At 46.1% G+C, this 58,394-nt stretch overlaps 1 protein-coding gene across 1 annotated transcript; it reads right to left on the bottom strand.

The window, feature by feature from the left end:
- Nucleotides 1-25,677: 25,677 nt before the first annotated feature.
- Nucleotides 25,678-50,545, bottom strand: LOC309333002 (acidic leucine-rich nuclear phosphoprotein 32 family member D-like). Its single transcript, XM_081846423.1, has 7 exons — nt 50,407-50,545; nt 35,793-35,942; nt 33,310-33,432; nt 32,083-32,278; nt 31,033-31,148; nt 29,668-29,704; nt 25,678-27,716 (listed from the first exon to the last, which is right to left on the bottom strand). Exons 1-7 carry the CDS (start codon nt 50,458-50,460, stop codon nt 27,625-27,627), a joined length of 768 nt encoding a protein of 255 aa, XP_081702549.1. The 5' UTR covers nt 50,461-50,545; the 3' UTR covers nt 25,678-27,624.
- Nucleotides 50,546-58,394: the final 7,849 nt, after the last annotated feature.

Genomic DNA, 58,394 nt, shown 5'->3' with positions numbered 1-58,394 from the left:
CTGCAATGATGGGGTGAGTTCCCGTTGCTCTGTCCCAGCTCCTGCCCACCTAGCAGTTCGAAAGCACACCAGCGCAAGTAGATAAATAGGTACCGCTCCGGCGGGAAGGGAAACGGCGTTTCCGTATGCTGTGGTTTCCATCACGGTGTCCCACTGCGCCAGAAGCGGTTGAGTCCTGCTGGCTACATGACCCGGAAAGCTGCCTGCGGACAAATGCCAGCTCCCTTGGCCTGAAAGCGAGATGAGTGCCGCAACCCCAGAGTCGCCTTTGACTAGACTTAACCGTCCAGGCGTCCTTTACCTTTTAACTTTGTGGTTTCTTTTCTTCAGCTGCACCCCCTCTACCCAATCATAGCCGCGATATTGCGATCTAATTGCTTCTGTTGCTCATAGCTCAAATCCAGCTCATGAGCTCTCATAATACTATAATATTTCTTCAAACAGTCCGAAAAAGGCATCCATTCTCCTGTGAAACACGCTCTCAATTTTGCTGTTAATTTCACCACGTCTGCATAGGCCATTATCTTATGTATCCATTCTGCTTTTGTGGGAACGATATCTTGCTTCCATTGATGTGCATGTAATAATAATAATAATAAATTATTTATACCCCGCCCTTCCTGGTTCAGATAACCAGGCTCAGGGCGGCTAACAACAAATTTAAAACACTTAATTGATGCAACAAAAAACAGCGTAAAATACAGTACAAAATACGGATAACAATACATTCAGAATTCAAAAATCAATTTAGGGGGGGAAATCCATCCAATAAACATTAGATGATCACCAGGGCTAGCTGACTAAATTAGTCCTATTTGGGCCAGCAAGGAGACCAGGGGAGAATTAGCTGTGGGATCCCAGAGAGGGGAATCTTCATAAAAAGGGGAGGGGGGGGGAGGAAGGGGAACAAAAGATCAGGCTAAGTTCAAATTGAAAGCCAGGCAGAATAGCTTTGTTTTACAGGCCCTGAGGAAGGAAGTTAAATCCTGCAGGGCCCTGGTCTCATGGGACAGAGCATTCCACCAGGTCGGAGCCATCACTGAGAAGGCCCTGGCCCTGGTGGAGGATAGTCTGACTTCCTTAGGGGCCAGGACCTCTAAACTATGATTATTCATGGACCTTAAGGTCCTCTGCGGGGCAGACCAGGAGAGGCGGTCTCATAAATAGAATCTTAGCCGCTGTTATTACATACATAAACAACTTTAACATTTTTTGGGGGGGGGGGTTCTGTCCCTATAAGCCATAACACAGGCTTCCTCAACCTTGGCCCTCCAGATGTTTTTGGACTACAACTCCCATGATCCCTAGCTAGCAGGACCAGCGGTCAGGGGTGATGGGAATTGTAGTCTGGAAAACAGCTGGAGAACCCTGCTAAAGGGACGAAAGAAAAGAGGGGGGAAAGAAAAGAGAATAATAAGGATGAAATGCCTAAAAGGTGTTAAGTTTTTTGAAATATAATTTGGAAATGTATGTAATTTTGAGCAGCGAATAATAAGGGTAGTTAGTGAAACATCAAGGCAGCGGGGCAGGAAGTCGACTTTTAAATTTGTATTAGATGTGAATTGATTTGATGCTACTGTACTTTGTTTTGTAAAAATGGAAGGGGATAAAAATTAATTGGTGAGGTGAGGGGGAAGCCCCATCATGTGAGAAAATTTGGATTTGTAGTCTCAAAACATCTGGAGGGCTGAGGTTGAGGAAGCCTGCTATAACGCTTTGGACTTTTTTTATGTACTCCTTTTAAACATGGGAATGTAAAAAAGTGGTGGGAATGTGAAAAAGTGAAAAACTTCTGTGAAATGATATATAACGAGATGAAAAAGATATTGAAATATACATTTATTAAGAAACCAGAAGCATCTTTACTTGGCATTGTAGGAGATAATATTAATAGACAGGATTGTATTTTTTTTATATATGCAATGATGGCAGCAAGAATATTATTGGCACAAAAATGGAAGCAAGAACTACCGACGAAAGAAGAATGGAGGACGAAATTGATGGACTATGCAGAATTAGATAAATTAACAGGAACGATTCGAAACCTGCAGGACCAGAGATTCTTAGAAGACTGGAGTAAATATCTGAACAATTTGAAAAGCAATTGTAAAGAACAGATTACGCCAGTAGGACTGCAAGAAGTTTTGTAAGGAGGATTATATGAAATATTGCAAGAAAGACTATGAGGAGAATTATTAGTTAATGATAATTAAGTGTAATAGGTAAAGGTAAAGGGACCCCTGACCGTTAGGTCCAGTCGTGGCCGACTCAAGAAGGACACTGACAAACTGGAACGTGTCCAGAGGAGGGCAACCAAAATGGTCAAAGGCCTGGAAACGATGCCTTATGAGGAACGGCTAAGGGAGCTGGGCATGTTTAGCCTGGAGAAGAGGAGGTTAAGGGGTGATATGATAGCCAGGTTCAAATATATAAAAGGATGTCACATAGAGGAGGGAGAAAGGTTGTTTTCTGCTGCTCCAGAGAAGCGGACACGGAGCAATGGATCCAAACTACAAGAACGAAGATTCCACCTAAACATTAGGAAGAACTTCCTGACAGTAAGAGCTGATCGACAGTGGAATTTGCTGCCAAGGAGTGTGGTGGAGTCTCCTTCTTTGGAGGTCTTTAAGCAGAGGCTTGACAACCATATGTCAGGAGTGCTCTGATGGTGTTTCCTGCTTGGCAGGGGGTTGGACTCAATGGCCCTTGTGGTCTCTTCCAACTCTATGATTCTATGATTCTATGATTCTATGATTCTGGGGTTGCGGCGCTCATCTCGCTTTATTGGTCGAGGGGCCGGCGTACAGCTTCTGGGTCATGTGGCCAGCATGACTAAGCCACTTCTGGCGAACCAGAGCAGCACACAGAAACGCCGTTTACCTTCCCGCCGGAGTGGCACCTATTTATCTACTTGTGCTTTGATGTGCTTTCGAACTGCTAGGTTGGCAGGAGCAGGGACCGAGCAACGGGAGCTCACCCCGTCATTGCGGGGATTTGAACCGCCGGCCTTCTGATCGGCAAGCCCAGGTGGCTCAGTGGTTTAGACCGCAGTGCCACCCGCGTCCCTTTGAAGAGTAATAGAGAAATTAAGAAATGCAGAATAAGTGAGAATGAACGGAAAATCATCAGAGGTGTTGACGGAAGTCAAAAATATTGTATAAGATAAGAAGTGATGTTACAGTGGTAGCTCAGGTTAAATACGCTTCAGGTTACATACTCCGCTAACCCAGAAATAGTGCTTCAGGTTAAGAACTTTGCTTCAGGATGAGAACAGAAATCGTGCTCCGGCGGCACGGCCGCAGCGGGAGGCCCCATTAGCTAAAGTGGTGCTTCAGGTTAAGAACAGTTTCTGGTTAAGTACGGACCTCCGGAACGAATTAAGTGCTTAACCTGAGGTATCACTGTATATGAATGTCGGAAATGATATGTTGAAAAATTAATAAAAAATATATGAACATACTTAAAAAAAAAAATCAATCTGCTAATGCCACTCAAATGCCACCACCAAATGCTGCCACCCAGGAGTGCCAGCTTGGTCCCGCAACCACGGGTACCATGCAGTGAGGATGCCCCTGGGTGCCTTGCCCCTTTATGGGGAATTTTGTGGGTGCTCAGGCACCCAGGGAGTTGGCACCTATGCTTCCACCAGAGGACGGGAGTACCTGTGCGGAGCAGACTGCCATTGGGTGTCCTGAGCCAACGGAAGATTCCAGGGCCCCCGTGCCCTCCTGGCCTCCATTGCATGTGGCCTTGCCTGGAGCCCTCTGGCCTGCTTGTGTGATAGGGATTTTATGGTCTTAGATATATGGTAATGTTCGTAAGTGTACCAACCAAGCACGTACATAGATCAGCACAGGACGACCAACCTGGAACCATTTTGATTCCTAAACTGAGTACAGTGGTGCCCCGCAAGACGAATGCCTCGCAAGACGGAAAACCCGCTAGACGAAAAGGTTTTCTGTTTTGGAGGTGCTTCGCAAAACGAATTTCCTATGGGCTTGCTTCGCAAGACGAAAATGTATTGCGAGTTCCTGCGTTTTTTCCCCGCCCCCCCTTTTCTAAGCCACTAAGCCGCTTATCTGCTTATCCGATAAGCCGATAAGCCGCTAAAAGCCGCTAATAGCGCTAATAGCACTAATGCGCTAAGCCGTCAATGGGCTTGCTTCGCAAGACGAAAAAACCACTAGACGAAGAGAGTCGCGGAATGGATTCTTTTCGTCTTGCGAGGCACCACTGTAAATGTTTTCTCTGCAAGGTCAAAGTGGGAAACCTCCCCATTGTCTTTTCCTTCACAAATCCTGTCTTAAGGACACATTTAAGATATGACTAGGGTGTGCGCCTGTGACCTGGCCCAGGAACTAAGTATTTATCACTACAAAAGACTGGCCAGGATCCCCAGGAAATCCAATCAAGTAACCTGCCAGACAGGAGATAAACAACAACAGGAGAAAAGCAATATTAAAATTTCTGTTTTAGATCGCTTTTCTGTGATGTAGGTGTGATGTATCTGAGGGGTGGTCTTAGGTTACACCCCCTCTGTGATGTATGTAGGATGTTTCTGGAGGTGGTCTTGATCTACAGGATGGGAATTTCAAAAGTCTTTATAAGGCCTTGCACACCATTTTTCTGGGTTCCTCCTCCTCTCCTGTGGGTAAGGGGAGCACCCTGTTGCAACTGATCAATAAAGATCAAGCTTACTAGCTGCTTTGCTTCTCAATATTCTCTGGTTGGCCTCTGTTATTCTCTCCTACCAATAGGGAACCTACGTAAGGACTCTATATGGGCTCTTGGATACCCCATAAGGGAAAAGGACAATTTTTGTTTACAACACTTGCAACGTGTCCTTCCCCTCTGCTCCTCTTCTTCCGTTCGGCCAAAATCCTCCTCCGTCCTCCGACAATCGGCCAGGGAATCTGAGAAGCCAACTCCTTTTTCCAGAGAAGAGCTCGGCTCTTGGGTCCCATGGGGGACCAGCGATCTGGGTCACCGTGGCCCTCGGAAAAGGCAAGCCAAGGGCAACGCTGTTTATCTAGGCTTGTGTTCCAAACCCGGTACTGCTGACTAAGCCAACATGACAAGGAGGAATTTCCAACTTGGAAAAAGAAGCTTAACCCCTTGCTACACTGTCCAGATCTCTTTCTCTCTCTTTTTTTTCATGGGTGTAACCAGGATTAATGTTTGGGTGGGGGGCCAGGACACCCACCTCTCAACATGCGCTGTCTAGCAGATTTGGAATGGAATGTGCCAACAGTTTTTTTTTTTAAAAAAATGACTCTCTTTTGACCTTAATTGCACAGAAAAGTCTGTCAAAATCTCTCCACAATTTATACTCTTAAGTTACGTATTTTTATTTATTCATTTGATTTGGGGGGAGCTGTTCCCCTGGCTGTATCTGTCTGTCTGTCTGTCTGTCTGTCTGTCTGTCTATCATCTCTATCCAGTGGTTTTTTTCCTTAAAAAAAGGTTTAGGGGTACTCTCATTTTGACTCAAGAACATCACCATTTTATAGTTCAAATCGTGGGAAATATATACAGTAAATGGACAAAAGTACAAAGATTCACAAGATGTTTAGGGGTATGCGTACCCCTGCGTACCCCCAGATAAAAGCACTCTATCATCTATCTGTCTATCTATCTATCTATCTATCTATCTATCTATCTATCTATCTCTATCTATCATCTATCTATATCTATCTATCTATCTATCTATCTATCTATCTATCTATATCTATATCTATATCTATCATCTATCTACATCTATCTATCTATCTATCTATCTATCTATCTATCTATCTATCTATCTATCTCTATCTATCATCTATCTATATCTATATCTATCTATCTATCTATCTATCTATCTATCTATATCTATATCTATATCTATCATCTATCTACATCTATCTATCTATCTATCTATCTATCTATCTATCTATCTATCTCTATCTATCATCTATCTATATCTATATCTATCTATCTATCTATCTATCTATCTATCTATCTAATCTATATCTATCATCTATCTATATCTATCTATCTATCTATCTATCTATCTATCTATCTATCTATCTATCTATATCTCTATCTATCATCTATCTATCTATCTATCTATCTATCTATCTATCTATCTATCATCTATCTATCTATCTATCTATCTATTTTTATTTATTTTCTATAAATAGCAATGAAAGAACAAAGTTCCAAACTACATACAGCAACAAACAACAGCAACAACAATTTATTATTTATACGCCACTCATCCAACTTGGTTTCCACAGCAACACTGGGCGGCTTCCAGCATATATAAAAACATAACAAAACATTACAGCTTAAAAAGCTTCCCTATGCAGGGCTGCATTGTCCCGGAATTTGCACAGACTTGTCACATATCTCAGCGCTGGATTTCAGGGTGGGGCACGTGGTCCCCTTTCCCCTTGAGCCGAGGGGGTGCAAAACAACAACAACCTATATTTATATGGCTCCTTACTGAGAAGATTCATGCAAAAGCAACTGTACCAAAATGAATTATTGTGAAAATACTAAATACGGTATTTTGGGGGGAGGGAGGGCCACCAAATTTTGTCCTCATTTGGGGTGCCTTATTACCATAGTCTGCCTCTCAGTGGCGTAGCGTGGGTTGTCAGCACCCGGGGCAAGGCAAGTAATTTGCGCCCCCTAACCTGTGGATTTGTGCCCCTAACCCTAACCCCCAGATGTTGCGCCCAGTGAGGCCGGGCCCCCCTGACCCCCCACGCTACGCCACTGCTGCCCCTGCATATTTTGTGTAAGAAACCTTCATGTGGTTTCATGGTGTTAACTGAGAAATCTGAGGGCTCCCTTGGACAAAAAACAAGGACACCAGCCAGGAATACCAGAGCAAAACAGCAGCTAGTAGGCTTGGTCTTTATTGAAGACGGTCGCGACAGGACTCCCACCTGCCACCAGGTGGGACAAGATGGAAGCCCCTAACAAAAGAGAACCCAAACTTTTATTAGCTGCTAATCCCCATGTTACACTCCCCCAAACTACATCACTCATACATCACGGTTACATCATGAAAGGGGAGGTCTGGTGGCCGTAATCTGAGCATCCTGGACCCTGCCCCATGGTTCCCCTTGCCCTCCACCAAACACCCATCAAGTGAAAAAAAAGAGATATTTACATTTCCCTGTTTCCCAGCCAAGTGAATCACACCCTTTTGTCTTCATCTGGGTTTGTTATTTCTGGAATGGCTACCTGTCTGGCACTCAGGTATCAGGATGCCAGGGATTATCACTCAGGCAGAGGGGCTGCTGAGTAGCTGAGCTCACATGTCTATATGAATTTCTAAAGTTTTCCCAGTGAGACAGTACATAGATACATTTATCTGTGAATTCTTACATTTGGTATTGTCCAGCAAAGGCCCTTTGAATAGATAGGAAGAAACTGTGATGAAGTGCTTTGTGGGGACAAATCACAAAAGTCACAAAAGTGATTGTGCTGATTTTGGTAGTGGGCTGCATGTGCATGATATCTGCTGGAGGGGCAAACCCCCCAACCTATACATAAATTCCTGCAACAGTGGGCATTGGGTGGTCTCCTGTTTCTTGGTCTGAACGCTATACGTGCTTTGCAGACACATGGCACGTGTTGTGAAATGAAAATGGATTGTGTTTGCCTCTGGCTGCTCTGACCGGGGGGGGGGGGTCAGTCCTCCCCCCTTGAATCCTGACCTCCAGTGGACTAATGTAAAAAATGCAGGCCCACCAAGGGGAAAAAACTGTGGCAGTCTGCACCACATCTGTGTTTACTGCAAGGCAGCTGTGCTGGCTTAGGTTGATGGGAATTGTAGTCCCAACATCTGGAGGGAGTTAAGGCTGGCAAAGGCTGCTGGGCGAGACCTGTCACTCCTTTAGCACTCAATGAGTGTGAAACAGGATCAGCCCACCCATGAATTGTGAGCACCGCAGATTTGCATCATTTGACTGGTGAGACCACAGTGAAAGGACAACATTTACTTCAAAAGCCACAACGTCGTCGTCGTCGTCGTCGTCTTCTTCTTCTTCTTCTTCTTCTTCTTCTTCTTCTTCCATCTTTTTGTATTCAGTTTTACATTCTACATTTGAATTCAAACATTAATCATAATCAGTGCCGGATTTACGTATAAGCTAAACAAGCTATAGCTTAGGGCCCCACTCTCTTGGGGGCCCCTAAAAAAATGTAAAGGAAAAAATCTGGATGTTCATTTCCAAAATATAAGATAAAACAAATAAAGTAAAACCTACATACAGGAACAGTGTTTTGTCTTGTGTAGGCTCCTGTGATGTAAGTCATGGGCCTGCTAGCTTGCTAGCCTGCTCCCTAAAATATCCCTGGTTTGCTCTTTTCTATGTATAGGGTGCCTACATTCTGCATGGACTGGTTGCAACATGGGCAAATGACTTGAGATACCTATTAGGCCCATAAATGACCATGTAGTGTATATTCAACACAACAAAACAGCAACCATTTGCTGTTGACAAAGGACAGCTGGACATACAAAGGGCCCCTCATTAAACCTAAATCCGGCCCTGATCATAATCATCAACATTTAGGATTCCTTGAATCCTTAGACTTACCCCTCCATGGTTTCCATTATCAAACTTTTCCTGCTGCATCACATTTCTCTATTTTTCTTTAAATAGTCCTTTTTTACCCTAGTTTTTAGTACATTTCAAGCGTTACTCAAATCCTGCCAAAGTTCTTAGTTGTTTACAGTGTTCTCCTAAGCACATTGTGAATTTCCCCCCATTCCTTCTTAAAATTCTTCTCTTCCTGGTTTCTGATTTTCCCGGTCAATTTTTCCATTTCGGCGTAGTCCATAGGCGCCGACTCCATGGGGCCTGAGGGGGCCCGAGCCCCCTCAAAAATTCGTTTGGGGGGGCTCCGCCCCCCCCAATAATTTAAGAAAATTATTAGTTATATTATGCTTTGTAAAATCACAAAATTATGTTGGTATTTTTTATTTTCCTTGTTTGATGATAGTTACCTTTTAAAATACATTCAGTAATGAGTTAAAACAAAGCCACTCCCGATCTAGAGAGGGGGTGGGGTTGCGGGCTCTCGACCCATCAACAAGCGGGGATTCCCCCTAGCTCATTAATATTCACCGCCCAATATTAATATTAATATTGGCTGCCGCAAAGGGCGGGCCCTCACAGGTTCACTTAAGGTTGGGGCAGCCCGGGGCTCGCCCCTTTCGTTCCCCCAGCAGCAGCGGTTTGGAGGTCTTAGGCCCCCCCAATATTTTTTATAAGTCGGTATGGGCCCCCGCCCCCCCCCCCAATATTTTTTATAAGTCGGCGCCCCTGGCATAGTCCATCATCTTCATCAGCCATTCATCTCTGGTCAGGACTTTTATCTTCTTTCCATCTCTGGGCCAGAAGAATTGATGTGCTCCGGTGAGCAACCTGGCTGCCAAACTCTGCACCGGCTGAAGTTTCTGAACAGTCTCCAGAGGCAGCCCTACGCACAACGCATTGCAGTAATCTAACCTTGAGGTTACCAGAGCATAGACGACAGTAGTTAGTATTGAGAATTCCCATTCCACCTTAAGGAGCAGACGTGTGGAACTGTTACATGTCACATGTCTGTTTACATTCCAGCACAGCTTGCTGGGAACTTCCATTGCGTGTATAGCTTTTGTTTTTCCCTGTCTTTCTGAGAAGACACACACAGAGAGACGACATGTTTCTTTGTCCTGATTTATGATTAATAAATCCATAGTTGTAGTACGCTTTCACAAGCCTCACACCTGATACGGAAGGGGGGGGCATGTCTTCTTCACCTTCTTCTTCGCTACAATATATCCATTTATTTCCAATTGTCAATGTCAAAAGGGACTAAAATCTATAAAATTCATAGAAAATCAACGTGCCAATTTGCTCAATTTCTCTAGGACTCCATGACACCTCCCCTGTCCTCCATAATCCCTCAAGCAAGGTGTCAAGACCCTAATCCTGTCAAATCACTCTGCCAAGCCTTTCCTCCGGGCAATGCCAGTACATGGACCATTGTCTTCTCATCACTGGTACTCAGGATGTGCTTATCTGCGCATATCTCCAGCTCTGCATATTCCCCCCTCCCTCCTCCATATGTTAATCCTGTGTAACCCAACCTCTTCTTAATGTATTCTTATGTAATCTGTGTAACCCAACCTCTTCTTAATGTATTCGTGATGTAACTGGGATGTATTTTGCACTGTATTCTGGGACATGGAGGGAAGTTTCAAAAGTTCATGTCACCCCTTTCTCGCTGTTCAATCTCGCCTTGAACCTGTTGCGCAATAAACTTGGATCTTCTGCAGTTTGCTCCTGTCTCCGGCTGGCTCATTTTTCTCCGCAGGGCCCCACGGACTTAGTCCGACAAGCTGGGTGGCAGAGCAGCCTTGCACCCAGATTTTATCAAAACACACCTATTCTGTGTGTGCAGTTTCTATCTGCTGATATAGTGTGCCCTGGGCTTTGATGCCCGGGTCGCTGATTTACGTCGGAGCAGAGGCCGATGGGTCTTTGCAGCAGGACGGCTGGAAGGAGACGACCGAGCTGAGGCTAGCTGTGCAACCCTCTGCATGCTGACAGTTAGGCCATCCCTGTCCAGATAGGGGCGTAGCTGGGCCACCAGCCGAAGCCAATAGAAGGCACTCCGGGCCACTGAGGCCACCTGAGCCTCGAGCAATGGCAAAGGATTCACGAGGACCGCCAAGCTACAAACCTGCTCCTTCAGAGGAAGTGTAACCCCATTCAGAGCAGGCCAGCTCCCACCCATCCGGTCCAGGGAACCGGCTGCTACCACTGCCTCCATCTTATCTTTTAAGATGAATGAATGGAACTGAATGAGCATTGCAATGTGCACAGAACACAATCAAAAGTCAATTAGATATAATACAGGGGTACCTCTAGATACGAACGGGATCCGTTCCGGAGCCGCGTTCGTATCTAGAAGCAAACGTAACTAGCGACGGCACGTCTGTGCACGCACACGTCACTTTTCACCGCTTCTGCACGTGCGCGTGATGTCATTTTGAGCACCTGCGCATGAGCAAGCAGCGAAACCCGGAAGTAACGCACTCCGTTACTTCCAGGCAACTCGGATGTGCTCAACCCATGGTATGACTGTACACAGTTGAGGGTCCTGAATCCCCAGTCCAATAAAGGTAAAAGGTAAAGGGACCCCTGACCATTAGGTCCAGTTGTGACCAACTCTGGGGTTGTGGCGCTCATCTCACTTTATTGGCCGAGGGAGCCGGCATACAGCTTCCGGGTCATGTGGCCAGCAGGACTAAGCCGCTTCTGGCGAACCAGAGCAGCGCACGGAAACGCCGTTTACCTTCCCGCTGGAGTGGTACCTATTTATCTACTTGCACTTGGACGTGCTTTCGAACTGCTAAGTTGGCAGGAGCAGGGACCGAGCAACGGGAGCTCACCCCTTAATCTGATGGTCTGCTTTTTGGCTAGGAGCCAAAAGTTGCTGAGCGCTTTTTTTGGAAAGACAAAGAGTTGTCCAGCTTTTTCCCGGAAGCCAATGTTGCTGAGCTTTTTCTAAGCAAGCAAATGAAAGATATGAATGAATGGAAGAGAAGATATGAATGAATGAAACCGAATGAGCCTCGCGATATACACAGAACATAACAGGAAGCAGTAGTTGTTGTGTTTTTTAAAATTCTTTTTTCTTTCTTTTTCATTCTGGGGGGAAGGAGATCCCTGAGGGGCCAGAGATCTACCTGGAACATCCTGCGATCTACCAGTAGATCGCGATCTACCTGTCGGACATGCCTGTTTTAAAGCATCGACAACTAACCCAGGGTGAAGGAAACTAAACAACATCTGCCGTGGGCTGCAAAGAGTTACTCGCAAGACGGATTGAAAGTAGGTCACTGGGCATTCATCTGTCAAATGAAATTGGCTCTTGATGAACTGGTGGGATCGCCGCGCGAGCAAAACACACACATTCTCAATTATGCCGTCGAGCTGCAAACCCCGTGGAAAACAATGTCACAAGGAAAGCTACTGTATTGCAGCAGGCAGAGTGTTAGACTAAGACTCCAGAGACCCAGGTTCAAACGACCCCAACTCAGCCATAAAAGCTCATTGGGTGAGCTTCTGGCCAGTCGCCATGTTTCAGTCGGGCCTACCTTACAGGGTTGTTGAAGAAGAAGAAGAAGAGGAGTTTGGATTTGATATCCCGCTTTATCACTACCCGAAGGAGTCTCAAAGCGGCTAACAATCTCCTTTCCCTTCCTCCCCTACTCTGTGAGATAGGTGAGGCTGAGAGACTTCAGAGAAGTGTAACTAGCCCAAGGTCACCCAGCAGCTGCATGTGGAGGAGCGGAGACGCGAACCCAGTTCACCAGATTACGAATCTATTGCTCTTAACCACTACACCACACTGGCTCTCAAAAAGATTGAGAAGATTAAGTGTATGTTTAGGAGGGAGGTAGGGAGACATGTTCTATGCCTGCTTCCCTCTGGGGGAAAGATGGGATAGAAATTGAATAAACTTGTAGGGTTAATCATTTCCAGGTCTGAAAACTTGACTTCCAAGTTGTTAAAATTCACATTCAGAAAACGCCAAGTGGGAAATGCAACTTAGGCTATATACCAAGGGTGCCGACTTGAACAAAATATTTTTTTGGGGGGGGGGCAGGTAAACCCCACCCTGCATAATCGACCACATGACAGGGTTCAAATCAGGAAAAATAAATACAGTAAATGGACAAAATGTTTAGGGGTATGCGTCCCCCTGTGCCCCCCCAGAAAAAAGCACTGGGTAAATGCTTATTTCCTGAATCTCTTATGCATAGATAGTGTGCTCAGCTTAACTGATACTTGCCAGGCTGTATAGTGGTACCTCGGGTTACAGACGCTTTAGGTTACAGATGCTTCAGGTTACAGACTCCGCTAACCCAGAAATAGTACCTCGGGTTAAGAACTTTGCTTCAGGATGAGAACAGAAATCGCACGGTGGTGGCAGTGGGAGGCCCCATTAGCTTAAGTGCTGTCTCAGGTTAAGAACAGTTTCAGGTTAAGAATGGACCTCCAGAACAAATTAAGTTCTTAACCTGAGGTACCACTGTATTTGCAAAGGGAGCTGTAAGCCCCAGTCAAAAGACAACTGCAAAAAGCTTTTCCCATTTTCTTCCACCTTGCAGAGAAATATTTGAGGTCAATTTGGGAGAGTCAAAATGGCTTCAGGATTGCTCTCCTGTACTATTTTAGACACGTGGTTTATAGACTTACGTATGTCCTTGCCTTGCACATTGCTGAACATTTATTCTATATCTGAGACCTTAGAATTGTTAGCCGCTGAAAGGAGATTGTGAGCCGCTTTGTGACTCCTTAAGGGGAGTGAAAGGCGGGATATCAAGTCCAAACTCCTCCTCCTCTTCTTCACCTTCTCCTTCTTCTCCTTCTTCTTCCTGCTCATGGTTTTTCTGGGGGAGAGAACCCAAAGCCAAACCATTTCTCAGCTTCACGTTGCATGTCAACTTCTTCTTCTTCTTCTTCTTTGGCAATCCCTCGCAGCCGAGTAAGATTGTCTTCCATAAACGCAGAGTCCTTAAGTAACTGTGGAGGCCAATTCTGGACCCACACGTCCTTCCACAGTGGGGACAGTGGGACTGCAGGGAAATGCAGAAGACATGTTTTTTTCAACTGGGAGTGCCTATGCATTGACATGGGCTTAGCTATGGTTTGTCTTAAATTTTTGACACATGCAAGAGGCAGTTATGAAGAGCAGCTGTCTGCAGGGCCTCATTCAGCCCCTTAATCAATGCCTTAAATTTGTGCTAACGATCATTGGAGCTGTCGTTTCTTGCCAGCCGGGTGAGACAACGTCAGCCCAAATGACTTTTAACTTTCTGATTAATTAAAGTAGCAGAATGAGAGCAGGCCTGAAGACCACCCCTTGATCTCCAGCGACAGCTGACAAGACAAAGCTGTCCGGGCTGAGGTCTGCCGAAAGCCTTCACCTGCTCCCCTGCTAAAAAGCCGTCCGTCCCCCAACTCCTTGGAGCTGTGGGTCCTTAGTTTGTGGGTCCCTCCTTGAGATCTTTCTCAGATCAGTTGAGGTTTTGCAGAGGGTGCTGGGTGGTGACTGGGGTGGAACCCACAAGCAGTTGGGGGTTCTGGTGTGGGATAGTTAAGGAAGGCAAAAGCAGAGGGCAGGACACCGCTTGCAAACCCCCTATTGAAAAAGTGGGTGATAACGGGGTGACTATGCCTCTGAAGGGCCAGGTGTGCAGCCTGGGAGACATTTTGGACACACAGCTGTCCATGGAGGCGCAGGTCAGTTCTGTGTCCAGGGCAGCTGTCTACCAGCTCCATCTGGTACGCAGGATGAGACCCTCCCTGCCCGCGCACTGTCTTTCCAGAGTGGTCCATGCTCTGGTTATCTCCTGCTTGGACTACTGCCATGTGCTGTACGTGGGGCTCCCTTTCAAGGTGACCCAGAAGCTGCAACTAATCCAGAATGCAGCAGCTAGACTGGGGACTGAGAGCGGCCACCGAGACCACATAACACTGGTCCTGAAAGACCTCCATTGGCTCCCAGTACATTTCTGAGCACAACTCAAAGTGTTGGTACTAACCTTTAAAACCCTAAACAGGGCACAAGACCTTCCCACGCTGGAAGAGTGGCAGACGCAGTTGATGGACTATATGGAATTGGCAGAAATGACTGGCAGGATTCGAGATTTGGGAGAAGAGACAACGGAAGAAGACTGGAAAAAATTTAAGGACTATTTACAAAAACATTATAAGTTGTATGAATGTTAAGAATCTGCATGATTTGGAAATTCTTGCTCCTGCAACTAGATTGGGAAAATAGAAAATTAAGTTATAAGTAAGAAAAAGGTGAAATTTAAAGTTATTTTATGTATTATTCTAAGGCATAAATATTTGAAAAAAGGTACTTTAAATCTAGAAGTAAAATATTTTGAAAGATACAAATAAGACACGAAATAAGGTAATAATTTGCTGACATGTTTATTGTAAGGAACGCAGGGTGAGGGAGATGTGGGGAAGTCCAGTTAACAATGTAAAAATGCATTTTGAAAGTTGGATCGCTTTTTCTTTTTCTTTTTTCCTTTTTTCTGTAAATTGAAAATGTAATAAAAATTTTAATAAAAAATAAAAATAAAACCCTAAACAGCCTCAGCTCTGTAAATGTGAACAAGTGTCTCCACCCCCATCGTCCAGCCCGGACACTGAGGTCCAGCTCCGAGGGCCTTCTGGTGGTTCCCTCCCTGTGAGAAGTCAGGTTACAAGGAACCAAGCAGAGGGCCTTCTTGGTAGTGGTGCCCGCCCTGTGGAATGCCCTCCCATCCAGGAGATGAGTAACTATACAACCTTTAGAAGACATCTGAAGGCAGCCCCGTAGAGAGCCCGGACACTGAGGTCCAGGTCCAAGGGTCTTCTGGCAGTTCCCTCACTGCGAGAAGTGAGGAACGCCCTCCCATCAGGAAATAAACAACTGTTTGACTTTTAGAAGACATCTGAAGGCAGCCCTGTTTAGGGAAGTTTATTAATGTTTGATTTTGTGTGTGTGCTTTTAACATTCTGTTGGGAGCCGCCCAGAGAGGCTGGGGAAACCCAGCCAGATGGGCGGGGAGGAGGGAGGCTCCAACTGTGCCAGATCAAGGGAAGTAATAGTGCCACTGTATTCTGCTCTGGTCAGACCTCACCTGGAGTACTGTGTCCAGTTCTGGGCACCACAGTTCAAGAAGGACACTGACAAACTGGAACGTGTCCAGAGGAGGGCAACCAAAATGGTCAAAGGCCTGGAAACGATGCCTTATGAGGAACGGCTAAGGGAGCTGGGCATGTTTAGCCTGGAGAAGAGGAGGTTAAGGGGTGATATGATAGCCATGTTCAAATATATAAGAGGAGGGAGAAAGGTTGTTTTCTGCTGCTCCAGAGAAGCGGACCCGGAGCAATGGTTCCAAACCACAAGAAAGAAGATTCCACCTAAACATTAGGAAGAACTTCCTGACAGTAAGAGCTGTTTGACAGTGGAATTTGCTGCCAAGGAGTGTGGTGGAGTCTCCTTCTTTGGAGGTCTTTAAGCAGAGGCTTGACAACCATATGTCAGGAGTGCTCTGATGGTGTTTCCTGCTTGGCAGGGGGTTGGACTCGATGGCCCTTGTGGTCTCTTCCAACTCTAGGATTCTATGAAATAATAAACTATTATCATCCATCATCATCACAGTTATCATCACCTTTCTTCCATGGAAAACATTCCTACATCCAGGCAGGTTCTGGGGTTGGGGGCTAACAGCAGGGGTGGGGACCAGTTTACAGTGGTACCTCAGGTTAAGTACTTAATTCGTTCCGGAGGTCCGTACTTAACCTGAAACTGTTCTTAACCTGAAGCACCACTTTAGCTAATGGGGCCTCCCGCTGCCGCTGCGCCGTCATAGCACGATTTCTGTTCTCATCCTGAAGCAAAGTTCTTAACCCGAGGTAATATTTCTGGGTTAGCGGAGTCTGTAACCTGAAGCGTATGTAACCTGAGGTACCAGTGTATAGCTTAGGGGCCATCTTTCCTTGCCAGCAGGTTTTTGGAGGCTGCATGCTAGTGGCCGCACAGAAACCAATCCCTGTGCTTTGTCCAAGCAAGGGAAAGATCGCCACCATTTCAAGAGCACACCTGAGGCAGGTAAGACCAGCACGAGAAGAAAGGGCACCTGCTCTGCAAGCCAGTGTTTTTATTCTGAGACCCTGGAAGCTTTGCTCGACGAGGGGACGTCCTAAGGAAAAGCGGGACATTCCAAGGCATAGCTGTCAACTTACAGATTTGAAAATAAGGGACCAGCAGTCTCGAAAATAAGGGTTCAGTAGCCAAAATAAGGGATTTTCCAAGCACAGGTATGTTCAATTTCTGAGCCCCTCCGAGCCAAAGGCAGAAAGCCCAGCCAGCAGCCAAACGAAGCCTCAAGCGGTGGTTCCCACAGCGCAGCAACCCGGCAAAGGGGATGCAGCAAGGAAAACCACCGTCACCTCTCCGCTGGGAAGTGCTGAGCAAAGGCGAGTCCCCAGGCAAGGCGGCCGATTTGATCGGCACAAGGCATGCAAGCTCCACCCCCCAGTCGTTCTTAGACTCCTTATTGGGTGAGCAACGCAGCCAAGCAACACAGTTGGAGCCTCCCTCCTCCCTGGCCGGCAGAGAGGGAGGGAGGGAGAGGAGCTGCGTCCTTTGAAACCCGGGAAATTTAAGGGACGTCATCAATAAGGGACAGCAGCGGGACACGGCGCTGGGATAAGGGACTTTCCCGCCAAATAAGGGATGGTTGACAGCTATGTTCCAAGGTAAAATCAGAAACCGGGACGGCTTCTGTAAATCTGGGACTAGAAAATTGGGAGAGTCGGATGGTCTGCTTCTGCGGAGACCCTGCTCGTGGGTTGGCGACAACGCAGAAGCAGGCCTTTCCCCGAGACGGCGACCCCTTCCCCCTGAATGCCCTGGATCAGAGAACTTGTGAAGCAGAGGCCAGAATGACCTTTCAACGCCTCTTAAAAATGTACACGTTTGCACCAGTTTCTCCTGGACTCTGCCTCTTTGCTGTTTTGAAGAAGGCTCAGTTTGGGTGGGATCCAGTGAAAGTCATTCCACAAAGGGCAAAGACTACTGGCTGCCCAATAGAACTTCCCTTCCCTCTCCCCTCCCCGCCCCACCCTCTAAATCTGCTGGGGGGGGGTTCCCGCCACCCTCCAGAGCAGATTTTCAGAGGGCAACGTGGCAGCCCGGGCAGCGGCGGGAGGGGCAATGGGGACTTTTCATTTCACCTGCAGAAACCCTTCCGTGCGCAGGGAGAATTCATTGACGAACAGGCTTCCGTTTGTGATTATACGGTTGCATTATTATTTTTTAAATAGTTTCCAATGAATTTTATTCTTAAGGATCGTGATATGGAACTGTTATATGAACTTCCTTGGAGGTTGGAAGGATATCTGTCCTGGATGCTTCAGCTGAGATTCCTGTATTGCAGTGTTGTAAACAAAAATCTGCCCTTTTTCCCTTATGGGGTATCCAAGAGCCCGTATAGAGTCCTTATGTAGGTTCCCTATTGGTAGCAGAAAACAACAGAGGCCAACCAGAGAATATTGAGAAGCAAAGCAGCTAGTAAGCCTGATCTTTATTTATCTGTTGCAACAGGGTGCTCCCCTCACCCGCAGGAGAGAAGGAACCCAGAAAAATGGCCCGCAAGGCCTTATATAGAAATTTAAATTCCCTGCCCTGGAGCTCCAGACCACCCCTCCATACATCACACAAGGGGTGCAACCTAAGACCACCCCCCAGATACATCATACCTACATCACAGAAAAGGCGGTCTACAACAGAAATCTGAGTGCGTTGTTTATCTCGTCTGACAGGTTACCTGTTAATGCTCACTTGATTGGATACCCTGGGGAGCCTGGCCAGTCTTTTGTAATGATAAACACTTAGTTCCTGAGCCAGGTCACAGGCTCACCCTATTTAAACACAGACATGCCCTTAAGACAGGATTAGTGAAGGAAAGGACAATGGCGAGGCTTTTCCATTTTCCTTTGACCTTGCAGAGAAAACATTTGGTCAGTTTGGGAATCAAAAAAATGGTTTCAGGTCGGTCTTCCTGTGCTGATCTATGTACCTACTTGGTACATTTATGAACATTTATTATATATCTAAGACTTTAACATTCTTATCACAGCAGGGGGTTGGGCTAGAGGACCTCTGAGGTCCCCCTTCCAACCCTACAATTCTATATGATGCTTCATATTTCACAGGAAAAGCCAGATATGAAAAAATTAACCTCCTGGTGCCCTTTGTGCCACTCTCCCAGGCCAGAAAATGATGCTGTGTTGCTTCCCGGTACCCAAATTTATCCCTCCCCGCTCTGTGCAGGCTTGCCATATTTTGCCCCATTGCTCACGCCTCCCCATTCATCTGGAAAACAAGAGTGTTTTGGTGCTTAAATATAGCCGCTCCCAAGGCCCCAGGCACTGATAAAATGCCTTGTTTACGCCTCATGAATGTTTACTGCCGTCCTGGGAAAGATGGAAAGCTGGAGCTTTCACCCCGAGAGCTGCTGCTCAGACATGCAGACAGTTTTCGCAGACAACTTCCTCTCTGAAAGATAACGGGCAAGGTTTGCCCCCCCCCGAGCTTCCCAGACCTTATATTATATTATATATAATATACAGCGGTACCTCGGGTTAAGTACTTACTGTATTTTTCGCCCTATAGGACACACTTTTTCCCCACCAAAAATGAAGGGGAAATGTGTGTGCGTCCTATGGGGCGAATGCAGGCTTTCGCTGAAGCCTGGAGAGAGAGGGGGGTCGGTGCGCACCGACCCCTCTCGCTCTCCAGGTTTCAGGAGAGCCGCAGCGCCAGTCCCACAAGGTTGGGGGACAGTGGGGAGGCGGAACGCCGACATCTCGCTGTCTCCCGATGTGGTTTTGAGGCTGACGGCGGGGAGACGCGTGCATCTCCCGGCCGCTAGCCCCGCAAGCTCCGGGGACAGCGGGGAGGCGCAGCGCGTCTTCCCGCTGCCCCCGGACCTGGTCTGCAGGCGGGCGGCGGGGAGAAGAGCGCTTCTCCCCACTGCTGGCCCCACAAGCGCCTGGGGGGGGAAATAAAATTTTTCTTCTTTATTTCCCCCCCCAAAAACTTGGTGTGTCCTATGGGCCGGTGCGTCCTATGGGGCGAAAAATACGGTAATTCGTTCTGGAGGTCCGCTATACCCCAGGATCGATGGCTGTTGCATGTCAGCCGCAGCCAGGAGCAAAACCATCGCCGCATCAGCAGCGAGCAGCAGCTTTTGCTTTCCGGGGTTTATAAATATTGCAGGGGCGGCTGTGCCTTTTATCTCTCACTCTGCCTCCCAGGGAGCCTGAATTGGCGGACCGGATCCCATCTCGTCCTGCCTATCCCAGGCCGTGAATTATTTACCGTTTTGCTCCTCGGAAGCCATTTGTTGCAGGCCTCAGTTTCAAGCCAAAAGTTGCGCTGCAATCGAGTCTTTCAGGGGAAAGCTCCCACTGGAGTCCATGGTGCCTATTTCTGAATAGACACGTAGGGAATTTCTGCTTTTTATTTCCTTGTTCCTTGGAAATAACTGCAAGAGTTTTTAGTTGATTTTAAAAGGAACCAGTCCAGGTTTAAGTTCACCTAAATGGCCCTCAAAGAGAGAGAGGGGGGGGGAGGGGAGAACGAACGAACGAACGAAGACATAGCTTTCCGAATATTCCAAGCTGGCTCAAAACATCAAAACACACACAGAAAGAGTGAAATGGAACTAGTGTGTTTCCCCCTAAGATTACAGTCGTACCTTGGAAGTCAAACGGAATCTGTTTCAGAAGTCCGTTTGGCTTCCAAAACGTTCGGAAACCCAAGCGCAGCTTCTGATTGGCTGCAGGAAGCTCCTGCACCCAATCAGGAGCCGCGGAAGCCCCGTTGGACATTTGGCTTCCAAAAATAGTTCGCAAACTGGAAAAGTCACTTCCGGGTTTGCGGCGTTCAGGAGCCAAAGCGTTTTGAGAACTAAGCTGTTCGGAAACCAAGGTACGACTGAATGTTCTGAAAACCAAAGTAATTAGAAGGAAGGTAGGTTCCAACTTTATGATGGTAAGAGCTGTTTGACAGTGGAACAGACTCCCTCAGAAAGTCTCCTTCCTCGGAGGTTTTTAAGCAGAGATTAGAAGGCCATCTGTCACGGATGCTCTAGCTGAGATTCCTGCATTGCTGGAATCTAGATGACCGCTGAGGTCCCATCCAATTCTACGATTCCGTAAATTTAAAAAGACACAACACATGGAGCAGAATGAACCTGATTAGCAACTAGAAATTGACCCTAACTCAAATTCAGTTCACCTGGCAATTCTGAGAACTACGTCCAGGCGTGGTTCAGATTTTGAACCAATTCAGTGGACTTGGCCAAACCAAACTCATTCGTCCCAAGCACTGCGTTCAGTAGATTAATGAACGAAAGCCATGAATAGTTTTGTTTGGTGGAATTTTTACTCAGTGTCTATTTCAGGCATTGGCAAGCTCGGACCTCCAGATGTTTTGGACTACAACTCCCATCATCCCTAGCTAACAGGTCAGGGATGATGGGAATTGTAGTCTTAAAAAATCTAGAGGGCCGAGTTTGCCTTTGCCTGGTCTATTTCATCCTGCCAGAAGCAAAACAGCCCCAGAAAATAAACTATCAATAGTACCAACAGATACCAATTTTGGCCCAAACCCTGTTGCAAGGAATATTTTTTATTTTTATGGGTTTTGCATGTGTGTGTCCCTAGAGAAAGGGCGAGAAATCTGCCCATTTTTTTGGGGGGGGGGTCTCAAGTTCCCAAAAGCCCAAGGCAAGCTGGGAGTTGTAGCGTGGGCACAACCAGAGGGTGCCAGGATTCGGAATAATCCAGACCGATGGTTTATATTTGAGACACTCGCTCTTTGATCTGAACACGGAGCCTCTGCCACTCATCGATATATGCTGCGCATGGGCTGATAAAAGCTTTTCCCACCCCCCTGGCCTCGCCCACAAAAACCGATTCTAACCCCGTTTAAATTAATCATTAGCAGCACTCTTGCAAATACTGCAATTTGGTACTTAAAAGGCATCGTCTAGATGAAAAATTAATCACCCTAAATGATAGATGGGCTGGCCTCCTTGGCTGCAGGCTCTCTCTCTCTCTCTCTCTCTCTCTCTCTCTCTCTCTCTGTGTGTGTGTGTGTGTGTGTGTGTGAGAGAGAGAGAGAGAGAGAGAGAGAGAGAGAGAGAGAGAGAGAGAGAGAGAGAACACTATACCTCTCACTCTGGGGAGCTTCCTCGGCCTATAGAGTGAGATGAGCGCGCAACCCGAGTCATCCGCAACTGGACCTAAGGGTCAGGGGTCCCTTTACCTCCCTGCACCAATTCTTCATTTCAATTCCCTCTTCCTCGCAAACTGTGTGCGCTGCTGTTGAGATACAGAGAAGGGCATCATCTGTTCAGCCATTAGGCTTGGAGATTAAGGGAGATTGCAGTTTGCAGAAAGAAAACCCGACGTGTTGCGTGCAAAGACCATTGCTCCACCTAGCCTAGCTATGCCTGCACGGACTGGCAGCAGCTCTGCAGTTTCAGGCAGGGGACCTTCACGGCCGACACCGGGGATTGAACAGACAACCTTCTGCATGCCAAGCAAAGACTCTGGCCCCCCCCCCCCAACTGCAGCCCTTCATTGCAATCGGTGGAAGAGGTTTGTTAAAATTCAACAGTGCCCTCTTGTGCACCAAGAGTGTGCCTACATCTCGGCCGAAAAAGAATCTTGCAAAAGAGCAACTCTCCGGCTTTTAAAAGAGCCAGTGGGAGGAGCCCCTCCTCAAATAAAAAGCTTCATTCATTTGCTCCACAACATACCGTATTGGCCTGCATATAAGCCACACTTTCTTTTCCCGAAAGGAGAAAGTAAAGGTAAAGGGACCCCTGACCATTAGGTCCCGTCGTGGCCGACTCTGGGGTTGCAGCGCTCATCTCGCTTTATTGGCCGAGGGATCCGGCGTACAGCTTCTGGGTCACGTGGACAGCATGACTAAGCCGCTTCTGGCGAAACCAGAGCAGCGCATGGAAACGCCGTTTACCTTCCCGCCGGAGTGGTACCTATTTATCTACTTGCACTTTGACGTGCTTTCGAACTGCTAGGTTGGCAGGAGCAGGGACCGAGAACGGGAGCTCACCCCGCCGTTGCGGGGATTCGAACTGCCGACATACTGATCGGCAAGTCCTAGGCTCTGCGGTTTAACCCACAGCGCCAAAGCGCGGCTTAAATTCACAACCCTACAAAAACAGGCTTTTACGATATCGCTGCTGAAACAGACATACAGTCGCACCTCGGGTTACACACTTCAGGTTGCGCGTTTTCAGGTTACGGACGCGCCGAAACCCGGAAGTACCCGAGCGTCCGCTATACGGTAAAATGGAAGGGGTGTGAGTGGAATTTTAGGAGTGGCTTATATTTGGCTATCCTCTCCCCGCCACATTGAATTTTAAAGGTACGGCTTATATTCGGGCCAATACGGTAACACAATTGACACCTGTAACAACTCACCTTGAACACCTCTCTCTTCCTCTCAGAATGGCAATGGTGCCCTTACTCTTTCCCCTAAATTGGGGTTTCCCAAATTTGGGTCTCCAGCTGGACTACCACTCCCATCACCCCCAGCTCGCAGGACCAGTGGCCAGGGATGATGGGCATTGTAGTCTATAAACACTGCTGGAGGCCAAACCGTGCTAACAGGAAAGTGTTTCCTAACAGGGAAACAACAGCCCCAGCCCTTCTTGATCCTTTTGCTAGCTCTTAAAAGTGAAATAAGGAAATGAAAGCACTAAACCACAACTTTTAAGTTTGGGTTTCCTCCCGTTCTTGACTTAGGCCTCTCAGCGGCCCGGCAAAACGTCTCAGGGGTGGGCGAGAGTTATGCAAACTGAAGGTCAAGATTTAAAGGGAAGAAAGGACGGACACAATCTGAAACCAGGAAGAAAGGGACGATGGATAAAACTAGAAGAGAACTTTATATATAAATATATATATATATTGTTATTTCTGAGTAATATTAATGAAATAATAGATTGTGCCGGGAAGGAAATAATTGGCTTTAGCAGAAAGACTTGATTAAGTATAAATATAAATATAAATTTTAAACTTTAAAGTTTATGGTTTGGAAGGTAAAAGATAAAGTTAAACATAATATTTTTAAATTGAGATAGATTGTTAAGATAAATTATTTTTGACAACTATGGGAAGAATTTGCTGAAATAATGATTAAACTGGAATACAAAAAGGGAGGTATGAGGAGGTCTAAGACATAAGATAATGAAATAAAGTAATTTTGAATTTATATACTTTTTTCTGCCTTTTTTCTTTTTCTATTTTGTTGATGTTTTTAAATGCTTTTGTATTTTTGAAAATTTGAATAAATATCATAAAAAAAAGAGAGACTTATGCAAACTGTGGCTAAAGGGTCTGTGTGATCACACATTACGCAAAACCCAGTTAGAACCAGGAGCAGATCTACTAGGAAACTATACATGAGGCCCAAGTTCCAAGGGTCTCTCTGGGATCAGCCCACATTGTTTAAAAATCTTGACTTAAAAAGTGCATCATTTATAGAACAATTGTCTAATTTTCACCCACCGCTGGAGGTTTCTAAGCAAGGATGCTCTAGCCGAGATTCCTGCGTTGCAGAGGGCTGGACGAGAAGACTCTTAGAATCCCTTTGTTACAAGAATTTTAAGGTCCAAGATATAAATGTTCACAAATGTACCAGGCAAACACATACATAAATATATAAACCATGCGCCTGAAACAGTATAGGAAAACAGTCCTAAAGCCATTTTGACTCTTTCAGTGACCTCAAATATTGGATGGGAATAGGGAAAGCCTCCCCATTGTCTCTGTGCTCACAAATCCTGCCTTAAGGCCTCATTTGGGTATGAATAGGATGAGCCTGTGACCTGGACTCAGGAATTAAGTATTTATCATCACATTATTATTTTTTAAAATTTCCTTCCAGTAGCACCTTAGAGACCAACTAAGTTTGTTATTGGTATGAGCTTTTGTGTGAATGCACACTTCACAAATTTTTTTTATTTTGTTTCTACTATGGCAGACCAACACGGCTACCTACCTGTAACTATCATCACTAAAGAACGGTCTGGCTGTCCAGGTAAACCCATTAACAGGTTTCCTGCCAGACAGAATTCTGCTGTAGACGACCCCTTCTGTGATGTACGTATGATGTATTTGGGGGGTGGTTTTGAGCTACAGGGTGGCAATTTCAAAAGCCTATATAAGAGCTTGTGCACCAATGTTCTGGGTTCCCCTCCTCCCTGTTGCCTGGGGGTTGAGCACCCCGTTGCACCAGTTTAATAAAAGATCATGCTAACTAGCTGTTTTGCTTCTCAATATTCTCTGGCCCCATTATCCCTAGCTAGCATGACCGGTGGTCAGGGATGATGGAAACTGTAGTCCAAAAACAGAGACTCGAGTTGGCGAAACCCCGGTCCCAAGTGTTAGAGATTCTTTTCGGGTGGAAAATTATTTCCAGGTGACCTGAAGTCAATTTTACTGCAATGGTACCTTGGTTCTCAAACGCCTTGGTACTCAAGCAATTTGGAAACCAAACACTGCAAACCCGGAAGTTAGTGTTCTGGTTCACGAACATTTTTTGGAAGCCGAACGTGCTCCATTTTGAGTGTTACACTTCAGTTTTGATTGTTTCACTGAAGTTTGTGTGGTTTTGCCATTTATTTTGTGTTTTTGTGGCTTTTTGTTTTGTTTTCGGGACTGTGTAGAAGACAGTTCAGCTACTGATTGATTGTGTGACTGCAGTTTATTGCTTTCATCAATGGTCTCGTTAGATAGTAAAAAGTCTGGAACGGATTAATCTGTTCTGCATTACTTTCTATGGGAAAGTGCACCTTGGATTTGGAACGCTTTGGTTTTGGAACGGACTTCCGGAACGGATAAAGTTTGAGAACCACTGTATTCCTTTCGAACTCTCGCCTGTCTGGTTGCCAGCCAAGCCTCCATTTCAAATGTAAGCAGTATTTTTGTTTTGTGAAATGAAATCTTTCCCAGCCCTCATGGGACACAGAAGACATCAAAGAACGGATGCAGATCTCTCATAACGTTGCAAGGGTTGGTTTTTAAAAACTGAAGTCTTTTATTAAAAGTCTTATTCAAATTTCTCTTAACAAAAAGGAGATATATAAAAAAAGGACCGGAAAACCCCAGAAAGAACAAAAACAAAAAAACGCACGCACAAAAAACCGAGAGGGGAATCTTCATTTCTGGGTTTAGCTTTTGACCACATCATAAGGCCTGTTTTTGAACGAGGGCTAATATCTTAAAACTCAGAAAAACCATGTTCTGTTGTGAAGTGGGGGCAGGCAGACTATCCCAGGGAAGATGGAAACACAACTCTTTAATTTATTTGTGGGGGGGGGTTGAGGGGGGGCAAAAAGATGGTTACCTGCCCTGGGACAAGAAGCTGAACCCCAAAATCTCTAGCAATCCAGCTATTCCCCCCACCACCAAGCACCAAAGATCTGGAATTCAGTAGGGAAGAACCTATCTCTCTCTCCCCCCCCAATCTTGTAGGATTTTTATCGCCAACCTCATTCCTAGGCCCCAACGCCACGCCCAGATGTGCAGTCGTCGTCGTCTCCCCAACCCCGAAGGCGGGACCCCGAGACCGGCCCCCACCCAACTTGCTGCATGCTGCCGCAATTCCCTCCAAGAGAGACAAAAAGAAAAGAAAAGAAGAAAAAAAGAGATTCTGGACTGAAACTGGGCTTGACAAGGAAGTATCGCCATCTGTGGACACAGAATTTAAGGAAAGTCTTTTGTGTTTGTGTACGCACCAACTCCACTGCCCCCCAAACAAAACGCTATATATGATTCGGCAGCTCAATTTCGCTTCGCTCCTCGTTCATTCTTGTCCTCTCCCTCCCATTATTGTCATGTCTTTTGTGCAGCCCTTGCAAGTTAGAAGCCTCAGGTGGAATTTCCAAAACCGGGGAGGGAAGGAGAAAACAAAACAAAACAAAACAAAACAAAACACAGGAGTCGGGAAGACGACGACGACTCTGTTTTTCTTCTAAACCACTCGCCTTGTTAAGGATAAAGCAAGTTAAGGAGCGGGATTCAAGCCCCCACTGGGTGGGGGGGGAAAGGCGAGCTCTGAAATAATACGGCAGCCCTCCATCGGGGAGCAGGAACCCCCTCAAATTAAATTGGAAATCTGAGCAAATAATAAGGAATTCTCCCCGCAGGTCTTCGGTAACTCAAGTCAAAACAACTGGGGAAAGAATATCAGAACAGTTGGAAGGTTTTACAGGGAAACACCACATCCAAAATAAGCCCCCCCAAAAGAAAAAGTGTTGGGCTGACGACCACAGATCAGCTGGCTGCAATTCATGGCTTAAAAAAAGAGAGGCTTTTTTTTTCTCAAAAAAGAATAGTTAGAAAAATGAAACAGCATCCAGAGTGGTCTGGGAATCTGCCATGACAGCTGGAGAATTCGTCGCCGTCGTCATCACTGCACCCCGATTCCAAAACTGCCACCTGTGGGGGGGGGATGGTGGTCCCCCACCCAGCCCTGCCCCCTAGTGGCAGAGCAGAGAATTTGTGGTTTTTATGGGGGGGGGAAAGTGGTGTGGAAGAGAGACGGAAACGTGCTTGTCCGACGCACCATCCGATTCGCGAAGCCTTTGGTCACAAAATACCCAAAAACAGGAGAGGAGTTGAAGGGGCTGAGGTATTTGGGGGGGGGGGAGAAAAACTGTGCGCATTTTCGGGGGGGGGGGAGAGAAAGCCACCCGACAACGTCTCCTGAAACACCTGAACTGTATTCTACATTTTAAAAAAATATACTGTGGATGTCGCAGTGATACAAAGGGGTTGGTGGGCCCGGAAGCAACTGTGGGGGGCCGGGGGTCAGAGTGCGGGTGGGTGGGGGGGCCCACAGGGGCAGGAGAGGAAGGGGAGAGAAGAAATTTGTCGTCACAGTCTCACTTGCGGAACAGCAGGAAAGTCACAGTCCGTAAAAAAAACGGATCGTCTGGCTACGAGGAAGAGGAGCCGGTCAGTCGTCTTCGTCGTCGTCATCATCTTCGTCGGGGTCGTCTTCCCCTTCGTCCTCAATCTCTCGTTTCCGCTTCTCGCCCTGAGGGAGATCTTTGGGGGGTGGGGAGAGAAAATACACATATTTTAAAAAGGAACAGCAATGTCCACCCCTGGCAAAAAAATTATTTCTTTGTTCTGTATTTGTAAGAACAAGGCTGGGGCTAAACACTGGAACTCACTGGCTATCGAAATCAAGCAAGCAACTGCTGAAAATGTTCTAGACAAGCCTTTTAGGAAGCCGGGATAATTTTAATCTCCTGGTATTTAAACTTTTGCATCCATCGCAGCTGCCTTGCCCGACTCTCTGCCTCTCAATGTGTATTGTACTGTGGCTTGCCATTGTTTTATTGATTATAGTTTATATATTACTGTTAACTGTGGAGTGGATTTCCATTTAACTTTTATATGTTGATATTATTATATTATACTATTCTAATGATTGTTGAATGTTACTTTCTAGATGGAGGCCGCCTGTTTTAAAGTTATGTTTTATTATCACATTTTTGTATTGCATTAGATTGTTCTAAGATGTACATTTTTTGTTTCTTCAGCTTGTAATCCGCCTTGAGTATTGTAAGATAGAAAGGCGGTATATAAATTAAAGATGATGATGCTGATGACGACGTAAAAACCACCCAAGTGACACTCTGTGCAGTTTCACGGGCGCACTCTGCACGCCAACTTTGTAAGGTAAAAAGGTAAAGGTAGAGGGACCCCTGACCGTTAGGTCCAGTCGCGGCCGACTCTGGGGTTGCGGCGCTCATCTCGCTTTACTGGCCGAGGGAGCCGGCGTACAGCTTCCGGGCCATGTGGCCAGCAGGACTAAGCCGCTTCTGGCAAAACCAGAGCAGTGCACGGAAACACCATTTACCTTCCCGCCGGAGCGGTACCTATTTATCTGCTTGCACTTTGACATGCTTTCGAACTGCTAGGTGGGCAGGAGCAGGGACCGAGCAACAGGAGCTCAGCCCGTCATGGGGATTCGAACCGCTGACCTTCTTATCGGCAAGCCCTAGGCTCAGTGGTTTAGACCACAGCACCACCCGCGTCCCCCTTGTGAGGTAGGTTAGTGCAATCTGTGATACAGACAGGAGGCGGGGAGATTTGCTCAGAGCTACAAGAGTATTCAAACCGAGGACCTGGGATTTAAAAGCCCATGCCTAACCGGCCCTCAGATTATATTTTTTTAAAAAAATATTTTTATTAAACTTTCTGTTTTACCATTTAGACTGATATTTCTAAACTAAACTAGATTTAAATTTGATGATAAGTGAGATTAAAGAAAATTTAAAATTTTTTGGAAGAAGTGCTAGATTATATTTGAATGAGTGGACATGAGATTGTAAACAAGTTGATAATTTGTTTGGAAAAAATTTTTAACGATGTAAATGGGAGCGGGAGACGTGAGGGAGTCCAAAGAAGTGATGAAATTGTTGTAATAGAAGTAAGATTGTTTATTATGTGTGCATTTATATTTAAAAACCTTAATAAATATTTATTAAAAAAAAAAATAGACTGATATTTTAAGGTTGTTTAAATGAATAATGGCTTTCCTTCTTCTCTTTCCATGGTTCATTCTGAGTATCATGAATCCCTGCGTATTTTACACAAATTATACTTTTTAAATATTCCATCATTGCATCCATCAAAACTTATTTACACTGTTGAATTTCTCTTAACGCTGCCCATGTTTTCAAGTGTACACAATTCCCCCACCCCCGTATATCCCATAAACATTTTCTTCTCTAAACGTATGTTCTTCTTGTTCTCTTATTCAATGTTAGGTCTGCAAGCTGTGCATATTCCATCAGTTTAACTTTCCATTCCTCTTTAGTTGGGACCTCGCTCGTTTTCCATTTTGGGGCTAACAAAATATGGGCCGCAGTAGCAGCATACATAAATAACCTAAATATCCCTTGGATTAACTATCCTTTGGGAGGAAAAGGCTTGCCACCACTTCACCATCCCTCAGAGACCAGAGCGCTGATTTAAAAAGGCTCACCTTCGTCTTCATCGTCATCCTCGCCTTCCTCTTCCTCCTGAAGTCAAGAGAGGAGCAGAAGCTATTACCTCAACCCAAGGAGGAGACACAGCTCGCAACTTGCACAAATTTAACCTGTGCGCGTTCAGCTATTATTAATTCCACTTATAAACCTCCCGCCATCGAAAGGTCACAGGGCAGCGTGCAACATTAAAAGCACATTACAGAACATCAATAATGATAAAATGAAAACATGAACAAGCATACTGACAGGCAGGCAAAAGAATAATCGTTAATAACAGCCCTCTGCCCCACACGTTCACAGGCCAGAGTTTATTTAAAGCAGGCATGTCCAAAGTCTGTTTCGGGGGCCTAATCCAGCCCCCGATTTAATCTGGGACCCCTGATTTAATGGGTAAAGAGGAATGTTTTTCGCCTGGCGCTCAAAGACATGAAATGAGTGTCTCTCTGAGGAGAGCATTCCAGTCTGGGGGGAGCTGCTTGGAAGTTAAAAAAAAAAGAAAGAAATTCAAAGCGGGTGCCCAGGAAATCTGTTCGTCCCTGAAGCATAGCCCCAGTGCCAAGCTGAGAGTCGCTTGTATCTAACCCCCCCCCCAACCCTAGATTTTGGGGATAGGCGCTGTAGCACAGTGACAGAGAAGAGCACTGTCTTTGAAGCGCTGTTGAGCCGCTGGGGCTAAAATCAAGCTAGGTAAAGGGACCCCTGACCATTAGGTCCAGTCGTGGCCAACTCTGGGGTTGTGACACTCATCTCGCTTTATTGGCCGAGGGAGCCGGCATACAGCTTCTGGGTCACGTGGCCAGCAGGACTAAGCCGCTTCTGGCGAACCAGAGCAGCGCACGGAAACGCCGTTTACCTTCCCACCAGAGCGGTACCTATTTATCTACTTGCACTGGTGTGCTTTCGAACTGCTAGGTTGGCAGGAGCTGGGACCTAGCAGCGGGAGCTCACCCCGTCACGGGGATTCGAACCGCCGACCTTCTGATCGGCAAGTCCTAGGCTCTGTGGTTTAACCCACAGCGCCACCCGCGTCCCTTTTGGAGCTAGAGGGCCCCTATTTGAAACCAGCTCTTTAACCACAACAATGAGGACCAGCATCTTGCGTCCTCCTTTAGAATATGGTAAGAGCACGCATTTGATCTCAGGGTTAAGCGGGCTAGCCTAGATACCTGTACAGAGGAAAAGAATATTATTGTGATTATTTAAATGGCCTGGCTTTGCGCCAGGCAGTTTTCCCGTCTGAAGGATCAGCTACCTGCAAAAAAATATATCTCTTTTTTCCCTCTCTTTCTGGGGGAGGGATGCTCTGGGAAATGCGAAGTTAAAAGCGGGGGGGGGGGGGGGGAGCCGTCTTGCAAACTTACTTCATCATCAACCCCGTCCTCCTCCTCTTCCCCATCCAGATCTTCTTCATCTTCCTCGTCGTCGACTGCATCCTCGTCGAGTTCTTCTTCGTCTTCTTCATCTTCCTCTTCGCCTTCTGGGGAAGGGGGGGGGGGGGAGTAGACGAAATATATATATATTCCATGAGAGATCCGAAAAGGTGGTTTGAGGGAGAGGAAGGATTTTTCCCACCACAGCACGTAAAAAACAACGACAACAACCCTGATTTGCGTGAAGCCTTTCTCCCAGGGATAATCAGTTCAGAAGTTCCAAAAAGACAATTGAGCAGTTAATTGAACTAGGAGCAATGGATAGAATTAAGAGATTATTGTACTGCTATGGCAAAGCTAACGGGAGACTTGGGAATCAAGACAAGAACTTTGAAAAAGAATGGGAATTTAAAAAAAAATGTATTCAGGAGACCACTGTAAGCAAATCAAAACTTGAGCTGGACTCTTAAGACTCACCTGTAATGTAACAAAAACTATGGATGACTTGGGAAAAGGAAATTTGGAGAATGGAATGATATGTAGTTATAAACATTGTCACGAGGAACCACATAGGGGACAGGGCTAAGTCAAGAGATTCAGAAAATCTCAAGGGATGATTATATAAACTGCTTGATGGTAAAATTGTATTGGTAAAAAATATTTCAAAAAAGAGAGATCATTGTACTGTTATGGTATGGTATATAAGGCAGGCATCCCCAGACTCGGCCGTCCAGATGTTTTAGGGACTACAATTCCCATCATCCCTAACCGCTGGTCCTGCTAGCTAGGGATGATGGGAGTTGTAGTCCCAAAACGCCGAACTTCTGATCGGCAAGCCCTAGGCTCTGTGGTTTAACCCACAGCGCCACCTGCGTCTAGTTAGGGCACAGCAAATGGGGAAGAAATAGAAAAAACACCGTGGGAAATGGGGCCAGGAAGTTGACAAAAGAAAAGGAATAATCCACGATGCATTGGAGCGTACGGCGCGCGTTCGATTTCCAAAAACTCAAATGTCTTTCCCCGCATCCAACCGAGTCTCACCTTCCCCGTTCTCGTCGTACTCGTCTTCCAGCCCGTCCACTTCTGGGTCAGAGTCGGGCGCCTCTTTGTCGTTCGTGTCAAAGCCGTCGAGGTAAGTGAGTTGCGGAAGAAGGGTGAATATGCTCTCCCGGTAGCTGATGAGCGTCGTCACTTCGCAGTTGAAGAGGTCCAAACTTCGTAGGTGAGACAGCTTTTTCTGTGGAGATTCTGGAGGTGAACCGGGCGAACGATAATCGCATGACCCCCGTCCCCGTCCCCGCAAATCAGAGCCGTGAGCTGCAGTCAGCACGGAATGCTGCAGCAAAATTGTTCACCGGCGACAGGTTTGTTACTGGGACAAATTTAAAGTGTGCATAAACCACATTTTGCAAACCACCAGCTTCAGATTAGCAACAGTACGTAAAATTCATTAAAAAGTAAATGTTTTTTTTGCAGCTGGGGGGGGGGGGAGAGAGAGAGAAACGCCTGCTGGAAATGTAAAGAAATAGAAGGTACCTTTTATCATATGTGGCGGACGTGACATGTAAGGTGGTGAGAGCTTTCTGGGAGATGTTATATAATGAATCAGAAAAAAATGTTTAAAATAACTTGTTTTAAAAAAACCCGCAGAAGCTTTTAACATGTGCCATTAAGGTAAGACAGGGAATATGCAGAAGAAATGATTCTGAGGAGATATGGAAGGTGTTTGTGGAATTTGTACTGTTAAAACTGAAAGGGGTCAAACCATCACAAGAGGTGTTGAAATTTGGGGAGGTTGGATAGTTACAATGGAACGGTCTCAGTGGTGGGGCACACATTTTTATTCATGATTTTTAAAAACCTTGTTTTTGTCTAGGCAAGGCCACTCAAACGTCTAATTCTGGCACATTATGTCCATTGATTTCAATGAGTCTACTCCAAGAAACAGGACGCAGTTGGCTACAACCCCAAGACCCTGACCAACCCCCCTGCTAATTCAAGGTTTTGAGGCCTTGCGTTCCCACCAAACCACAACCGTGCAGTTCTTTGCAAACCATGAGGACTATGTACTTGACTTTGGGTTACAAAGCAAAGAGGCAGCAGCTGAATTCTGGCAGGAGAATGAAAGCACCTCAGAATCTGAGGATGAAAAAAAGGGGTGCACCCCCTAGGAAAAAAAGGGGAGAGGAGAGGGGCGACTTTGCCAAAAGAGGAACACACAAATATATATAGTTTCCTCCAGCCCTTTGAGAGAAGTGTTTAACTCACCAGCGGCTCCAAAGTGTTTATATCCTTGATTTTGTTTCCGCTAAGATTCAAGTGCGTCAAGTTTGGAGTTTTCTCGGCAAGGACTTCCAAGCCGCCGGAAATCCTATTGTCGCTCAGCTCCAGCTGCGGAGGGGAGAAACAGAAAAGCTTCAAGCGTCACATAGCGAGGAGTTCCACAGTTTAACCATGGGCTGCATAAACAAGTTCCTTTCTTTTTTATCAGTCTCAAACCTTCATATGTTCAGCTTCCTTGGGTGTCTGCGAGTTTTAGGGAGGAAAACTGTTTTCTCTCCCCACTTTGCTGTGTTGTCTCTTACCTGCCTGTTCTTTAAACCAGGGTCCGCCCTCCAAACTTGGGTCTCCAGCTAGTTTTGGACTACGAATCCCATCATCCCTAGTGAGAATGGTCAGGGATGATGGGAACTGTAGTCCCAAAACAACTGGAGACCAAAGTTTGGGAAAACCCTGAAAGCCCCCAAAAGCACACCCTTTTCTTTGTAGAAAAAAATCCGCCCAGGGTGGATTTGATTTAAATCACAATTTAAATCACTAGTAAGTAAGACCCAATTTAATTAGTATTTTTTTACAGAAAGACTCACTTCTTGCTGGCATAATCTTAATATTTACAACCAGATGGAAGGTTTCGGTTTTGGGAACAATAAATTTTCAGAGCCAGTTTTTACAGTTGTATCAGAAATTACTGATTCGGTTATACCATCAGAAATACACAGATAATGATGAAATCGTTGTGAGGTTTAGTAAGCTAACTGTTTATATTGGGACAAATTTTCTGCTGTACTTCACTGGGTGGAGAAAAACCAATCATTTCCTTAGTAACAATTTGTTCAACTAAAACAGTAACATTATAGCATTCCATGTTTCCATGTTTGTTAACTGATGTGGTTAAACAATTAAAAAACAACAACAACACACTTGAGTTTTAGCACACATGAAAAACTGATGAACAGCCTTTGGGCTTGCTTTAACATAACTTAAATAGAAAATCTTTAGAAAGATTTTTCCTCCAAAAGCATTTTATTCCAAAAATCCAATTTATTTATTTTTTAAAAAAATCCAGATTTAAATAATAATAATTAAAAATGCAATTTGATTTTTTAATTTAAAAAACCTTTGATTTATTTTATTTTTATTGGAAATTTTATTAACATAACCCCCCCCCCCAATACAGAAACCCACCCTCATTAAACGTGAACGTAACATGCAATGAGCATGACATTTAGCAATACAAACAACCAAATAAAAGACTTCCTTTATCCTTTATCTGGCCGACTTATTTACTTCTTATAAGGTGTTTCCTTTATTAAGAGTTTTCTAATTCCAGTATGCCACAGCTGCCGCTAGATTACTAATTGCCCAAAATTGGAAAAGTCAAAGCACCCCAGCAATTAGAGATTGGCAAATAAAGTTATTTGAATTTGTAGAACTTGCAAAAATGACACAAAAAAATTAGAAACCAAATAAATACAAAGTTTATTAACGACTGGAACAAATTTATGACATACATTGAAGGGAATTATAGGAACCTAAAAACTACAGCAGGTTTGATATAGATCTTAAGATGAGTAAATCATTGACAATTACTAGCTGCAGGAGAAATAAACTACTCATATTAAGAAGCCTGAAACCGGGAGGGATGGAAGTTCATAGGTGTGCAGAGGAATGATTTAAGTATTTAGAGATATAAAGATATAAGTGAGAAGACAAAGAATGGTAACGGAAACTGACGCTTTTTTTTACGTTATGTTCAGATATTTATTTATTTTTCTTTTTGTGTTTTTTGCAACTGTTGTAACTGTTGATTTGTTTTCCTTTTTGGTTATTTAAGTGAAAATTAATACAGTGGTGCCTCGCAAGACGAAAAGAATCCGTTCCGCGATTCTCTTCATATAGTGGTTTTTTCGTCTTGCGAAGCAAGCCCATTGACAGCTTAGCGGATTAGTGCTATTAGCGGCTTTTAGCGATCAGCTGTTAAGCGGCTTAGCAGCTTAGGAAAAGGGGGGGGAGCGAAAAAACCCCGCGGGAACTTGCAAGATTTTTTCGTCTTGCGAAGCAAGCCCATAGAGAAATTCGTTTAGCGAAGCGCCTCCAAAACGGAAAACCCTTTCGTCTAGCGGGTTTTCCGTCTTGCGGGGCACCACTGTAAAAAGAATTATATAAAAAAAGAGTTTTCTAATTATAACTTAAATATCCACAAAGTCTCCTGAACCCTTCCCTGTCTCACAACGAGACCAGCCTACCTTATAGGGCTGTCGTTCGAATCTCCGCAGGCCAAATGCTTCCCAACCCCCCCCCAACAACCCTCGCACCCTTTCTCTCGCCCCAAACCTTAAAACCAAAGTCCAACAACAACAACAGCTTGGCCCTCATTTCATCAAATCTGGCCCTCTCTGAAAAGAGGCACCCCTGTCTTATAGGAAGATGGGAGTTCCTGGAAGGATCCCTTTAGCTTTACACCAACTTACCTTGCGCAGTTTATTGAGTTTGGGGAGGTTGGCGACGGACAGCAGGTTCACGTTGATCATGCTGAGGAATTCGAGGTTTTCGAAATCAGGGGAGAGCCCTCCAATCTTGCCGTCGTCGGAGCGGCAGTTGTCCAGAACCAACTCCTTCACCTGGGAAATTGTGGTAGAATTGCAAAATGATTTGAATTGTGCAGGATGTTTATGTTAGCCAGATTTAATACAGTGGTGCCCCACAAGACGAACGCCCCGCAAGACGAAAAACCCGCTAGACGAAAGGGTTTTCCGTTTTTCGAGGCGCTTCGCAAGATGAATTTCCCTATGGGCTTGCTTCGCAAGACGAAAACGTCTTGCGAGTCTTTTTCGCTTTCCCCCCCTTTTCTAAGCCGCTAATAGCGCTAATCCACTAATAGGGATGCTTCGCAAGACGAAAAAACCGCAAGATGAAGAGACTCGCGGAACGGATTATTTTCATCTTGCGAGGCACCACTGTATGTTTCCCTCGATGATAGTGAGAGGAAGATATTTAGCTCTCCCAGAATCAGAGCGTCTCTGCAAATGTAGGAAACAGAACTTGATACTTTGGAGCATATTTTGTTTTCTTGTGATTTTGGCATTTATGCCAGAAGACAATTATTAAAGGCCTTGCAACTCAATAGGCTGATATCTACGCCACCAACAGTTCAGTACCTGCTTTCAGACAGTAATGATCAAATTACTTTAATAGTGGCTGAATTTCTGAGTGCTGTCCATGTAGAAAGACTGGGTCATTATAAAGAGATTCAGTGGTTGTATTTGTATTATTTATGCAAATTGATTTTCTCTGGAGTTAAAGATCTGACTGGGTCAAACCTTGTTATGTTGAGCTCGTACTTTGCACAATTTGTATACGGTGTCTGTTTGATAATGTGTGGTTTGCTATGCCTAATAAAGGATATTTGAGAACCGCAATAAAGGATATTTGAGATACCTCGGGTTACGAACGCTGCGTTTTCGGGTTGCGGACCCTGCCGGACCCGGAAGTACTGGAACAGGTTGCTTCCGGGTTTCGGCACTTGTGCATGCACGCAAAAATGACGTTGTGCACATGCGCAGAAGCGCCGGATCGCGTGCCGTGTGTACGCAGACACGGTGCTTCAGGTTGCGAACAATGCGGGTTGCAAAGGAGCCTCCCATACGGATCACTACCCGAGGTATGACGCCTTGGTACTCAACTAACATGGAACCCCAAACACAGCAAACCTGGAAGTTAAGTGTTCCGGTTTGCGAACATTTTTCGGAAGCCGAACATGCTCCGTTTTGAGCGTTACGCTGAGGTCTGTCTGTTTTCACTATTTATTTTGGGGTTTTGTGGCTCTTTTTTGTGTGTGTGACTGTGTGGAACCCAGTTCAGCTACTGATTGTGTGGCTGCAGTACATTGTTTATTGCTTTCGTTTTATGGATCAATGGTCTCATTAGATAGTAAAATTCATGTTAAATTGCTGTTTTAGGCGTTTTTTAAAAGTCTGGAACGGATTAATCTGTTTTGTATTACTTTCTATGGGAAAGCGCACCTTGGTTTTGGAATGCTTTGATTTTGGAACGGACTTCCAGAACGGATTAAGTTTGAGAACCAAGGTATGACTCTACAGTCGTACCTCAGAAGTCGAACAGAGTTTGTTCAGCTTCTGAAATGTTTGGCTTTTTAAAATAATAATAATAATAATCTGATTTTTATCCACCCTGGGACAGCTGCATATTCCTGCATTGCAATGGCACAAGGTCACACAGGTAAGGATTCGAACTCTGGTCTTCCAGGTGCAATTTCTGAAAAAGACCCAGGGGCCTTGATTTCACCCCCAGCTCTTAAATCCATAGATTCCAAGAAGTGGACCCAGTTCTCACGACACCTTCGCCACGAGAGATGGCTCAGGTCTTTGCTTTTTCTGCAGAAACAATATACAGTGGTACCTCGGGTTACATACGCTTCAGGTTACAGAGTCTGCTAACCCAGAAATAGTACCTCAGGTTAAGAACTTTGCTTCAGGATGAGAACAGAAATCGGGCTCCGGCGGCACGGCAGCAGCAGGAGGCCCCATTAGCTAAAGTGGTGCTTCAGGTTAAGAACAGTTTCAGGTTAAGAACGGACCTCCGGAATGAATTAAGTACTTAACCCGAGGTACCACTGTATATATGGCCTTTGGAAAGGCGAGATTTGCTTTGCCTCCGGTTTTCTTTCGTGTAATTATGAGGGTAAATGGGAGGGACCACCTCGCAGGACCGTCGTTAAGAGTCACAGATAAAACACACACTAAAAAAAAGATTTTGGGTGTTTGAAAAGAGCAGCATTGCAAATCAAACAGGCCTTTGTGCTAAAGATCAGGAGCTGGGGGGACTCTGTACCAAACCTGTCTGTCCCCCTCAAAAAAGAGAAATTCGCCAACCCCAACCCATCAATCTCCAGAAAAAAGTTTTTCATTTATTCAGGAATATATTTTCAGCCAAGCTCACAGAGCCGCCTGGTGGCCGCGAGCCGCAAAAGGACTCCGGCAACGTAGTTATGGAAGCAACAGCCATTTCCCAATGCAAAAGGACTATTTTTTTAAAAAAGGGCTTTAAAAATACTCCCAGAAAACACACAACGGTTCTAAGGCCTCCCCCCCCCCACTCTCGTTTTTAAGCTGATTATCAAACATTGCAGAGAAAGTTTATCTCCCGATGCACAGGCTTTGTAATAGTTTTAATTGGAGTTTGAACAAATGCACAATTAACTGGGCTCAAGTGTTGTGAACTCACGATATGTAGGCCAAACGGCACCTTAAACCTAGGCTGCAGGACCCCACAACGAGGTGTCTACGTGAATTTCTCAATCAAATTTATTATTATTCATTTCATTTCTATGCTGTTTTGTATTTTAAAGCCGGGAGGAGAGATATATATCTCAAAGTGGTTTGAAGCACATGAAAACACCCAATACAGGGGTCAGCAAACTTTTTCAGCAGGGGGCCGGTCCACTGTCCCTCAGACCTTGTGGGAGGCCAGGCTATATTAGGGGGGAATGAACGAATTCCTATGCCCCACAAATAACCCAGAGATGCATTTTAAATAAAAGGACACATTCTACTCATGTCAAAACACACTGATTCCTGGACCGTTCGTGGGCTGGATTTAGAAGGCGGTTGGGCCGGATCTGGCCCCCGGGCCTTAGTTTACCTACTAATGATTTAATACAGTGGTACTTCGGGTTACAGACACTTCAGGTTACAGACTCCGCTAACCCAGAAATAATACTTCGGGTTAAGAACATTGCTTCAGGATGAGAACAGAAATCGTGCTCCGGCGGTGCGGCAGCAGCAGGAGGCCCCATTAGCTAAAGTGGTGTTTCAGGTTAAGAACAGTTTCAGGTTAAGAACGGACCTCCGGAACGAATTAAGTACTTAACCTGAGGTACCAATGTACGTTTGTTTTTGTATAATGTATAATTTTATAATGTATGTTTTTGGCCTACAACTCCCATGATCCCTAGCTAGCAGGGCCAGTGGTCAGGGATGATGGGAATTGTAGTCTCAAAACATCTGGAGGGCCGAGGTTGAGGAAGCACGATCTAATTTAACCAAATAAAGAAAATTCAAGCTTCCAGGAAAATATTTCAGATCCTTCTCTAATGGACATTTTTGCTTTTCCCTATTGATTGACCCACTTAATTTATAGAAAAACTGAAGCAGGAACAGGCAACACGTGGCGAATAATCGTCTAACAACTTAATTTATAGAGCTGCCCCATAGCACAAGGGCTCTTGGAAGCCACTGGGGTGACAAGGTTAAAATGTCTGACATTCCTCAGTGGGTTATGCAAACTGAAATTCTGAAACTGCTTTTTATGGGTGCTGGGAATGGGACCCAAACGTTTGGGTACCACCGCTCTGGAGGATGCCACAGAGCCTAGGACCGATCAGAAGGTCGGCGGTTCGAATCCCCGCGGTGGGGTGAGCTCCCATTCCTCAGTCCCTGTTCCTGCCAACCTAGCAGTTCAAAAGCTTGCAGTTCGAAAGCACACCAGTGCAAGTAGATAAATAGGTACTGCTCCGGCAGGAAGGTAAACGGCATTTCCGTGCGCTGCTCTGGTTTGCCAGAAGCGGCTTAGTCCTGCTGGCCACATGACCCAGAAGCTGTATGCTAACTCCCTCCGCCAGTAAAGCGAGATGAGCGCTGCAACCCCAGAGTCGGCCACGACTGGACCTAATGGTCAGATGTCCCTTTACCTTTACTTTAGGCAACCTAAGGCCTGTGGGCCGGATACGGCCCAATCGCCTTCTCAATCTGGCCTGACAGTCCGGGAATCAGCATGTTTTTACATGAGCAGAATGTGTCCTTTTATTTAAAATGCATCTCTGGGTTATTTGTGGGGCCTGCCTGGTGTTTTTACATGGGTAGAATGTGTGCTTTTATTGAAAATTCACCTCTGGGTTATTTGTGGGGCATAGGAATTCATTCTTTCCCCTACAAAAAAATATAGTCCGGCCCACCACATGGTCTGAGGGACGGTGGACCGGCCCACGGCTGAAAAAGGTTGCTGACCCCTGAAATTAGATGGACCAACTTAAGGTAGCTTTCTGCGTCCTTACTTAAATCTGCTCTGACTGGCGTCTCGCCCTGCCGCTTTCCGACAGAAAGGCAACAAATGGCTCGCTGGGAAAACACTCACCCCCCTGGCAACTCTTTGCGGGTCAGCAAAGACAAGACCAGGCTATGCGGACAGACTCGGCACAGCCCGATTTTGGCAGGAGTCACACAGCTTCTGCAGCAGCAGCCCCACAGCCTGGGTGAGTCAGCTGTACGGTATCATGGCTGAATGACCTAATCCTGGCCAGCAGCAATGCCGCCGAACCAGCTGCGTTAGCAGACGGCGAGAGCAGCAGCCGCATTCCTTGCACTGCGAAAACCAAGCTGTTTTTCTGCCTCTTCTTTAAAACCCAATGGAAGGTGCAGCCGTCCGGATACAGCGAACCCAACATCAAAATCGGGGAAGAATTGGGTTAAGGAAGCCAGCACGCTATTTTGGCAATGATTCTTCAACATTAACTTGGTTGGACTGGACATGTTGTGTGGATGCCCGATTATCGTATTCCAAAGCAACTACAGTGGTACCTCGGGTTACATACGCTTCAGGTTACAGACTCCGCTAACCCAGAAATAGTACCTCAGGTTAAAAACTTTGCTTCAGGATGAGAACAGAAATCGTGCTTCGGCAGCGCGACAGCAGCAGGAGGCCCCATTAGCTAAAGTGGTGCTTCAGGTTAAGAACAGTTTCAGGTTAAGAACAGACCTCTGGAACGAATTAAGTACTTAACCCGAAGCACCACTGTACTCTATTCCGAACTTTAAAATGGGAAGCGTAATTCTGGTGATCAACAAAAGAGGTTCAAAGACTCTGTCAAGGCAAATCTAAAAAAATGTAGTATAAACAACAATTGGGAAACACTGGCCTGCGAGCGCTCCAGTTGGAGAACAGCCTTTGCCAAAGGTGTCGTGGGCTTTGAAGACACTCGAACTCAGGACGCAAGGGAGAAACGTGCTAAGAGGAAGGCACGCTTGGCAAACCCTCACCAGGATCAACTCCCGCCCAGAAACCAATGTCCCCACTGTGGAAGGATGCGTGGGCCCAGAATTGGCCTCCACAGTCACTTACGGACTCATTGTTAAAACCGTGTTCATGGAAGACAATCTTACTTGGCTACGAGGGATTGCCAGAGAGAAGATGGCCGTTTAGCAGAAGCTTTGTAAGCCACAAGTCTTAGCACTCCCTTATCATTTGCTTATGGCATTTCAGAGAATGATTGTAGGGACCCCATAGGGTCATCTAGCTCAACCCCGCTGCAATGCAAGAATCCTGCACACAGCTGGAAGCACCAACGTTCCGGCTAACATCCAGGCGCACGGATCCATTTCACCACTAGGGAGATGCATTTGTGTGCCCTTTTATAGCCCCCCCCCCCTGCCCTGCAAACGGCTTGTGGCTTCCAAATGGAGAGGTCTCTGCCCTCTAAAAATCTAAAACAGACATGGCACAAGAGGAAAGAAGAACAGGAGGGAGGAAGAGAAAAGCAAGCACAAAGCTCTTAACAGTTGCAGCTTTTTTTCTAGGTTCTGGCTGTTGTAGCATAAAGGCTGCATGTTCGAAAATTCAGCTTTGATCAGGACTTATGCCAGGGATCTTTTTCCAAGAAGGGGGTGCTGAGCAACACTTCCCCTTTCAAGTGCACCCCTCACCTGCCATTTATACAAACATAAACCCAAAATCGAAATCCTCTCATTAAAAGAACAGGAGGCGTCAATTCATCCTTCCGTCACCAAAATCGCTCCCAACCTCTCTCTCAACCTGCCCCACAACATCTCCAAATTGTGCCAACGTTCCAGAGACTTTTCCTGCGCTAAATGTCCAGATTCTGCAACAAGAGGAGGACAGCAGAGATCAGGGAATTGGTTGGGCTGACAGAGGGAGGTTTGGCCTAGAGGTTTAAGGCTGCAAAGAGCTCCCTGTCTTGTTGGTTTTTGTTTTGACAACTATAACTCCTATCGGGATGCGGGTGGCGCTGTGGGTTAAACCACAGCGCCTAGGACTTGCCGATCAGAAGGTCAGCGGTTCGAATCCCTGCGACGGGGTGAGCTCCCATCACTCGGTCCCAGCTCCTGCCAACCTAGCAGTTCGAAAGCACGTCAAAGTGCAAGTAGATACCGCTCTGGCGGGAAGGTAAACGGCTTTTCCATGCGCTGCTCTGGTTCGCCAGAAGCGGCTTAGTCCTGCTGGCCACATGACCCGGAAGCTGTACGCCGGCTCCCTCGGCCAGTAAAGCGAGATGAGCGCTGCAACCCCAGAGTCAGCCACGACTGGACCTAATGGTCAGGGGTCCCTTTACAACTCCTATCAGAAAGGGCCCCCTTCAGAGAAATGTGATTTTGAGCTCCAGGAAGACTTCGCCATCTCCCCCCCCCCCCCCGAACCAGGGTAGATTAAAAATCAATAGTGTTTTTTTAAAAAATGTGGCCTTGTTTCAAGTTTTTCATGTGTGCTAAAACTCAGTCTAAGGTGTGTGTTTGTTTTTTTAAAAAAATCGTTTAACCACATCAGTTAACAAACATGGATAGATATGCTATGCAGTGGTACCTCGGGCTAAGTACTTAATTCGTTCCAGAGGTCCGTTCTTAACCTGAAACTGTTCTTAACCTGAAGCACCACTTTAGCTAATGGGGCCTCCTGCTGCTGCCGCGCCACCGGAGCACGATTTCTGTTCTCATCCTGAAGCAAAGTTCTTAACCCAAAGTACCATTTCTGGGTTAGCGGAGTCTGTAACCTGAAGCGTATGTAACCCGAGGTACCACTGTAATGTTATTGTTTCAGTTAAATAAATTGTTAAAATTCTTATTAAGGAAATGATTCATTTTTCTCCTTCCAATAAAGCACAGCAGAAAAGTTGAGCAAATATAAACAGTTAATTTATTAAACCTCACAATTATTTCATAATTACCTGTCCGTGTATTTCTGGCGGTATAACCAAATGATTTAAATCAAGTCTTACTGACTAGTGATTTAAATTGATTTGATTTAAATCAAATCCACCCTACTGCAAACTGCTCAATTGTATGGAGCTGCTTTGCCACACTAGGGACTAGCGCCATGGGAAGGCGGAAGGACTGTAAAATGCAGAGTGGTTTTGATTTAAATCAAACCAATTTAAATCGCTAGGCAGTAAGACTTGATTTGGGAAGCGGGTGGCACTGTGGGTAAAACCTCAGCGCCTAGGACTTGCCGATCGGCAGGTCGAATCCCCACGGCGGGGTGAGTTCCCGTTGCTCGGTCCCAGCGCCTGCCAACCTAGCAGTTCGAAAGCACCCCCGGGTGCAAGTAGATAAATAGGGACCGCTTACTAGCGGGAAGGTAAACGGCGTTTCCGTGTGCTGCGCTGGCTCGCCAGATGCAGCTTGTCACGCTGGCCACGTGACCCGGAAGTGTCTTCGGACAGCACTGGCCCCCGGTCTCTTAAGCGAGATGGGCGCACAACCCTAGAGTCGGACACGACTGGCCCGTATGGGCACAGGTACCTTTACCTTGATTTAAATCACTTTCTTACAGAAAGACTCATTCGCACTGGTATAATCTGAATATTTACAACCAGATTTAAGGTTTCATTTTTGGAACAGTAATTTTTCAGAGTCCTTTTTTTAACAGCTATATCAAAAACACGGATTTGGTGATACTATTAGGAATACACAATTATGAAATCATTGTAAAGTTTAGTAAGTTAACTGTTTATATTTGGACAACTTTTATGCTGTCCTAGTGGAAGGAGGAAAAAAAATAACCATTTAAACAACATTTAACTAAAACAGTAACATTACAACATATGTATCCATGTTTTTTAACCGATGTGGTTAAACAATTAAAAACAGCAACAACTTAAGACTTTAGTTTTAGCACACATAAAAAACTTAAGACAAATCCTTATTCCCTGTTGAATAGCCTCTGGAGTATAATGTAACTTAAATAGAAAACTATCCTTAGAAACATTTTTCCTCCCAAAGCGTTTTGCATTGTAAAAATCCGATTAAAATCGAAAACATCCAATTTTTTGATTATTATTTTTTAATCACTGGTTTTTATCCACCCTGGTATAAAGCAAAGCCTCAAGGGTTCAGGGGAGACAGCTCCACAAAGCTCTGGAACAGCATTTTCCAAACTTGTGGTCCCTCTAACAGTGGGAGGCGCAGCTCACATCATCCTTAGCCTTTAGGACCAGTGGAAATTCTTTTTCGTTTTTGCTCCTTTTCCCTTCCTGTTCTGCTCTGGTCCTTTGCATTTTGTGTGGGTTAAGGAGATGCAGATGAAAGAACGTGTTTGAGAGGAAGAGAAAGGAAGATCTCCCAGAATGGGAAAAGGTACAGGACCCCTGGACAGTTAAGTCCAGCCAAAGGCGACTATGGGGTTGCGGCGCTCATCTCGCTTTCGGGCCAAGGGAGCCGGCGTTTGTCCACAGACAGCTTTCCAGGTCATGTGGCCAGCAGGACTAAACTGCTTCTGGCGCAACAGGACACCGTGACAGAAACCAGAGCGCACGGAAACGCCGTTTACCTTCCCGCCGGAGTGGTACCTATTTATCCACTTGGACTGGTGTGCTTTCGAACTGCTAGGTTGGCAGGAGCTGGGACACAGCAACGGGAGCTCACACCGTTGCGGGGATTCGAACCGCCGACCTTCTGACCGGCAAGCCCAAGAGGCTCAGGGGTTTAGACCACAGCGCCACCCGCGTCCCAGGATGAGGCTGGGGAACAAAGGGAAACCCTCAGGTGGAAGCTTCATAGTATAACAAGAGCTGGAAGGGACCCCAGGGGTCTTCAAGTCTAACCTTTTGCAATGCAGGAATCTTTTGTACAAGATCTCGAACCCAATACCTTGAGATTAAGAGCCTCAGGCTCCAGCAGGCTGAGCTATCATCCCTCTCTGTGCGGGAAAAGTTAACGTTTACCTGCGAAAGAGGACTTTGTATTCTCCCTCCTTCTCCTTTGTTGCTGTTTAGAAATGCGGTTTTTTATTGTAATTTATTATGGAACGCCTTAATACAATTTTTAAAAAAGGAATTGTAGTCCAAAACTAGCTGGAGACCCAAGTTTGGGACACCCTGCTTTAGAACAGCCTTTGGAAAACCCTGTTCTAGAACAGTGTCCTCTAAATGTTTTGGGCTATTACTCCTGTGAGCCCCAGTCAGCACTGTTAGAAACACAGATATACAGTTATACCTTGGTTCTTCAACGGAATCCACTCTGGAAGTCCTTTCGACTTCCAAAACATTCAGAAACCAAAGCATGGCTTCTGATTGGCTGCAGGAACCTCCTGTAGCCAATCGGAAGCTGTGGAAGCCCAGTCGGGCATCCGGGTTCCAAAGCACGTTCGCAAACCAGAACATTCACATTGCGGCGTTCGGGAGTCGCAAGGCATTCAACAACCAAGGTACATTAAACCTAGGTTGGAGTAAGCGGAATGTTGAGGTGCCTTTTCCAATGAAACTTTATTCTTAATTTCTAGACTTTACATTTTAAAGGAAAAAAATCTCAAAGCGGTTTTTCAACTCATTAAAACCTCCAATAATCCACTCCAGAATAAAATCAATGCCAGATTCAAGGAATATATTTCAGATCCTTCTCTAAGGGACATTTGGCTCTCCCCCTATTTATTTATTTATTTATTTACCTACATACTCAATTTATAGCGCTGCCCCGTAGCAGGAGGACTCTAGGAAGGCAGGGTGGGATAGTGGTTAGAGCGTCAAACTGACCTGGGAGATGAGGGTTTGAATCCCCACTCAGCCAGGAAGATCACTGGGTGACCTTGGAGCCGGTCACAACCTCTTGATCTGCCTCGCAGGGTCACTGCTGGGATTAACTGAGGAGGGGGGGTGAACCATGGACTCTTTGGAGAAAAAGGTGGGAGATTAGGGCAACAAATACCGTCTTTTTCGCTCCATAGGGTGCACCTAGTTTTTAGGGGGGGAATAAAGAAAAAAAAAATCCCCCCCAACCCCAAAGAGCAAAGAAGCTCCCAGAGAGGAGCTTGCCGGGCTGGGGGTGGGGGAAGCCTGAGCCCGACTCCAGCCCCCAGAACAGGCTGCTATCCACAAGCCTTTGGAGCCCGGCGTGAACTCCAGCCGCGCTCTCCAGGCTTGCGGATAGCTGCCTGAAGCCTGGAGAGCGAGAGGGGTCGGTGCGCACCGACCCCTCTTGCTCTCCAGGCTTCAGCGAAAGCCTGCATTCGCTCCATAGGACACACACAAATTTCCCCTTCATTTTTGGAGGGGGAAAAGTGTGTCCTATAGAGCGAAAAATACGGTAAACTCTTCTGCTGAGCTGCTTAAGGAAGCTGGAGGGACCTGCCAGGGGGCAACGTCAGTCGCCAAACTGGCACCCAGAGATCTCTGTGTGGTCGCAAACGGACCCGTGCCAGTCGCAAAATGCACATGGCTAATTTCTAACACTGCTGGTCAGCCCAGCCCCCAAAGCTGATTGGGGGGGGGGTTGTACTCCAAAACCATCAAGGCCGTTCCGGAAACACTACTTGTGGCAGACCCCTGTCAAGGGCAGCAGAAAAATATTTGCCGTGTCCTCGTCTGCTAAAGCTCATCCCACCCAACAGAAGAGCTCTCAGTAACTTAAAAGCCCACACCAATTCAGACTGGCCCCAAATTTGCGGTGTCACCTTTTGACCAATAGTCCCTAATGCACTTTCAAGGCAGGGGGAAATGGAATGAGTCCAAGCCGAATAGACACTGGTTTCCATCTTGACCCAGCCACAAATGTTATGAGCGAGCCCTATCCTTATCCCCATTTCGCAGATGGAGTAGCCAAGGTCATTGCTAACTGAACTTACTGGGGGGAGAATTACGGAAAAGCATTTCCGCACACCTGAAATGTTCTAGGTTGGAGTTTCCCAAACTTGGGTCTCCAGCTGTTTTTGGACTACAACTCCCATCATCCCTAGCTTGCAGGACCAGACGCCAGGGTGGCATATAAATAGTATATTATATTATTATTATTATTATTATTATTATTATTATTATTATTATTACTACCACCATCTATAACATTTGAAGCAAACACAATGGGTTGTTAGTCCTACTCGGAGCAGACCCGCTGAAATTAAACTGCCTTTTTAATTCAGAGCCACTAATTGCAACGGTTATAATTTAGTTGGATGCAACCCACTGCAATTTTCTCTCATTCTCTCCCCCCCCCCTTTTGCCTATTTTAAACTGCAAGCTCCTTGAGGACAGAGACTCATCATCTAAGGAAGAGAAGGATCTGAAATGTTTTCCCTGAAGCCTGAATTTGTTTCATTCCAGATCATTTGACTGGACGTTTTAATGTGTTGTAAACCGCCTAGAGACAGCCCTCCCCTTTTAAAATATAAAAGCAGAAGAGAAACCGAAATAATTAATAAGGGTAATAATAAAGTTCACCGCAAAAATGAAAAAAACACAGACACCTAGTCATTCCACTGTGGCAACCATAAGCAAGGTCTAAGGTGCAAGTTTGGCGACTAGCTTAAAAATCGGGAGTTTCTAGCACCAAATAGAGAGGCTGCCCCCCCCAATCACCCTGTCTCAACAATGCGATGAATACATAGGTTCTCAGTGGCAGAACAACTGCTTGGAGTGCAGAAGACCCCCCCAGTACACCTGCTAGGCATGCAGAAAGCTCTCAGCTGGAGAGCTGCTACCATCCAATGAAGACAATGACATGACTCAAGTTTTACGTAGTTAAGCGTGGCTCTTTTTAATTTTTAAGGGAGGGTGTTTTCTACGTGAAACACGCTGAAATTATTCTTAAACACAGGTACAATGATCGCAAACTGCCCCCTCCAAACAGGATTCCCCTAGAGGTGCCTGTTTATAGGTCCTTCCCTCAGAGAACTACAATTCCCAGAGTTCCTTGCTGGGGGGAGCCATGATACTGCCCAAGCTATCAGTAGTGGAGGAGGCAGTCCTGGCTCCTCCCAAAAGAGGCGGTGGGGGGGGGGGCCGCCAAGGCTTAACCCCCACAATGGCAGCCACACACACAGGAAGCCTGGAAACCAAGCGAAGCAACAGCAGAGGACCACTGTCCACACCTGGCAAGCCCCCCCCCTAAATACACAAAACACCCCCCCCCAAAAAAGTGGCTGATCCAACCTGCAGCCAAGGAACCCTCAGTAATACAGGTCAGCTTGGCTCCTGGGTGCAACCCAGCCAAAAGCATTGCTCAAAATGGACCAGAAACCCTAAAAACACACACACAGAGAGAGAGATTGTGTGTTTGTGGTGTTCTGCAAGACTTTTAACAGCAGTTTCAGGACCCCCCCCCCCGTCCAAGTCAGGGTCAAGGCTCTCTTTCCAATCTCCTGGGTGCTGCCATAAATTCAATTGGTTCTAGTGTGTGTGTGTGTCTCTCACCGCCCTCCCCCCCACCCCGCCTTTAATTCAGCCCAAGCCACGCTCCCCCCCTGCTGCTAGACCATCTTGGATGACCCTTTAAACCCCCAAACCATAAAAGGCCCCCTCGCTCCGCCTTGGCCTCTCCATCCGCCTGCCTGACCCAGTCCCCATCCCTCCCCCCCCCCTCCAAAAAAAAGCTACACGTGGACGCAGCTCGGCATGCATCCATTCCGCCCCCCCCCCATCCCCTTCCTTTCCCTTTCTGCTTCTCTCCCAAAACCAAGAGGGGTGGGAAAACTCTTGAGATTTTAATCTCAACCCCCCCTTTTTTTTACAAAGCAGCGCCTTCTTTGGCGAGGCGCGCAGCCACCCAGCGCCAAACCCCCTCTTTTCCTTTGCGCTCTCAAAAGATCCACTGTGGTTTTTCTCCTCCCACTCCCCGAGGTGGTAAAATGGGGGGGGGGGGTTAGGAGGAGGGAATTAAGCGGGTGGGAAACAAACTCTTCGCTCACTGATCGCCCTCCTCCCAGCACCAATAGCTATATATATAATCGTTTGGGGTTTTTTTTTTAGTAAACGCGTTTCCACGTGCGCAGCTGGCGAGGGGGGGGCGGGAAAGAAGAATTGTGCTTTTGGGAGGGCGCAAGGAAGCGGTTTATGGAAGGGGGGAGTGCCTATGGGTAGGGAGGAAACTGCCGCCATCCTTGCTCCCCCCCCCGACCCAAGATTGCATTAAAAAAACACACCACAAAAACCCCACCATGTGCGCTTTAGTTACGCATCATTTATAGACCGGGTAAAGCGAGCCCGGAGAAACGAAGCCGGGGGAAATCACAATTCACAACTCTGACCCACGTTCCCGGGATGGAGGGGGGCGGTCCAAGGCCTACAGGGCATTTCTTTCTCCCTTTGGGGTGGGGGGGTTATTCCGCTCTCCTTTCCGGAAAACATTCAAATGCCTACTCCAACATTCCTGGGGTGGGAATATTTTTTAAGGTACCCCCCCCGCGGCCACATAACTACCCCACTCACCGAGCTCTCTCTCTCCCCCCGTCCCCGAAAAAAAACCAAGCAATTCACCCCCCCCATTAAAAAAAATCCTCAACTAGGCGTGGGAAGTAGCCAAGCAGGCCTCGGTTCAAGCCCCCAAGCAAGCGTTAAGAATGTAGGGGAAACCAGATTTCCCCCCCCCTTAGAAAATTTACAAAATACATGGGTCAAGGGGCGGGACAGGACTCCCCTCCCCCCAAAAAACAGATCTCAATTTGATTATTTTATTTTTAAACCCGCCTGTTCCAAGAACCCCCTAAAACTTATCTTGTGCGTAAAAACACACTTTTGGAGAGGCGAAAGGCAAAGCGGCGCATGTGTTGCTGTTGGGGTTTTTTTTGGGGGGGGGTTCTTAAAAGGGGTCGCCAAAAAATAGGTCGAGCCCCCCCCCTTTTCTCTCCAAGAGACTGGGATGTAAAGGATCGGGGAGGAAAGGAAGAAGGCGCGGAAAAATGAGAAGAAATGGGGAAAAGGGCACTCCAAAAACTGCAAGGCGAGGATGGGTTTCCGTGCGCCCAGGAGCGCGGCGCGCGTCTCCAACATGTCGGCCGCGCACACGTGTGCGCGAAGCGGGCCGGAGGCGGGGGAAGGCAGCGGGGCCTGGGCCGGGGGAAGGAGGGAAGGCTCACCTCGGCTGGCTTCTTGTTCCGCAGCTCCAGGTTGAGCCGTTTCTTCATCTCCATGGCGGCCGGGCGACGTCTCCGCGCGGCGGGGCGAGTCTCGGGCGAAGAGAAGGAACAGCGAGCTGCGGGCTCCTTCCCGGCGCCGCTTATATAGCAGCCAGGCACCCAAGGCAACAAAAGGGAGGCGGGCGGCGGGGGGGGGGGGGGGAGCCGACGGAGCCGGGAGAAGCGCCCCCTGGCGCCGGAGAATTGCCGCTGCGACGCGCCCGCCTCAGAGGAACCCGCCGGACAGCGTCCTCTGCTGGCCGCGCGGCGACCTCGTTTTCCTTTCAACGGGAGGATGAATGAACACAATGGATTGGAATGAAATGAATTTATGAATACGGTCCCAGACCAGCACCCCACACACAATATCACAGATCATAAAAATATCAGAAATACAAGGGACAATATGAATATAACAAGGCTCTAAATATAAAAATTAAAATTAATTGTTAGCGTGTCCCCAGTAATTAACATTTAGGGGTTTGAATATTATGGGCTACCACATGCTTCCTGCCATTGATTGCAGACGCACAGAATTTAGCTACATTTAATGTAGTCTTGGGATTCTTGTCCTCTAACAGTAGTTTTAAACTATGGTATTCCAATTCTTTCCTGGACTTTTGCAACACAATGGATTGGATTGGCCTACACTGGTCGTGCGAATAGGTAAAGGGACCCCTGACCGTTAGGTCCAGTCGTGGCCGACTCTGGGGTTGCGGCGCTCATCTCGCTTTAGTGGCCGAGGGAGCCGGCATACAGTTTCCGGGTCATGTGGCCAGCAGGACTAAGCCGCTTCTGGCGAACCAGAGCAGCGCATGGAAACGCCGTTTACCTTCCCACCGGAGTGGTACCTATTTATCTACTTGCACTTTGACGTGCTTTCGAACTGCTAGGTTGGCAGGAGCAGGGACCGAGCAACGGGAGCTCACCCCGTCGCGGGGATTCGAACCGCCGACCTTCCGATCGGCAAACCCTAGGCTCTGTGGTTTAACCCACAGCGCCACCCGCGAATACTGCAAATACTGTACTGCTGATAATAATAATTTTAAAAGGTGGGGGGACTCACCACAAATTTCATTCATTCATTTGTTTGTTTGTGTATTTAGGGCCCAGTTGCAGTGTTGTATCCTCACCCCAACACCCCAACTGTGGGAAATGTAAGATTGGATGAATAAACTCAAACAGACAATGATCTGTATTCGAAATGGCCACAAACTTTATTGATTACAGACATAGGTGGAGTTTTAGCTCAGGAATTGGGTGTATATATCTGTCCCAGCCCTCCCCAACCAAAAAAATCAAATATTTAATTTAAACAAGGGTAAGGTTTCCCCAGGGTTTCTGCTCAAAACCCCCTCTAATAATAATAATTTAAAAATCCTATCACTGTTAGAAAGAATATTATTGTTATTATTAGTACGCTGCCCATCTGACTGGGGCAACGCAGCCACTCTGGGTGGCTTCCAACAGATATGAAAACATAATAAAACACTAAACATTTTTTTTATTAAATGTCTTTAGTAAAGGTAGAGGGACCCCTGGTAAAGGGACCCCTGACCATTAGGTCCAGTCGTGGCCGACTCTGGGGTTGCGGCGCTCATCTCGCTTTATTGGCTGAGGGAGCCGGCGTACAGCTTCCGGGTCATGTGGCCAGCAGGACTAAGCCGCTTCTGGCGAACCAGAGCAGCACACGGAAAGGCCATTTACCTTCCTTTAGATGTCTTATCTCATCTCCTTGATGGGAGGGTGTTCCACAGGGCGGGTGCCACTACTGAGAAGGCCCTCTGCCAGATTCCCTGTAGCTTTACTGGACAGTGGGGAGACGCTTCTTCAGGTCTACTGGGCCGAGGCCATTTAAGGCTTCAAAGCTCAGCACCTACATTTTGAATTGTGCTCAGAAACGTCCTGGGAGCCAATGTAGGTCTTTCAGGACTGGTGTTATGTGGTCCCAGCGGCCACTCCCAGTCACCAGTCTAGCTGCTGCATTCTGGATTAGTTGCAGTTTCTGGGTCACCTTCCAAGGTAGCCCCACGTAGAGCACATTGCAGTAGTCCAAGCGGGAGATAACCAGAGCATGCAACACTCTGGCCAGACAGTCTGGGGGCAGGGAGGGTCTCATCCTGTGTACTAGATAGAGCTGGTAGACAGCCGCCCTGGGCACAGAACTGACCTGCTCCTCCATGGACAGCTGTGACTCCAAAATGACTCCCAGGCTGCGCACCTGGTCCTTCAGGGGCACAGTCACCCCATTTAGGACCTGCCTGCCCCCTGTCACCCAGAAACAGCACTTCTGTCTTGGGATAAAACTAAAGAATAAACTAAGGTATATGGGGAATGGAAAATATTTAAAGAATACTTTAAAATGTACTGTACAAACAATAAGATACTTGCAGAAATAGGGTGATACTGGCAACCAAGAATTACCTAAAATATAATAATGGATTATATTTCTATATGCAAAAATAATTTGAATCTGTGCAAGGAATACAGATAATATAAGTAGTATAATGAGAAGTATTGGAAGTTATATATTTTAATCTGTCATATAAGTGTAATATATTGTATTTGTTTATGTTTGTTTCTTTATCTTTTCTTATTTCATTGTTTCTATTCATTTGTATCGTTTTCTGTTTTATTTGTTATGTAACTCATGTATATTTGTCTACATGAAAATTTTCATTAAAAAAAGAGAATAAAGTAAGGTTCTAGACCTCATGGTTCTGAATAAAGAACTGGTTTAAATAGCTCAGTTGGTTAAAGTGTCGTGCTGATGACCCCAAGGTTGCAGGTTCGATCCCCGTAAAGGACAGCCTCATATTCCTGCTTGGCAGGGGGTTAGACTAGATGATCCTCAGGGTCTCTTCCAACTCTCTGATTCTATGATTCTAAGGGTAGGAAACTGGAGTCAACCAAGTCAATCTGATTGTTGGTCATAGAATCATAGAATCCTAGAGTTGGAAGAGACCACAAGGGCCATCGAGTCCAACCCCCTGCCAAGCAGGAAACACCATCAGAGCACTCCTGACATATGGTTGTCAAGCCTCTGCTTAAAGACCTCCAAAGAAGGAGACTCCACCACACTCCTTGGCAGCAAATTCCACTGTCAAACAGCTCTTACTGTCAGGAAGTTCTTCCTAATGTTTAGGTGGAATCTTCTTTCTTGTAGTTTGGAGCCATTGCTCCGTGTCCGCTTCTCTGGAGCAGCAGAAAACAACCTTTCTCCCTCCTCTATGTGACATCCTTTTATATATTTGAACATGGCTATCATATCACCCCTTAACCTCCTCTTCTCCAGGCTAAACATGCCCAGCTCCCTTAGCCGTTCCATCGAGAGCTCAGTACTGTCTTCAGTACACCATGGGTAGGCAACCTAAGGCCCGGGGACCGGATGCGGCCCAATCGCCTTCTCAATCTGGCATGACAATCTGGGAATGAGCATGTTTTTACATGAGTAGAATGTGTCCTTTTATTTAAAATGCATTTCTGGGTTATTTGTGGGGCATAGAAATTCGTTCATCCCCCCCAATATATAGTCCAGTCCCCCACAAGGTCTGAGGTACAGTGGAGCGGCCCCCTGCTGAAAAAATAGACACCCAGGAAGTAGATACCCAGGGTTACAGGATTGAACCGGGGGGGGGGGCTTTTGCTAGCAGAATCCTTGGGCAAAGCTGGGCTCTTTTCTCGGCCAACTTTACGTAAGCCCAACACACCTTCTCAAACAGGCAAAAAGGATTTGTGTATAAATGATCTCTGTGTGTGCTTTTCTGTTGAACGTCCATTTGTGATCTGGGCCTTTGCTGCACAAATTAGTCTGGATGAATACAGTGGTACCTCGGGTTACAAATGCTTCAAGTTACAGACACTACTACTACTACTACTACTAATAATAGTAGTAATAATAATAATAATAATAATAATAATAATAATAATTTATAATTTATATCCCACCCATCTGGCTGAGTTTCCCCAGCCACTCTGGGCGGCTCCCAATCAAGTATTAAAAACAATACAGCGTTATATATTAAAAACTTCCCTGAACAGGGCTGCCTTCAGGTGTTTTTTAAAAAGAAGATAGCTGCTTATTTCCTTCACATCTGAAGGGAGGGTGTTCCACAGGGTGGGCGCCACTACCGAGAAGGCCCTCTGTCTGGTTCCCTGTAACCTTACTTCTCGCAATGAGGTAACTGCCAGAAGGCCCTCGGGGCTGGACCTCAGTGTCTGGGCAGAATGATGGGGGTGGAGAAGCTCCTTCAGGTATACTGGACTGAGGCCGTTTAGGGCTTTAAAGGTCAGCACCAACACTTTGAATTGTGCTCGGAAACTTCAGGTTACAGACTCCGCTAACCCAGAAATAGTACCTCGGGTAAAGCACTTTGCTTCAGGATGAGAACAGTAATCGTGCTCTGGCAGCAGTGGGAGGCCCCATTAGCTAAAGTGGTGCTTCAGGTTAAGAACAGTTTCAGGTTAAGAACAGACCTCCAGAACAGGGGCGCCGACTTATAAAAAATATTGGGGGGGGCGGGGGCCCATACCGACTTATAAAAAATATTGGGGGGGCCCAAGACCTCCAAACCGCTGCTGCTGGGGGAACGAAAGGGGCCAGCCCCGCGAGATTGTTGATGGGTCGAGAGCCCGCAACCCCACCCCCTCTCTAGATCGGGAGTGGCTTTGTTTTAACTCATTACTGAATGTATTTTAAAAGGTAACTATCGTCAAACAAGGAAAATAAAAAATACCAACATAATTTTGTGATTTTACAAAGCATAATATAACTAATAATTTTTTTAAATTATTGGGGGGGCAGAGCCCCCCCAAATGAATTTTTGAGGGGGCTCGGGCCCCCTCAGGCCCCATGGAGTCGGCGCCTATGCTCCAGAACGAATTAAGTTCTTAACCCGAGGTACCACTGTACTCCCCTTCATGGATCACTGCCTTGCCGTGGCGAAGGGGCTTGAAGAACTCAGAGAAGCTATGAACTATGCCGAGCAGGGCACCCAAGATGAACAGGTCATAGTGGAGAGTTTTGACCAAACGTGATCCACCTGGAGGAGGAACCGGCAAGCCACTCCAGTATCCCTGCCAAGAAAACTCCATGGACAAAGACAACAGGCATATAAAAGTTATGAGTGCCTGGCGTGCTCTGGTCCATGGGGTCACGAAGAGTCGGACACGACTAAACGACTAAACAACAACAACAACAACCACTGTACTAGCAAAATTCAGCCTGAGGCTGGGGGAGCTTGCAAGATGGCCCAGGGCATGGAGGAGAGGAGGGGGCCTCCTGCTTTTCGCCCCAGGTGAGAGGTGCTTGTGGAGTCAATGGCTCCATCCTGCCCTCTTTAAGACATTGTCTCTGTTCAAGTCCTTGTGCCCCAACTGGTGAAGTGGAGCAATTCAGGACTGATTGTGGTGGAGATCTAATCAGGCATGATAAAGTCAGGCAGGCTTAATGGGGAGGAGACACAACAATGGGGCATTGTAGATGGGGTGTGGTGGCACAAAGCCCTGGCTTTTGAAGCCCTCCGCCCCACCCAACACATTAGCTTTCAGGAGGAGTCCCAATGCTCAACCATCAACCAGGTTCAGGTGGGTAGCCGTGTTGGTCTGACGCAGTCGAAATAAATAAATTGTCCAGCTTTGAGACCAACTAAGTTTGTTCTGGGTATAAGCTTTCATATGCATGCACATTTCTTCAGATACCTTGGAAAAAGTGTGGCATAGTTTCTTTGCATATTCAGTAGGAAAGGTGGATTGTGTTGTTGTTGTTGTTTAGTTGTTTAGTTGTGTCCAACTCTTTGTGACCCCCTGGACCAGAGCACTCCTGTCTTCCACTGCCTCCCGTAGTTTGGTCAAACTCATGCTGGTCGCTTTGAGAACACTGTCCAACCATCTCGTCCTCTGTCATCCCCTTCTCCTTGTGCCCTCCATCTTTCCCAACATCAGGGTCTTTTCCAGGGAGTCTTCTCTTCTCCTGAGGTGGCCAAAGTCTTGGAGCCTCAGCTTCAGGATCTGTCCTTCCAGTGAGCACTCAGGGCTCATTTCCTTCAGAATGGAGAGGTTGGATCTTCTTGCAGTCCATGGGACTCTCAAGAGTCTCCTCCAGCACCAGAATTCAAAAGCATGAATTCTTCGGCGATCAGCCTTCTTTATGGTCCAGCTCTCACTTCCATACATCACGACTGGGAAAACCAGAGCTTTAACTATACGGACCTTTGTTGGCAAGGTGATGTCTCTGCTTTTTAAGATGCTGCCTAGGTTTGTCATTGCTGTGTGTTCCTTACCTTTTGCTATCACTGAGATATATATGAATGTATCACTGAAATGTATAAAAGTGTTTCTGAATGTATCCTTACTGTTGCTGAGGGGTTTTTTTAGGATTTTACCCAGGAAATAAACTGGCACTGGGTCCGGATTAATCCGACCGGCGGGCCGAATTAGGCCCCCTAAACAGACTTTGGACGTTCCTGCTCTAAGTAGTTAAAGAATGAGCCTAGCTGCGCATTTTCTGCAGCAACAAAGGTTCCCCCCCCCCCTGCAGTCAGTTTTGCAATTTTGTGTCAGGACCCTCTGAATTACTGAGGACTCTTCTCCTGCTTCCTCCTTCCTCCCCCTCCCCTCCCCAGAAGTACTTGAGAAATTCTTCAAATTAGTATTACTTTTTTTATTCTGAAACTGGGAGGTTTTCCGTTTCATTTCTGCACATTTGCATATCTTACCCTGTGACTTGATTTTTCATTTTGCTTGTGGGCTGCGCTACGGAAATCAGTGCTAAGTGGACTGATTTTGTTTTGTCGCGTTTTAATAATAATGTCGTTGCAAATAAAATCAAAAGCAACAGACAAGCGAAGGATGCGATGACTCCTGACTGCAAAGAGGAAGTGGGTATTAAAAAGTTGTCAGTGCCATAACTGCTGTCATTTCAAGCTGGGAAAGGGTTGCTGATTAAAGGCAACTATCCTGGGTGCAATTTTTATACATAAGTTTTAAATTATTTTTTCAAACATTTTCACAGTCACCTTCAAATCAAATACATTGTTTCGTAAGTTGATTTCCCGTCCTCGCCACAGTGGTTTTACGCAAGCCTTTTCTACTGCATTATATCCTGGGTGCAACTTTTATTTTATTTATTTTAAATAATTTTTGTTAAATTTTCTGTCTTACCATTTAAAATACTCATTTTACATCCTTAAGATATCAATGACTCCCCTTCTTCTCTTTCCATGGTTCATTTTGCATATCGTAAATCCCTACATATTTTACAAAAACTATACCATTCGGTATTTTATTATTGTATCCATCAAAACTTGTTTACACTGTTCTTATTAGGGATTGTGGGAAAAGACCTGCCAAAGAAATTTAAAAATACAGTGGTACCTCGGGTTATATACGCTTCAGGTTACATACTCTTCAGGTTACAAACTCTGCTAACCCAGAAATAATGCTTCAGGTTAAGAACTTTGCTTCAGGATGAGAACAGAAATCTTGCTCCGGCGGCGCGGCAGCAGCAGGAGGCTCCATTAGCTAAAGTGGTGCTTCAGGTTAAGAACAGTTTCAGGTTAAGAACGGACCTCTGGAACGAATTAAGTACTTAACCCGAGGTACCATTGTATTTTTATGTATGTGACAACGGCAACTAGCGTCTTAATAGCACAAGGATGGAAGAATGAGGAAATCCTGACAAAAGAATTGTGGCAAGAAAAACTGATGGACTATGTCGAATTGGCAAAATTGACACACAAACTACGTGACATGGATAACTGTGATTTCAAAGAACCTTTTATGAAATATTTGAAGAAGCAACAAAATGAACTGGACTCTTTGGCAGGTTTTGAATAAACATTCACAAACTCTTTATTGTAATATATAGATAGTTAATTTGAGGACCTTTACAATGCTGTAACATGCAGATAGAAATATATGTTGAGAAACCAGAGAAAGGAGCGGAGGGA

The sequence above is a fragment of the Podarcis erhardii genome, assembly GCF_964252035.2.
Source record: "Podarcis erhardii genome assembly, chromosome: 18".
Taxonomy (NCBI): Eukaryota; Metazoa; Chordata; class Lepidosauria; order Squamata; family Lacertidae; genus Podarcis; species Podarcis erhardii.
The sequence above is the reverse complement of the archived record's forward strand: the minus strand, read 5'-3'. Positions and strand labels throughout refer to the sequence as shown.

What these genes read in the sequence shown, in the direction of transcription:
- LOC309333002 (XM_081846423.1), bottom strand. Translation starts at nt 50,460, where the DNA reads ATGGAGATGAAGAAACGGCTCAACCTGGAGCTGCGGAACAAGAAGCCA. An exon ending in AACTCAATAAACTGCGCAAG is followed by an intron (nt 33,433 to 35,792) that starts GTAAGTTGGTGT and finishes TCCCCTCCGCAG; the next exon opens with CTGGAGCTGAGCGACAATAG. An exon ending in AGGACGGGGTTGATGATGAA is followed by an intron (nt 29,705 to 31,032) that starts GTAAGTTTGCAA and finishes TCTTGACTTCAG; the next exon opens with GAGGAAGAGGAAGGCGAGGA.